The 72089-nt window shown below is 39.6% G+C and overlaps 3 protein-coding genes across 3 annotated transcripts in view; 1 reads left to right on the top strand and 2 right to left on the bottom strand.

Moving 5' to 3' along the window:
- Positions 1-666, bottom strand: part of LOC147216262 (homeodomain-interacting protein kinase 1-like) — a 5437-nt gene extending 4771 nt beyond the window's left edge. Inside the window, exons 1-3 of the mRNA XM_086177588.1 lie at positions 460-666; positions 180-371; positions 1-98 (exon numbers count right to left, since the gene is read on the bottom strand). The exon at positions 1-98 is cut by the window's left edge and continues 84 nt beyond it. Coding sequence (XP_086033714.1) covers positions 1-98; positions 180-371; positions 460-666 — 497 coding nt within the window. The remainder of the gene's footprint in view (positions 99-179; positions 372-459) is intronic.
- Positions 667-40441: 39775 nt separating this feature from the next.
- clxn (calaxin) lies at positions 40442-43699 on the bottom strand. The gene is made up of 6 exons (XM_086177810.1): positions 43485-43699; positions 42301-42459; positions 42052-42156; positions 41816-41967; positions 41064-41168; positions 40442-40801 (listed from the first exon to the last, which is right to left on the bottom strand). The coding sequence occupies exons 1-6, from the start codon at positions 43549-43551 to the stop codon at positions 40751-40753; spliced, it is 639 nt and encodes a 212-aa protein (XP_086033936.1). The 5' UTR covers positions 43552-43699; the 3' UTR covers positions 40442-40750.
- Positions 43700-44019: 320 nt separating this feature from the next.
- cibar1 (CBY1 interacting BAR domain containing 1) lies at positions 44020-52479 on the top strand. The gene is made up of 9 exons (XM_086178039.1): positions 44020-44156; positions 44612-44846; positions 44965-45033; positions 46538-46639; positions 47011-47016; positions 47899-48003; positions 49324-49437; positions 50705-50824; positions 51523-52479. Exons 1-9 carry the CDS (start codon positions 44128-44130, stop codon positions 51637-51639), a joined length of 897 nt encoding a protein of 298 aa, XP_086034165.1. The 5' UTR covers positions 44020-44127; the 3' UTR covers positions 51640-52479.
- The last annotated feature ends 19610 nt before the right edge of the window (positions 52480-72089 follow it).

Here is a 72089-nt window from a genome sequence, read left to right as displayed (position 1 = left end):
AATGGCCTCTGAATGTGATCGACCAGCATCACATTTTCAAGCTTGAGATCCGTGTGAATGATGCCGGCAGCTTTCAAGTGCTCCAGCGCAGTGGCCAGCTGAAAGGGCCGAAACAAGGTGAGCAAACGTCCATCATCGAACCATTTATCACTGCAAAAAGGGAACGGCATAGGTTATACCTGATGGACTATTGGTCTTATCTCCTCCAGGTGAAGGGGTCTGAACTGTCTCTCTTTCAGAAAATCAAAAAGATTCTTGTCAAGATGCTCAAATTCCAGACAAATGTATCCTCTGTCAAGAAAGGCCTCATTCCATTTAACAATGTTGCACTTGTCTGAATCTAGGCTTTTGATTTTGTGCAGAGCTGCAATCTGGCGATAAGTCAAAAGAAGAACTACATCAACTTTAAAACTGTCACAATGTCTGATAAGGAGTTAATGGGACCGTGATTCTCCCTACCTCCTCTCTGGCCTGCTCTTTGTAACCACACTGATCTCTAATCATTTTGACAGCCACAGTCTTTTGGTTGTCCATTCTTGTGCATTTAACAACATGTCCAAAGGAGCCGTAGCCCAGTAAGGACAGCACCTGGTAGCTGGTGTGATGTGAGTGGAGCCATTCTCCTGTTGACTGTTGCTCAGGGCCCGCAGCATATAGGGAGAACATCTTCGAACGCCAAAAACACTGGCAGGGAGGGTTAACTGAGACAAAACGTGAGCAACAATTTTGATTCTTAACTCAGTTGAATGTGTGGTCATCATCATGGATGCTGGTGACTGCCATTGACAGAAAAGACTACTTTCTTTACATAATATCTGATTATTTCTTAGAGCTAACTGGCTGTTGAAAGATGCAATTAAATTAGTCAAAGGTGAAAAAACAAGCAATGTTGACCTCACATACAGCTGAACACTTGAAACTGCATCCACTATCCTTTACAAATATGTGGTCTACACTGGGGCTGCACAATAAAACACCAGTGTCCAAACTCTTTTAACAAATGCTGAGAGTTTACATTTTGTGTGAAATATTTCTGTGTTTTCATCGCAATGTTGCCTGTATCATAATGTTCAAAAAGGTGAAAAAGCAAAAAAAACAGAAAGTACCCTTACTCACCAAATGTGCTCTCTGTCTGTGAGGCTCAAAGCCAAAGAAATAACTTAAAAGCAGTTGAAGAGACGCTCGAAGAATAATGAAACCGTGTATGAACATGGGTCTCAAACTCTGAACTGAATCAGACTTGCTAAAATTGAGTTTTTGCAAGATGTCTTATTTTCCTAATTCTGTGAAGATACTTGGCAGTTGGCATCCACTGAGGTGTATAACTGCCAGAAAACATGCTCTGCTCAAGTCTTCTTCTACTGTGATGTTTTATATCAGTTGCTATCATCAGTTCCTGTGGAAGAAGTGTTTTAAAGTGTCTTCTTTTATTAGTCTCCATGACAACACACTTTAAAGCAACTTTATGGTTGAAAGCAACTTTATGGTTGAAGATTTGCTTACTGATCTCTCTCACACACACACATAGACACACACAAATAGATTCATTGATCAATATTAGGATGTAGTACTCAAACTTCAGCATTTATCAGCTGTTAAATGGAACGGAGCGATAGAATCCAACTCTTCTTTTAAGAAAAAAAAAAAACAATAAAATTAACTTGCAAATATACCATACATTAAGGAAGTCTATTTACTAATATGCGCCCAATTGTTCGGGGATTCCTAAGCAGCCTTTGCTGTAGGTACCAGCGTTGTGTAAACAAGCAGGTAACTAGCTTTGAAATTACTTTATACTTGCAGGATTCACTGATGTTCTGAGGTCGACTCACAGTCCCGGCCTAAAATCGAGTAATAATGAAATGTTTACGCAACGTGTTATCCTGCTCAAAAACACAGTGCAGAAATGGTATATCCTCCAAAACCTGCAGTTAAAGAGTCTATCTAAAAGTTATCGTTAGATTAATTCAATATAGACTTGCAGCATTGTGTATGCTGGGTGGGTTTTTCTTCAAATTTGGAATACACTTTAATAGAAGAGCAGATGTGAGTCTAATTCTGTAAACAAAATAAAAAATGTTTGATCCCTATAATTAGAAAATAAATTTGAGATAAATGGTCTAAACTTACAGAGCGCTTTCACACCTTCCAGTTGCGAGCATTTTATTGTAGACGCCGTTCAAAAATACTAACCGGGACATCAGGAGCTACTTATATTCAGCATCCTGCCCGAGGACACGTCGACATGCAGGAGACGGGAATCAAACCGCCGACTTTACGATTAGAGGGATGTCCACTCTACCAACTGGCCCACGGTGACCCACAGTGTTTCTTATAACAAATATGATTTAATTAACACCTTAATAAATAAGACGTCCTATCAGTCAGTATTTTGCAGAAAACGACCTTGAGTGAGGGTGTGGCTTGTCAGACTTCACTGGCTTTGTTATATAAATGTTCAAACTATTCCGGCTGATGCGATGCTTAAAAGTTCAGCAGTGCATTGTGACAACTTTGGAAAACCTTTACAGGCAATTTATTCAAATTAAATTGCATTTGAACTTTAACTGCTGTCCAAACCCAGTGCCTTTGTGGGATTTCAGATGCCTTTAACATCTGTTTAATTTCCTTGTGAGGTTTTACGGAGGCTGACATCCATCGGGTCATATTACTGCTATCGTCATGTTTGATTTTCACACATTGTTGTCAAAATTTCCTTTTAAGTCCATGTCCTTCTGAATATACATCCCTATCCCTATGGTGAATTATACATTATTTTCCTACTCTTCTCCCCTATCATTTCTTCGACACCATGGCTCCCCCTCTAACTTTGATAGTCCTATGCCATTGATGTCAACTGCTTCTCTTTTGACTTGCCTCTTTTTGCATTTCAAGCGATGCCAGAACATGCGTACCATCTGCAATGTAGCAGGGCTGCAAAGAGCTGCGCTGATGTGTAGATGGTTTTTGTGGCCCGTTTGAGTATGATACTGGGAAATTAACTGTGGATGTTGTTTAGCTATATGAAAACATGCAGTTGGTTAATTGGAGACCTCTGACCCCATCGTGTCCCTGCCTGCAGAGTGGGCAGGATTCACAATGAATGAACGAATGAATGAATTTTTATTTTTCTTGTGTCCTACCATAATTTATTGTTGTTTGCACTGAACTTGGTATTGTTATTGTTATTGTTGTTTTGAGTATTGTAATGTTGTTGTTATTATTATTAGTATTATTAGTATTATTATCCCTACGATATGATAATCTCCGCTCTTCAATCAGCCTTTGCAAGGGCATTTTAAAAAAAAGGCGTAATCATTATTATTGTAATTATTGTGGCACATTATTATTATGGCACTCAACGTCTTATTGCACTGTATTCTACACACTGTTCTATTGCAATGTTCACATTCATACCTATAATATATCTATAACAATGTTTACACTATTCTACCAGCACAAACCCCAATGCACTGCAGAATTTCACTGTACAGGAAAACATGTTTCTACACTGTACATGTGACAATAAACGCTTTGAATCTCGAATCTTATTATTGTTAATCGGCGTAGTAGAAGGAATTTAATAAATTGTATTATTATGATTATCATTGTCATTATGATTATCATTATTCTTATTATTAACCCCGCTGGTATGCTAGGTGGACAGAATCAATTCCAGAAACCTGACAGCTGCAGGACTAGTAGCGGATTGTGTTGCAAACAAAACTTTCTACATCTTCCCGACTGCTTTACTTTCCTGGGTGATGCGGCGAGTCCAGGTGAATTAATCACTGATATGGACACCAAGGAAGCCAGCCGTTCCACTTCAAGCACACCGATGTGATGTAAAGAGTGGCCTTGACAGCTCGTCTGCTTCCTCGAGTCCACAGTCTACTCTTGTTTTGCTGACATCTAGATGTGGTTCTGCATCAGGTTTTCCACAGCCCGCCGGTGAACTGTCTTGTTTGTGACAAGACCGAGGCGTCTCCTGCAGCCCGATCTGCAAAATTTGAGAATGGTGATGTGGCGAATAGAGTGTGAAGTATGGAATTATGAACACCTCCTCAAAGGGCACTATGGTAACTAACAACATCATGTCAAGTGGTATTTCCAATCCCGATAGACTGCGGTTGAGAGAATCTAGGATGCACTTGCAGATCTAATTGAGGGCTCTCACTCTCCATTAAGGGAAATCAAACCAAAGACAAGTAAAACTACACAAAGGAAGACTGCAGACTGTGTGTGTCCTAGTGAGATTCTTGCATCTGTTAAAGAGGAGTTGGCCGATGTGTTGGCTGCAATCTCATTAATACACGTACATCATAAATTGACTTCAGAACAGCCGCGGCAGTTAGCCCCGCTGTTACCCCAATGCTCCCCCATTTGATTTGTTCTGATGCCACATCTGGCTGTAATGGAAATGTAATTATGATTAAATGAAGCATTCCCTCTACCTACTCATTATGACGTCCCAAATGAATAGAGGGGGCACAAAAATAGTAAAAAATATGTATGTCGTTAAGAAGTAAATGTGTAGTTACCAATTCAGAGCTGAACATGAATAATTCATTATGAGTGTAGATTATACAGTGTGTGGAGTAAAAGACAACGAGCTGTGATCGCAATACACACTGTTCATTGTATTGTTTCTCTAAATCATGTCTTCCTGCATTGCTCATCTTCGATAAAGTTCGCTGACCGTTCACGATCTATTAATCAGCAATTCATCAATTAACCATTAGTTGTATTCTGCATTAGTTACCGGGTGAACTGGTTGTATCAAAATGTGTTCTATGTTTTTACATATTTAACATATTTATCTGAGGCACAATGTTTGCAAAGGCATGTTACCCCCTCCATGTAAGACAAATAACAAAACATTGCTTTTGGTTTACATCATCGGGCATCGAAAGAAATGTTTGTGTTAAGAATTTATTATTTAGTGTGAAGTTCTGTGTGTCCGTGGGTCACAGCAGACTCATTACTCAAAAACAGAATGTGGAAAACATGGTGTGAGAAGAAAACACACAGACTAAGGTTTATGTGCAGTGATGAATGCACGCATGCACACGTGCTAAAATAGCCCCCTCTGTCTGTCTATCTCTCTCACTCGCTCTCTCTCTCTCTCACACACACACACACACGCACACACACACACGCACACACACACACACACACACACACACACACACACACTTCATGTTCTCTGTCAGTGGTGCGGATAGGATGTTGGCCCCCCGCAGCATTACCTGCAGCCAAGTCAGAGGGCAACATTAAAATTCAACATGCTTCCTCGGCCCCCCATGACCCAGGAAATGTTTAGCATTCTGCACACACACAAAACACCAACAACCTGAGCTCACACAATCTATTCACGTCTTCCTGCCAGGGGAAAAAAAAAAAAAAAAAAGAATTTTTGTCTACGTGCTTTCACTTAATATAAAAAGAGATATTTTCTGGTTAGCCAAAGGCTTTTGTGTTGAGAAAAGTAGGTATCTTGTCTGTTCACGTCTGTGTGTTTCTCACTCTACTCTTTTCTTTTGAGGTTCAAAGATGCTGCACTCTGACAGCACAGAGAGACTGCCGTGCCGTATTTCAGCTTTTTTTTTTTTTTGGTCACATTATTAAGTGTCCTATTCTATAAGACATCCCCCTTCCTTCTGCAATGAAGTGAAAAAAAAAATACATATATATATATATATATATATATATATAACTAGGAGGAAAAAGGCTTCAGGGTGAAATGACAAAACGGTTCACACCAACTCCTGCCGTTCCCCAGTGACTGAAGGAAGATGAGGAATTGACAATAGAGGAGTGGGAAAGCCACCGAGTAAGTGGGTGCTGGAGAAACGTAAGGAGCAGAAGAGACAGGGGCTTGATCTCCTATCGTGGGTTGGGGGCTGAGAGGATGTGCAAGAGCATCCAAAGATCACAAAATTGGAGAGTACACATCTATTCTGAACAAAAATGACATTTTTACTGCCTCAGCCCAGTCTGGTGAAATGGAATAGTGTAAGTATTAGTAGTAAAGTATTTGTCAGTTTTTTTCAATAGTTACTCTATATCAAGAGATTCTTCATATGGAAAAAAACTGTCTGAGTAAAGGGTCAGCAACCTTTTGGATATTTAAGCCACCGGGAGTCAGTGTACCATCAACATGATTATTAATTGAATCTCTTGTGGATCTGTTGTGCTGTTTGCTTCTTTTTGGAAACATGCTTGGGAGGATTTTCAGACCAAAATGTCCGAGCAACGCTTTTGACAGGAGCAAAAACTTGGTGAGTGTTTGTTTTGCCTCATATACAGACACCGCACACTGGAGGGAATCGAGCCTGCGTGCCTCACCATCCTCGGCAGCCTCTATTTTTCAGCACACAAGAAAGCAAGTTATTCAGGAGTGAATGGGGATGGATCCTTACAAATTGAAACTGTAGTGAAAAAATGTGAAAGGCAGTGAGATAAACAATGGCCCTTATCAGTTTTTCTGGCTTGCACGTAGAATCGTTTCGGTAATAAAAAAAAAAGTCAAAACCGCATGTCCTCTTAATACTCTCACTAAACTACAAAAATCTGAAGGTTGCAAATGACTTTCCTTTAGTTTTTCTTTTTTTTTTACATGCACCATTGTAACAGTAATTGCTTGTCCTTTGAGTGTAAATTAGCAACTTGAAAATGATCATATTATCATCCCATTGAAATATGTCACCTATTTGTCAACTCAACAAAAAAAAACGGCACCGTTTTTTGCTGTTCCCACATTTTACAGCGGCGACAAGCAGTTACAGCTATTTTCAGAAACAGATAACGGATGCTCTCCCGCAGAAGATGACAAATTCTTGCCCTATCTGAAGTCCAAAGATGTTTTCATGGCTCTTCTCTGCTGCAATGCCAGTTCTGGTTACCTAGTTTAATCGATTCGGATGGATCTGTTTGTTTTTCGACCAGTGAAGAAGAAATCATGGATGAGCTTCTGTGGGACCGCCGTTGAATCATGTTTGCAGTGAGAGTCCAGTAACCAAAGGGAAGAGTTCACATCCCGCAGTGAGAGCAACTCCACACATTGTCGGAATGAAGCTTCCTACCCGAGAAATATCTATATCCTTTTCAGGAGCGCCACACACCCCAGATGAAACCCCCTGTTTAAATGTCTGCAGCCCGGCAAGTTGTCCGGGACAGTGAGAAGCACAGATGCTACCAGTCCCGGCCCACGCTTGCCAAAAAAAAAAAGAAAAGAAAAGAAAACACAGCCAACAATAGAAACCATCAGCACACTGTTACGCTCCACTGTGCCCCCACCAGCCTGGAGCTGGCGGTGCCAGAGTCCGGATGTAGCAGGAGCTTAATTGGCGAAACCTGCAGAGATTGGTTAAATGGCTGGAGTTTGCAGGACTCTTGCAGCAAAAGATTACTATGCTCACCTTTTCTTGAAGCTAATATGTCGAGATATTTTTATGCTCTCTTTCTCGATTTAATGACGGAACCCACGAGACTTGCCGTACCATAAATTGGGACTTACTTGGGGTAATTGGACTCTTGCTACGGGCATCTTGATTTTTAAAGCATAGAAATTTTCTATTGACTAATGGTCTATTTTTCTAGTCTGATCCAAGAGTTTCTTATCAAGCAGAAATAAATGAGGAACAAAGAATTCCAAAAAATGTAAATTAGATTCTAACTGACTTCTCATTAACTCAAAATGATTTTCTGGCGTTTGCTGCTGGAGGTCTCCCTTTTGAAGCGCAGGTAGAGTATACATTTCCAGTGAGCTTTCCACGTTCAAGGTGAGCAGCATGAGTTGATGAGTGGTGTGAACAGTGATGACCTCCGCCCCTTTGGAACATACCATTGGACATTTCCCACAAAAATCCACCTTGTCAGAGACTCTGTTCTGTTTACAGCAACCCTCATTTCCTCAGTTGATCATTTTAGCTTCATTCTTGCAAAATTCTTGGCATAAAATGTTTCCATAAAATGTCTCTCTATAATACTTAAAAAGTCATCAGCATCATCATACTCACAGAGAAGCCCCCCTGCTGTAAAACTATGTGCAGTGACAAGGGCTTCGCACAAGGAAAGCGGCTGGTTAAAGACTATTTGAGTCCAATCAACTTTAATTTTGATCTTCAGACATGCAGTGCAGCCAGCGTATACTTATATAAGGGTTTGCCTCTTATTTTTTAAATATATAGATAAAATGAGAATTTGAAAAGAAAAATGTAATAATATACAAATATATATATACAATTATATAATATATATATATATATAGCAAACTCTTATAACAATAACAATAATAATTAATACTTTATTATTCCCTCATGGGGAATTTCAGTTAACACATGGTTTATGTCAGTCTTTCTTATTCCTTATAACAAGGACTTCACTCTGATTATCATAATTATCAGTATATCAATAACGACAACAGCAATAATAATAATGTTACTATTAATATCATTACTACTAATAATAATAATAATAATTATTATTATTATTATTATTATTATTATTATTATTATAACAACAATAACACATTGAACCTCTAAATCATTGTAAAACCAATTGCTATATGGCTATATGTAGACTTTTGAATAAAGAACAAGGTACTTGCTGCAATATTTTATGGCTGTGTATTACTTGTTCTTTTCCTCTTGCCTTTTATAATTAATCTCTAATTTCTACATTTTCATTGCACTTGTCATCTCTTGGGAGTACTATGTGAAAAATGTGGCAATATTATAAAATACATTGTGTATTTGTGATGTTTATTGTGTATTCTACTGTGGCTCTCTGGGTATGTTTATTTCTGCTACAGGTGGAGATGCATTTCAAATTTTGGAAGTGTGCTCTCACATTTCTGTGCAGTTATGTATCGAGTAGGGCTGCTGCGGCCTTGCAAAGAATCCATTCTGTCTAGCAGGGAAATGGAGGTAGAGGAGGCACTCATGAAGATTTCAGCAGACCTCAGTACCTTTGAAATAGTTCTTTTCAAAAGCACCATGGCGTGTATCCATACATATTTCATATCTATTGCTCTGTGCATGCTCTGAGAGGCAATGGGAATTATTTATAGGGTCCAAGAAGAGAGGGAAATAAAGGAAAACAGAGACAGAGTGAGAGAGAGCCAGGTTTCACACCCTTCGCCCTAAACTTCATCCCAGATTACACAGAGGCACAAAGAAAAGGGATGAATGCTTAACTAATTAAACATCTAAATACAATCATTAAGTCTACAGCCTTTTTTTCCCAACTATCTCTGGTTAAAAATAATGAGATCATTCTTAACTTTTGCACCCGGGTCTCTCTCCTTTCCCTTCGTTTGTCTCCACACCTTTATTACAGCTTTGGTTCAAAAAGATGTTGGCAACAAGCCCAAAACACTGCTGTGTGCTATTTGCTCCTCACTGAGGGCAATTTGTGTGTAACGCTGGCACAAACACTCATTTGATGCTGCATGGACTCCAGCATCATCACACAGCGAAGGGCTCACATACATGTCATTAAATCCACATGATGAGTTGTGGGGAAGTGTTTGGAAATTTCTCAAAAATGACTATATTTGCCGTATGTATCTATGTATGTATGTATGTATGTATGTATGCATGTGTGTGTGTGTGTGTGTGTGTGTCTGTCTGTCTGTCTGTCTGTCTGTGGGTGGGTGTTTTCCAGGAATATGAGAAGGCATGTGTGGGGGGGATTAGTGAGAGCAAGAGGTTCAGCATCTGCTGACATCAAAACAACTTGTCAAATCTGTGACTCCACATGTGTGTGTCAGGAGGGGGGGGGGACTCTGGATGAGGACAGAACAGGGTCTGCGCCCGTGTGTGTGTGTGTGTGTGTGTGTGTGTGTGTGTCGATGCTGGATGTCCCTGTGTGTTCTTTTATTGGTGTGGGAGAGTTGCAATGTAGACATCTGCTTGGGTTGCTACGGTTCTGCCTGGTGTCAAGTCTCGGGGGTGGCTTGTTTTGCCAACTTGACACGTTCCCAGGATGTTCTTTACTTCCCTCTCCTCGCTCAGCACAAAGAGCAACGAGACACTATTTCACTGTTATTCACATCTTCATCTTCCCTCTTCACTTTACATTATGCCAATAGAACCTTTAATAGACAGAGATACTCCATCCAATACATTTATATTTTCTTGTTTCATCCAGTGAATCATTAAAAGACTATTGACAAATAAAACTAGTTACCCATCTCGTGTGTTTATTTTAAAGCGCAAAATTCAGACAGAGACAATGCGAAATTTGTAAGTGATCTTACACAGATCAGCCAAATCATTGTGTACCACACAGGCATAATGTTAATTTATTGAGTTGTAGGGAAGGAGACAAAAGGATAAGGAAACGTGTATGTGTGTGTGTGTGTGTGTGTGTGTGTGTGTGTTGGGGGGGTGGCTGTTTGTCAATTAGTATGCAAATTCATGCATGCGCTTTCCTCAGATATCCAATCAGGCTGTCACCTCAGCAGGGGGTGTGATTATGAAGTCCCTATGAAGTGTGGCTCTTGGGCTGCTATACACAATGAGGGAGGGGGCCAATCCAGGAACAGGACGACACACTGTTTGGATGACCGCTCGTCGTTTGATGTTGCAGATCACAGCGTTACATGCACATGTACTCTTCATATGACGCCACCTCTGCATACATGCTTTGAACTTAACCAGTTTAGAGATTTGTCAGCACATTGATGTCTCTTAACAGGCTGGAACAAATAAAAAGAAATGACTGCTAACCGCCCGAACCCTTTTTAGTCTTTCCAGCGCCTGCTTATACTAACCATAATACCGTAATACAGCGAGGGAAGGAGTTGGTATCAAGGAGGTTGTTTTAAATATCTTATTTTTCATTCCACCAAAAGTAAATGTAGCTGTGGTTTCAGCTGCCATTCTTTCCTTACAGCCTCCTTCTCCTCTCCATTTCTTTCTTTGTCACTACGTGTGACTTTGCCTTGAGTCCGTCAGGGACATACCTGTATCAGACGTGTGTTTGTGTGCACGCATGTGTGTGTACATCCACACGTGTGTGTGTGTGTGTGTGTGCATGTCATCGGGCCGTCACTGCTCACTCCGCCCGTCACAAGGGGAAATGGCTCGTGAGAGATTAAAGCTTTGTCTTGTCGTAATGAAAGGTTAGAGGAATGGAGAGATCTGAGTCCAATGAAATGAGAGGGACAAGACAGACAGAGAAGAAAGAAACAGAGAAAGGGGGGGGGAGAAAAAAAATTACAGGAGCGGAGGAAAATGAAGATCAGAGGCACTCAGGCGTCGCCCCGGTGGAGCCTCGCCGTTTTTCCTCGATGAAGTCAATCAAGCGAACGACAGACTGCCAGTGACAAATGTTACCTCCGAGTTTTCCTTCTGTATCTTTTCCCTATCCTATTGTTAAGGCCGTTGATCAAAGGGTAAACACTGGTCTGCCTCCAGCCATTGCTCAAAACAAAACAAAGCCCGTTTTCACACAGAATGCCCACACATATATTTGGAAAAAAAAAAAGTATCCCTGTTGCAAAGATTAATAAGAGACATTCTTGAGAATCCACGGATATGTTATGTTATTTTGTTAATTCAATGTTATTCACCAACATTCTTTGACACCTTCAGACTGCCAAAAATACGAGAACCCTCTAGTGGTACAGCCATAGCTCCCCCTGGTGGAAAAGACATATCATATTAAACATCAGGACGTTGACTCTCTCCCTGACATCAGACAAAACCTTCTGCATTTCTGGCCTTAACAGTGAGAAAATTTGATTTTCAACAAGTGGTGACTCTACCCTGTATTCATTTGTCAAAATAAGGGTTGGATATCGGATCAGTTCCCTGAGGGAGCATGAACGGCTTCGGCAAACGTTCACATCGCACTAAATCTTGGTATCATCTGCTTTGTGAAATAATAAAATTTATAAGCGTAATAATTTATGCCATGAAGAAACGAGCGATAAATTCGAATTTATGTGATTGCCCCTGCTGCTAAAGTATTGTTTTCGGTGCCGTAACGCGAGGACTTTTATCACCACATATCACTCCTGACTTTGACAGCTTGGCAACAAAAACTTCTCCTTTCACTTCAAAGAGGTTTTTTACGAGGGGCGGCGCAGAAAGCGTTTGCGGCGGGCTGAAGTAGACCGCCCCATCCCCGTCCCGCTGGGCGACACCAGAGTGACACTTGAAACGTCCGCCGGGTCAACAGGGACAAGGAGAAGGGGCTCTCAGATTAAGCAGAGGATCACTTGGACCAACATGAGGGGTACTTGGACTGCACATCATAGGAACACTTGGACCGCTCACGTGTGCATTTGTTGCAAAAATAGGGCAAAAATTAAGGTTTGAAGGCTCTTGAGCTGACACAGACCTCTCCTGACTGAATCGAGATTTCCAAAGTAGGACATCTTACCAGCCAAAAATGGTAACTTCAATTTTCATCGTTTTCCTTTCGAGAAGCAGGAAAAAAAAAGATGTATAAATATCACATTTGAAAATCACATTATCTACTTGGCACATTGGAATTATGTAGATTCAGAACATTTTTCACACTGATAATGTATGCATGCTTCAAGTACCACTAGAGATTGAAGAGGGTCACCTTTATTTTGAATTCAAGGTCTCAAAAGTTTTGAAACAAGGCCAACACAGTGCTGGCATGGCTGCCGTATTCTTTTTTTTTTAAACATTCAAGAAGAGTTGAAGGGCAGATATAAATTCATCATTTTTCTTCAGCATGCACCAGATAATATAGTCAACTCTCAAAATAATGTAAAACATCTGAATATTATTCCTTGCTCATATACATGGGTAAGTCATACATAAACAAATATTTATACAACCACTTGGGAGATAATAGGGGGAGGATTGAGCCATGCAATGTACCTCATGTCCCAAAATGCTCCAGGCTCTATAACAAGCAGCGAACTCTTCCAGACCCCCAGCTGGATCTAGAACCCCGCTGCTTTTTTGACACAACAAAACACAACACTCACGAAAAAAAAAAAAAAAACACCAACAACAACAAACACACCGACTCAATTACGTTCTGATCTCAGTAAGACTTGAATTCTCTCAACACAAGTTCATCTGATTGTAATCAAAGGCCATTGTGCAGATTAAGTGAGCATTTTTATGTACGAGATGAAAGCAGCCGGCAAGTGCGATATTATGTTTACCTTGGTTTTGCATGCAATTCACAGCTGAGTCAGTTTAGAGCAATATCTAAATCCCCACCCCAGGGAAAGTGTTTGTTTTGGGGGGGCGGGGGGAAGGAAGATGCCTTTGACATCTTCTGCGCTTTCATTACATCTTCCAGTATTTTTTTTTCCCCCCACTTCCTTTCATGGCTGGTGCAAATCCCCTCCCGGCATCAGTTTAGCAACATGGGCACCCAAACAAGCCTGTATAATACATTGGCCACCGCTGGCACTGTTGCTAACTTGAGTGGCTAAAAAGAGGAAAGGCTGGCTGTTGTCTCTTCGTTTCTGCTCTGTGTTGGCATTACTATTTTACAAGCACGCAGGCTCATTACAGAACCATATGCTTGGTAACGATGAAAGCTGTGGGTGCATCCCTTGTATGAGCTGGGATACTTAAATTATTAAATACACCGCCGAGGCTTGATTCAGATGTGGCAGGCAGCCCAGTTCACGCGCACACACACACACACACACACACACACACACACACACACACACACACACACACACACACACACACACACACATGCCCACACAAAGAAATGAATAAAGGCATGGTGAAAAAACTTCAAACACCTTTCCTGTGCATTTAGTGTAATGAACAATGCCTTAATTGAGATTGGCTAATTACCCAATTTCAGGATAATTAATATGATCCTAATTAGCATATGTAAATGGGACATTGCATAATTGAGAATCCCTGTTTTGAATTAGGTGGCACTAAAGTGAACCCGCACGTGAAAAGGTACAAAGCAGCTATTAAGAGTTTGATGCCGCATTAAAACGGGCCATCATTCATTGTGCGCTGATGAAAAGCTCGGAATCATGCAGATGTTCTGAAGCATTAAGGAACATTGTTGATTATTGCTGATATGTTTTTGGGACACTGTTAATCAGTAGTCATTACCTACTTATCACCTCTGTGCCACTACTTAAGCGGGAATAAAAACAATCTGGAATTGTATCTATAAAGGAAAAAAAAAGGCGATAATATGCACATTCAGCATTCAGCTCATCTGTGTCCTTGGACCACATTCAGTAAGCGAGTGACTGATGCCAAACCGCTCCCAATAACATGTTGGTGTGGCACCATATAAATATATATGCTTGGCTGTGTGGGCAGCCAATCATTTATGATGCAGTTAATAGCATACACTCTCATAAGCATGTGTGCAGTGTGTTGTGCAGGCAAATTAAGAACTATTTACACGCATACATTGGAAGAAACCTTGAAAATATAGTGTAGACAAAGTGAAAAATGAATATATTTAACAAAACTGAATTCATACGTTTATTACAAAAAGCGTATTAAAAGCTTAGGCCAATGCATGTGTAGTTACGGGATAATTAAAAATGGAAGAATTCACGCGTATTATTTTTTTATCAATATGAAATGAGCTGCAAATGCAGTGAAATACAGTGAGGCTTCATTTGATGATGTATAAAAAACAGTATAACACTGAATTGATAATCTATTATCAACTCAATCTATAATCTTTTCTGTTACAATAAACTACATCAGGTACATTTGCTACCTGATGTGCTTCTTTTAATGGTATCATTTTGATTTAGCAGTATAGTACATGTATAATTATTGCATCAAATCCGTTTTTTAAGAGTTTAGTGGAACCATGTTTTTTATGCACTTTGTTGAAAATCTAATCCAGACCTGAATCATAGAAACATGAGACGAGATATAAACCTGTTCATTGTGCCAGTAGATGGTATGCATTTACATGAGGTATCTATTGAGACCAAAATGAGAATCTATCAGAAAATATACAAATTTTGGGACACATCATAAATAGTATGCCTTCGATTCGTGGGGTGTTTCGGCCATTTAACACTACAAACCCTCCTCAAAGGTGACCAGCTACAGGTTGATCAGGTCTGAGCATGTGTCCCATGCCCAATCATTACATACCTAATTATGCTTTTTAAAAACATTTTAAAAAAATGTTGCAAATGACATAATGTATTTCATTTGCACTGTCCATTTTATTTTCCCTGGGCTATTTGGGGGTGGCTGGAATCTGATACTGTGTCAGTGCCGGCACTTAAGAATTAAGAATTAAGAATTAAATTTAACCATGTGATGTTACACAGATTCAACTGGACTATGTCTAAAGACATAAGGTATTTTTATACAAGTGTATAAATGTCTACATAACTTATAAATGTAGTTTCTCACACAATGTGAACTTATAATGGCATCAAAATTGCATCTGCAATAACTTTTCAACTTTTTTTTTTCCAAATGAATGCAAATGCACTTTGCCCCATGTACGTTGGCATCAGTCAAAGAGAAAACTGTCTACTAACCCAGTTTGTACTTGATGCTGCCGAACAATGGGTTGTCTGACCTCTCAGTGGAGGAATGACATGTTGTCCTCACTGTGAGCTAATATTGATCTGGTAGCAAGTGGCAGTTGACTGAGCAGGCCTGGAGGGCAGCAGTAATCGGAGGTCCAGGGGGCATGAGGGGGCAACCAAGCACCTGGCCTACCCAGCTGGTGGAGAGGCTCCTCAAGCACACAGAGGACCCTGCCTGGCTCGCTGACACCCACACTTGGCCGCGCGCACATACATCCACATAGTGTACACACGCCGCAGACAAAAGTGCGCATACACTCTCTCTCGGGCTCTCGCTCACTCATACACTCCAGGCCCTGTCCAGACTTGTGGTATCAGTGCTGTCAGGACCCAGGCCTCCATGTTGGATTCAATCAGCGGTGTTGTCAATCAATGGCTCACACATTAACATACACACACAGGTCGCCGCTGCTTTCTGCCTTGGCAGAAGGGGAGCATGTTGTCCTTCCAGTGTGATTTCCACTTCCCTCCCGCCTGCCATCTCTGTTCCCTCGGCCCTGTCAGCTTTGCCCCCTCTCCTTGTCAGCAGCCATATGGCTACCCCCCACCACTACCACCACCCCCGTGTCATCCCCTACTCCTTCCCCATGCCTAATCCCCCTGTTGGAGCTTCACTGACAGCTCAAAATACACCTCCCTCCTTCATGATCTTTTGTCGTTTCGTCTGAAAATGTTTCCACTTTTGTGAGCAAAGCCTTTGTTTCTTCCTCCACAACTGTTAAAAAAAAAAAAAACAGGAAAAGTTAAAAAAAAACAACTTTGCACTGCTGTTTTGGAACTCATAACAAGCTCAGGTTGCATGGCTAGATGTATGAAATATATCAGATTTCCAAAGATTTGCATTGATATAAACAAAAAATAAAAACACTACGTTGGTTTTTGTAGTTGTTGATGATTGATATAAGAATTATATTTTGGGAACTTCTAGTTATTCTTTACCCTTAAGGACTTCCACAATTTCAGAATATGTTCTTTTATATCAATTCAGCTGCTATTAGGTATTGAACACAACAACAGGTATTTGTCATCTAGGGCAGCGGCCCCAAACCCTTTTTGCACGACAGACTGGTTTAATGTCAGACAATCACGGGATGGCCTTTAAGGTGTGGCGGATAAATACATATTAATATTAATACAGTATATAACTACTCCCATTTTTTTTCTTTCAAGATACTCCAAAGGCTTGTTTTTTAATGCAGGGTGCTTCGTCTCCAAGTGGCGAAGCAGTTTTGAAGGCCTCATCTCCTCATTGGAGAGGAGGTCGCCGCATATTATGCAGAGTGGGCTTGTTGCGTGGGAATCACCTGTCGCAATAAATCCATATTTTACGTAGGTCTCCTGGTATTGTCTTAGATGCAGCTTTCTTTTTCTCAGCGGTCATAGGCTTTTCTTCTCTCAACTCACTGGGCCTTTCCCCCTTTGCAAAGAAACTTTCCAAAATAAAACATGGTTAAGAATCGGATAATAAATAAAACAGAAATGATATGTTATTTATTCTTTCTGTGCAGTCCGGGTATTGGGGACCGCTGATCTGGGAGCACACTGTCTGCTGAATATTGGACAAAAATTGCAATCAAAATATAATCAAAGATTAATAATCATAGATCTAACTCTTAAACTGTGATTTCCAAAAAATTTTCATGATTCTAATCAAGGATTCATAAGAAAACAACTAATCTAGTGTGAATTTGCACATCTTCCCACACAGGGAAGCACAACCCTAAACTCCACAAACAAAATGAAAAATACGTTTTAACCTAAGGGCAAATTCACTAAAATGTATAAAACATTGTCCAAAGAAGAGGACAGTTTAATCTATTAATGAATCAACCCACTTGTTATGATATTATTCAGCTGATTTATTAATATCATATTTTTGGTCAATAAAGCATTTTAAATACAACTTAAAACTTTAATGCAGCCTCAGGGGGGCACGGGACAGTTTCTCCCTGATCCGGTCCCAAGCCCGGATAAATGTAGAGGGTTGCATAGGGAAGGCCACCCGACGTAAAAGTTTGCCAAAACCAAATATGTGAATCAAACCTAATTATCACATACCTGATTGGCCGAGGCCTGGATTAACAATAACCACCAATGGTACTGATGACCAACAGGGTACCAGTGGAAATTGGGCTACCGTGGGTCAAAGATGGAGAGGAGGAAGGCATGTTCGGAAGCAGAGAGAGAAGAGGAAAGGCAAGAGTCTGGGACTGAGAGTAGGGACTTAGAGTTGGTCGACATGATGCAGAGAAGAAATGTGTATATACTGTGTGTCCAGGAGACCAGGTGGAAAGGTAGTAAGGCTTGAAGCTTAGAAGCAGGCTTTAGGTTGTACTATTATGGTACTGGCAGGAAGAGCAATGGGAGTAGGAATTATCTTGAAGGAGGAGTTTGTTAGGAATTTTCTGGAGGTGAAAAAAATGTCAGATAGACTTATGAGTCAGAAACTGGAAATTGAAGGTGTGAAGTGGCTATGCCCTGCAGGTGGAATGTGAGTTAAAGGAGAAGCTCTGGAGTGAGTTAGATGAAGTGATGCAGAATATCCCCAGAGATGAGATATACAGGATAGGAACGCAGAGGGACAGATAGTGGTAGACTTTGCAAAAGGGATGGAAATGTGCCTAGAGGAACTCTGGTACTGTACTCTGGTGCTGTCTGAGGAAGTCTGGAGTAGCAGAGATGTTTGTTGGACTGGTACGGGACATGTATGTTAGCTGTGTGGTGAGGTGTGCTGTAGGGGTAACAAAGAACTTCAAGGTGGGACTTTATCAGGGATCAGCTCTGAGACCCTTTTTGTTTGTAGTGGTGATGGACAGGCTGACAGATGATGTTAGACAGAAATCTCCATGGACCATGATAGTTGCAGGTGACATTGTGATCTGTAGTGAGAGCAGAGAACAGGTTTAGGAAAATTTAGAGAGATATGCTCTGGAAAGGAAAGGAATCATGGTTACTTGCAGCAAGACAGAGCGTATGTGTGTGAATGAGAGGAACCTGAGTGAAACAGTGAGGCTACAGGGAGTGCAGATCAAGAAGATGGAGGATTTCAGGTACTTGGGGTCAACAGTCCAGAGCAGCAGAGAGTGTGGGAAAGAGGTGAAGAGACGGGTTCAAGCACGTTGGAATGAGTGGAGAAAAGTGTCAGGGGTACAATGCAATAGAAGACCTATCAGCCAAAATGAAAGGTGAAGTGTACAAGGCAGTGGTGAGAATGGTGATGCTGTAAGGACAAGAAACAGTAACAATGACGAAAAGACAGGAGGCAGAGCTGGAGGTCGCAGAGATGAAGATGCTAAGGTTCTCTTTGGGAGTGACAGGGATAGATAGGATCAGGAATGAGTCTATCAGAGGAACAGCACATGTTAGATGTTTTGGAGAGAAGGTTAGAGAAGCCAGACTGAGTTGGTTCGGTCATGTACAGAGGAGTGAGTATATCGGTAGACGGATGCTGGAATTGGAGCTACCGGGCAGGAGGTCTGGAGAACGACCAAAGAGAAGATTTATGGATGTAGTGAGAGGATATGAAGGTAGTTGGCAAGAGAGAGGAGGATATAGAGAATAGGGTTAGATGGAGATGGTTGATTTCATGTGCCAACCCCTGAAGGGAAAAGCCAAAAGAAATACGACTTAAAACTTTACTTTTTCATTTACTCAGTCTCACCTCAGTATCTATAGATCCCTCATTGAACACCAGTAGCATTTACATTTCTTCCCTGACAACTCTTTGAGATTTGCCCTTAAATAGAACAACAGCAATTTCATCATTGATCTAACTTAAAAAAGAAAAGAAAAACATAATTTCCAACAATAGCTGCTCATTGAGAGTAAAAATGGGACACAGGCTCGAGATATCAGATAAGACAGGTTACACTTCAGTACATTTTGCACATTTTTCTTTACTGAAGACATAGCTTATGATCATAGATTAAAAACAATAAAGAATACAAATCTCTAATGTATCACCTTTCCAAAGAGAAACTGCACTTTGTATCTATGTCTCCTCATGGTATTTTCTTCTAAAAACACAATTAGTCAGGCCCTGAGAGCGGACAAGTATGAGTGTGTGCGTGAAGTCAAGAGGAGAACGATGAAGGTGTACTGTAAAATATTTTGTGTTGGAGATCCGAATCTTCCAAGTCACAGAGGAGAAGCAAAGAGACTGTCAGTGCCACCACCGCTGACTGACAAATTTACCATCAAGACCAGAGGTTGTAAAGATGTGATGGTTAAAAGCTAATGTCAGAAGTTATGAGGAGCTGTCATTTGCTATTAGAGAGGATTATGGCCCCCGTCTTGACTCAGAGAAGGACAGCGAGAAAGCAAAACAGAGTCTGGCAACAGGCGCGAGGGGCTCATAAGAGGGAGCAACAGAGAAAAAGACAGGTCTTGAAGACAGGAAACTCGTCCAAAAGTGCGGCGCAAAGTATATTTGGAATGTCTGGATGTCCTTCTGGCATTCAGATGTCGACGATGAGGGATTTTCAAGTCGGCCGGATGGTGACAGGCTGACGACTGTAGCGCATAAACTTTAAACTGCACCAATAAATGTTCATGGCTAAAGGCACAGTGCTCTTAATAACTGCCATAGTATATCAGGACGGAAATGTCTGACGATAGGTTACGTTTGCGACTTCGTGTTGGGTCTGCTCTCATGGGCAACAAAGAACTTCTGTTGTTTTTGACTTTTATTTTGATGTCATAAATTTCAGATATGATTCAAGGTTTCCCTAGGTGTGGAGTTTTATGGTTCATAATCCAGCAGGACACGTTTTATGTTGAATCTTATTTTAGCCGCACCTTGTTTAACTTGATACTCCAAGGATAATAAAACTGTCATGCTCCGTCTGACCTCCCGTATTTGTCTTCTGTAGCCAACCTGCCAACCCAACCATAAACCAAGAGGTATATCCAGTCACACTTTTGGAAATTCAGAATTGGATTTATTTTATTCTAATTATTTTCTGGCGAGGTTTTGCAAATGCTCAAGGGGTTTTGTGTGCCCATATCATTTATGACATACAATTTACCATCTACAATACAACTCTTAAATAAAATGATAAAATTGGTTAATTTGCATTTAACTTTGACCTATAATTGTCAGATCCTATGCTTAATAAACTTGGTGTGTCGCCCTTGTATATGTATATTATTATATATTTTATATATTATATGATATATTTTAGGTGAAGGTGAAGATTCATTTACATATTTGGAAAATGTGCCACTATCAATTCCCCAAAATTGTTTTGAATATATACATCTCACTAGAATCTGTGGTACAAAATGCCATTGAAAATTTTACATTGCTGCTATAATGGTTAGTGTTTCCCCATTAAATATAGGGAGTCCACTATATATTAGGAGGTTAATAGTGCTAAATAATTTACCCTTACTACAAAGGTTATGTGAATCATCCCTTCAATTTCATCAAGGACGTAAAAGAGCATAAGTGAAGTCAATTATGCCTCCTAATTCGAGAAATCCATCATCCTTGAAATAGTCTTTAATTTAGCCATATAGCTCCATCCATTGTGGCAAAACCCTACAAAGACCAAGTTTTAATTGAATCCAGTTTATTGTTCTGTTGATTCCATTAAAGCTGCCAGTGAAGCACTTTTCCCCCTCCGTGACCATGCCTGTCCGTCATTATCACATTTGCCACATTCCAGTACCAGCTAATACATAATATTACAGTTAATCTACTAAAGGTCTGGACTCATAAAGTAAATCGCCTGCTTTATGCTTACTGTGCTCGGGAGGGGGCGGGGGGAGGGGGGGCAGAGCCGGAGGGAGTTTGCGGGCACTAAATCTGAGAGGGTGCTGAGGGAGCGTGAAGGAGGGGGCATCAATCACAGCAGTGCACACATATGTAAATGTACAAGCATACACCCACCCAGACATAATGGTTATTAATAATGGCAGCTGCCCATTAGGACAGTAGATAATGCACATACATGTGTGTGCACTCACTTGCATGTATGCACACACACAGAAACACACACACACAAATGCAATACCAGTCGCACCCTGTCATCTGTCAAATCATGTTCAATTATTAGTCCCCCCCCCCACTCCTTCATGTACACGCACAGTCACAGTGATGACATCTGCAGCTCGGCGTGTGCGGACAGAGAGGAGCTCCCAGGCATGAGTGAGTGTGCCGCGGAGTCGCACACATCAAGTGTTGCTGACGGTTATGTTAATAGGTCACATATGGGCGAGACAAGCCAACTTTGCAGTGACACAAACAACTGATAGGTGTGGTTCATAAATGATGTCATCACAGATTATAAGATGTCTTGTAATGTCGGAGTTGCCGATGGTTTGATGTCATTTAGCAGTAATTTAATATCTGCGCCTGTTATGCCTGTGGAAATTTTGAGGAATTGCAAGATAATAAATATCTATGAATCTGGTTAATAGATATGTCATCACCGGGTTCGACCTGAAAAGGTCAGAGAACCAGAGACCGCAGGTGCATTTTAGAAATGATTTTGTGAGTCTAATTATCAGTTTCGAGTCTCTTCAAGTCTAGTCAGATATACTCCGACAAGTTCTCCACGTGAGAATCAAAGATCCGGATTGAGAAACCAGCTCGACCAGGCATTTACCATTAGACCACTGTTGCCATGGAAAGGACACGGTCTTGTTTGCCTTACATGTCTTTTAAATACACTGTTTTAATGTGTGCTAACCTAATTTCTTCTGTCCAAAAGAATTATACAAATACCCAGCTTAACATAGGTTCTGAATTTATTTGTTTAAGGGTGCACTGAATTCTTGGATGCTAATTTGAGGTACTTGTACTTTACATTAATATTTCCATTTCCAGGTGACTTATATGTCCACTCAATTACATTGCAGAGGGAAGTAGTTTGCTTTCCTCTTTATTATATTTGTCTTGTAGCTGTAATTACTTGTTAATTTTCAGGCTGATAATTGTCCTTACGCTTCTTCTCTAATGACTACCCTGTATCCTCAAACATGTTCATTCTGTTTAATTGAATGATTGCATCTTAGGTGGGGATAAAATTCTCCTTCCTCTTGAATAAATTAGAAAATCCATCCTCACAAAGCTGGTAACTGATTGTGTTCCAACTTTTCTATGTGTTTGTGTGTGTGGGTTTGCTTTAATTTGGCTGAAAATAGCGAGAAACTTTACCAAGGTGGTAAATATTGAGTGTGAGGTTTGTTTTCCAAACATACTGAAACTGAGGGACACTTTTAAATTGGTAAAATTCTATGTTTCACATTTGTAAGAACATTTTTTTGTTGTTGTTGATCTTGTTCATGTTGTTGCTGCAACTGTTGTGTTGTTGTTAAAACAGATACAACAGATCTATTGTTTTGAAAAAAATCCCATTGTTGTTGTCGCTTTGCTCAAGACAATCCTATACAGTTTACCTGCATTATATATCCTACATGCCTGTAGTAAAATATGCAGGAGTTCCAGTTAACAAGCACACAGTTGTGATCGCAGACAGATTTCAATATTTTACTAAGTTGTGCACAAACAGAACGGAGTTGGGAATGTAATGCCGTGTGTGCTGATTTGGGGAAATGATATTCCCCATACTGCAAACTCTGACAATCACTGGTTGTTTTCCAGCTGTAGGGAAGACAACGTACCATGCATTTACATGATTTATGCATTATCATTATTTCAATGCAGGAAGCTATCCACTGTTTATGGCTGGATTACCACATAATAAGCCTTGGGAAGGACAGACTGTGTGTTATAGTAAAATTTTCAGAAACAAAACTTTCGGCCAGAAGAAACATAAAGTGTTTCACCACAAGCAGAAGTGGAAACAAAGCGTTATATTTAATGTAATTCTATTTCTTTTATTCTATACAAAAACAAGTGCTCATTGCATTTGAAGGGGAAATTATATGTTGTATGTACAGAAACCATTCCTTGTAGACTTATGTACCCACACATACTTGTGTGATTCTGGAAAATACAGTCAAGTGCTATGATTTTAAAGCCACATCTCCTCTGCAAAATGTCTCAAAGACCCCTTTCTGTATTTGTCATGAAAAGGTGTGCGACGTTAAATGACTCTAAGGTGTCAGATGGTGTGCAAACAGGAAAGCGGATGAAATGATCTTTGAAGTGTACCCAAAGAACCTGTCTGACCCAGTTTAGTTTTCTGAGGAGGTGACTGAGGTTGCCGAGTGTCCTCAGCGCTTCGGGGAAGGATTTCATTTTTTGAGTCGTCATCAGAAAAACACTTTTTCTTAACTCAACCAAAGTTGAATCTACACTGCTCAATCAAAGAGGGTACTTGAAGCGAAGCTTAAGGCTTTTTTCCAGTTTCACAATGCCCAGCAATTTTTCTCCCCCTCTCAAAAAAGAAAACCCCTCCAAGATCTGAGTCGGTTCTAGATAGTATTTCATATTGCGTTTCACTGAAGTCTAAATTATGCATCACTTGCCCGACGGCCAGATGGATCTATTCTTTCTTTGAGACTGATCATTAAACAATAACTCTGAGATAAAACAAAGGAAGCTGAAGGGGTGAAAAAAAAAAGATATATATATATATATATATATATATATATATATATATATATATATATATTCTCTGATGGGGGGGCTCCCCTGCCTTTGTCCTCATAGTGTCCCTGTGTTTGTCCCTTTTGTCATTCTCTGGTATGAGCGAGCGATGCTCCCTGTAGACAGCTAATACTGACCTTGTGCATGGAAATCAGACCTGGAGAGAAAGAAGGGAGGAGAGAGTGCAGATGAGAGGAAGGGAGACAGTGACAGAGAGAGGGAGAGGGAGTGCGTGTGCGTGTGCATGTGTGTGTCTGCAGATGTGCGCGGGTACATGTCTCTGCCTGTTTGTCTTGCCTGTGACAAGTGCCTGGTGTGGCTGTGTGCATGCTTGTGTGTGTGTGTGTGTGATACACTGTTGTGCAGGGTCCCATGTACATGCGCGTGCATGAGTGTGAAATGAAAGGCAGGAGTCCCATCTGCTGTAGTGTAATGACTGTGCTATTTGGAGGCAGGAAAGGTTTGGTACGGGAGCAGCTGGTACCTTGCCCGGTGACCTTTTAGCATTCCTCCTCTCACCATCTGACAGATGTGTCAACTCGATTATTTCAAAAAAAAAACGGGCCCCCGAATAAATAAGCCAACGCGAGGGTGCACACGCAAAACCCGGAAGAGTCAATGGAAGGCGCGCGCACGCACGCACGCACACCTTCCGAACAGGTGGATCCGGCCAAGCAGACGCGCCCCGCCACGCAGACGCTCCATTAGTGTGCCACGTGGAGACAAAAGAGTGGCCGCGGCGCGTGCGCAGCGAACGGCGCGATCAAATTGGCCCCTCCGCCTGCGCTTCATCTCCCGCACTCCCTCTTCTCCTATCATCCTCTAAATAGGTTGTTGAGATGCCGGTATTACAGTTGGTAAAAGGGGTACAATGGGGTGAATTGAATGCCATTGTGGTCCGGGTGCCCTTGGAGCACCTGCGATTAGCTGCCTGTGGGTGGAGGATGGGGGGGGTCGGGCCTCAGGTGTTGCTGGGAGCCCACCGATGGACTCTCATTCCCTGGTGGAGCCCACAGCAGGCGGACTGGAATGGGAGTCTGTTGTGCATATGGGTGCAGAGTGCATGTGTGTCTGTGCCAGTGTGTGTGTGTGTGTGTGTGTGTGTGTGTGTGTGTGTGTGTGTGTGAAGGAGGGAGGGGGAGCCGGGTGGGGGGCTAATTGACTCACTGAGTGATTGGGGGACTGTGAAGAGGCGACCGCAATCAGACTTGCCCTGATAGAGTTTGATGCCTCCCTAAATAGTTTTCAAATGGAGGAGCAGGTGCTGTTTTTCCGAAGCAATCCCCACTGTCCGGGTGTACGAGAAAGGTGTGTGTGTGCCTGTGTGTGACGATCCATGTACACAAGAAAACTGGTTGTGTGTGTGGGTTTTTTTGTATTGCTGCATGACTCCTTTTGTGTAAAGATGGTGATCAAACACTGCATTTACAAAGGAGGTCTTAACGCCTGGTTCTGATTTTTGCCCATCATCTTTTTTTTTTTTTTTTTGGACCACCTGGTTAAATACAGTCTTCAAAGGGAACCATATGTAATACAGACATTACAACTTGCTCAGCACTTAACACCCCATAATTTCAGATTAGGATTTAAAAAAGAAGTCAACCTGATTGTTTTGTCTGGTGTCAGGAACACATCGGAAAGATATCCGTCTCTTTACAGATGGATCCAAACGCCGTCAATACCCTTGGTTGGTTGCTAATTTGCTTCTTGCTTTTTTTCCTCTCGGGAAAATGATCTGAGAATCAATACGAATAAAAGGAATTAAACACAAATTCATAATAGTTAGCTTACTCATCTAAACCAGCACGTGCTAACTGTCTGCTGACTGTGAGAATTACACTTTGTTCAAGTACTTCAGGAGCACAATATACCATAAATCAAAGCGAGAGAAAAAAAATAGATTTCAAAGACAGAGATTTTAAAAAAGAAAAGACTGAAGATCTTGAAATTCCTCAAGGAATAAGTGATTTTCAGCTTGACTCACATGTGGACACTAATCATACGTGCACACCAGGTGTAAACAAATGGTGCAGTCTGCAAATGTTGGCTGTGCCTTCAGCTAACGGAGAAAGTGAAGCGGGAATAAACGTTGGAATCATTACATTTATCGTGACCAATCGCCTGCAATGGACAAGGAATAGGCTGACTTTATTTTGATGACTGACACTGGCAGATATCGGTTTCATGTGTATGATTTAGGTCACAATTTCCTTGTTATTCCTTTCCTTTGTAAATAGTCATTGCAAATATTTGATAGGTACTATTAGGGAAATAAAAAAATGAAAATTTAAGTGACATCAACTGAGCAACCAATCAGAACTGGTATTTACTATGAGTAATTTTTTTTTTAATTACCAAGAAATGTTGTGCAAAAAATATGAGACAATAATGTTATTTAAGTTATTGAGGAAGAGGAAATGACAGCATAAAGAGCTGGATTAATATTAGAGTGGCAAGGGATTATAGATAAGGAATAAATCCTGCAGGGAAGCCTCTGTTACCTCAGAATTCAATTTTGAGAACTAAAATTGGAGAAAAGCCCTTCATTTTGTCGACTCCTCTGTGTTAGGAATAAATTCTATTGAAAATCCTCTGATGCACTTGTCCAATACTCAATGGATTTCCATCGGCCTTAGATCATCCATCTCTATCAGCAAGTGTGAAATGGGCTTCATCAAATCATGTCCAGTCTTCATGATTTTACCCAGTGGATCCAAACTGGTTACTGGGATGTCATGCCTTGAAATGCGAGACTGACCATTCTCTGCCTGTTTTATTGCCTTGTTTTACACAAACTCCATATGAAATGTTTTGAATAACCCAACAACTGCTTAGGAAATGGATTATTCAGGGAGAATTTATAATACTTCTGGCACAGGAGTAAAGACATGTGGGTGAGTGTTCCAAACATATGCACCACTCAGAAAACGGACTGAAATTGATTTAAATTTTCAAAAGCCGGGCTGTAGCTCTCTTGACAGTCCACACTCACATCAGCCTGACCTCAGTAGGGATACAAAATTAATATTAGGGCTTTTGCCCAGTAGGGCAGGATAATGCACCATAACCATTGTCATTCCTGGACTAGTGTCTCAGTGCTTCTGTCAGTATGGCAAGCACTCCCCATCTATCATCTCCATTGATCTCCACTAATGACAGATGGTCGTTATGGGTGGGGGAGACAGATTGCCTTCAGCGCAGCATGGCTTCACAGGCATGTTCAGGCAGCCCAGAAGGGGTGTGTGTATGTGCACACGTGCGTGTTTGCTTGTGTGTGTGTATGCCTGTGCACGGGCACTTGGATTTGTGTGTGCTGGTTCTCTGGTTTTACCGAAATGTCTGATATCTCATTTCAAAGAGCAAATCACTAAGTACATTCTGAGTCTTAATTGTTGCAAAAATATAGTAAGAAGAATTTGACGATACAGATCTAATCACCCATCATTCCAGTTGAAGGTAATGCCATTGGGAGAAGCCATGCTAATACATTTTGTAGAGTTATTTATTTGCGTTTATATCCGTCTTATATATCAGTGTCTCACTGGCTTCGACTAAATGTAATTATAGAGAGAGCATCTGTCAAAGTTGAACAAAGCAATTCTATTTTTTAAAACACCTAAAATCCCATTAGAGAATCTGGGTCACTAACCCATTCACTCATGTAATATGCCCAGACAGCATCCAGATGCGTAGCATGTGGAACAGAGCAAGGATGCTCCCTTTCCTCTATAGCATTTTGCTGAATTGTTGCATATTATGCATTTTGTATGTGGTGCTTCAGAGACAGAAAATGTATTAAAAGATGCACAAGCCATGTGTTCATCTCTGCTGTTTCACAAGCCACGAGTGCACCATGCAGGAATAAGCAGTGTGTATAAGCAGTGTGTATAAGCATTTGCATCACTTAATTTTCTATCATTTTCCTCAGTAAAGAAGGGAGATATTTAATTCATACTCAAGGTCAGCTCACATTGTTTTGTTGTCAAAACAAAGTAAAAACATTAGTCTGTTCATAGCCATAGCCTGATGGATGGATGGATGGATGGATGGATGGATGGATGGATGGATGGATGGATGGATGGATGGATGGATGGATGGATGGATGGATGGATGGATGGATGGATGGATGGATGGATGGATGGATGGATGGATGGATGGATGGATGGATGGATAGATAGATAGATAGATAGATAGATAGATAGATAGATAGATAGATAGATAGATAGATAGATAGATAGATAGATAGATAGATAGATAGATAGATAGATAGATAGATAGATAGATAGATAGATAGAATATTTTTTATCTCATTTTTAAAAAAAAGTGTCTGAGGACTCTGCTTTGCAATACATTTAAACATCTGCATATTCTTATATTCAAATACAGAGACACGTCATCTCATCCTTGTCATGTACCTCACTCTATTGTTTACCCTCGGTCTCCATCACATATTTTCTTAAAGCCTCATGACTGTGAAAGACCTCAAATACATGTAGAATTAAAATACTCCTCAAAATTCTCAAGAAATTCAGTTCATTACTCAAATGTATGTGCCATGTATCTGACATATGACTTTCCAAACCTGAGGAAATGATGCAAAATATACACGTCCCACAGCCCTGGGATTAAGCCAAAGGCATACTGTAACACCTTCAAAGAGAATATGAACAATGCAACAAAAAATACTTCTGTCTGATACTGCGTGTCTGGATGAAGTAGGAGTTGATATACCAGCATTTATTTCTATAGCAGGATCTGTACCCACATGATGTCAAAAGTAATTAAAGCAGTAGTTGTTTTGGGCAGAAAATCTCCTTTTTTGTTTATTAAGTGAACCTTGAAAGACTAGCTCTAACTAGCTCAGCATGACTTATTCATAGGACTATAGATCTGCATAAAGTCATGTCAATGCAGCAGTCCTGCATGAAGAGATCAATAAGAGGTCGATATATTGTGCTGACATAGAATTATTTATCATCCTCTTGGCTTTTCATTTGCCATCATGTCAGTGAACATCAATATGAAACTTCACTTACGATTCTTATTACAATAAGAAGGGTAAGTAAATGGTCATCATTTTGGTCACTTATTTGATACCTTAGCCATTCTGTCAAAGAGATCAATAAATGTTTCCTAAAGGCCACAGAGGGTCAACCAAAAGACAAGAGCAGAAATGAAAAATGAGCAGTGACTGTGTAAATAACAGCACACTAGAAGTAAGATCACGTATCACGTTGTCGGTATGCCTTGCTTTTATATCACTAATATGCTTCAATTTCAGAGGTCTGTTACATCAAGTGCCTGTCATTATGAAGTCAAGTTTGTTACATTAGTTGGTACATTATAATCTATAATGTTATTGTAACGCTCATCTGCACACAGCTTATCATCAGATAGAGCTCTTTAATCCTCCTCAAAATGCCCATGGAAATTACATCCAAAACCATAAGTTTTTGCACAAACAAAATTCAAGACATGCGATGATATGCAAGTATTTACATGGCTTTGTGTGTGTCCCCCACCAAAAAACAGATGCTTATTGACAAAGCTCTGTGTCAAGAGATTCAAGAAATATCTGAATGTTACGAAATAAATGTCTTTTCTATAGAAAAACGGCAATGCAATTAGATGGTCAAAATGAAGAAAGTTACTCATTCACTGGGAGCCATAAACTCAATCGGTGCAGAGTCAGGGTTGTGTGTTGCAGATCACGTTGATATGCATCTCACCACCGTGTTGTCTATGGTCTCATCTATTAATTCACCTTGTGCAAAGTAATAGCTGAGACAATAACAAGGGTAAGAGAGTCCCCGTATTTTGTTTTTCCAAGCATCCACTTACATTAAGAACATTTCAATTTTAATTGGAGCTTGGGGGGGGGGCACTCTGGGCTTGCATATCTGCTCAGTAGCATTAAAGTTACACTTGGGTTTAGTGTCTCGAATAATTTACTCAATTAATAAATATGATTTATAGAATTTTATGCACTAATTTTCCCCAGTTTTCTGACATTAAACGGAACGATGAAATCGATGCGAGAGGAAACTGGGAGTGTTCGGCCGATGAACTCGGTGCCAAGGCACGGCTACCTCACGGATCTTGCTGGACTCTTGGACGTGTATCCAATAGCTTTGTATTGGCTGCATTAAATGGGATCTGGATGTGTAAACATTGTTCTTGTGAGGTCAGCAGAAAGAATAACATCTATAATCCGAAACATGTAAGGGGCAAGCAGTGACTGCAGTTACAGAGGAGGTGGTCCAAACTATTTACTGTTAAAAACTTTTTTAAAGAGTTTGTCCAAACTGGGTCTTTGAGATCTCCAGCAATCAGCAGGGTTGTTTGGACAGGGCACCAGCCCTATGATTTAGAGTTGATCATAAAAGTCTAAATGGAGAAGAGAGGCTAGTTGCTTAATTGACCTTTATTGGGCTTTCTGCTTCATTTGAAGACTGGGTATAAAATTAACATGATAATTCAGGCCCAGCGTGTTCACATCAGTACTGGCCCCTGCGCCCCCACATTTTAATATCGCCCTGTAACTTTAATAGCCCCCATTGATTTAGCGCTGCTTTTTATTAACTTGCTTTAATTTTCCATATTGGCACACACTTAGACAAAGACGGTTTTATTTGAATTGAGCAATACACTCTTACAAGATTGGAGGTTTATGGGGCCATTTTCATTGAAAAGCGTGACATATATTAGCTCTAACATGGAGATGAGATGTAATAGGTAAATGGGAGCACTGATGTTAGTTACCTGAGCAGAATGTATAGTTTCTATGTCTTGTTTAGTAGAGGTGTAATGAGGAAATTGTACTGGTGAAGGGCATTTCGAATAATTGACTTCCAGTGTGTTGTTCAGTTGTACTTTTGTAAAACAACTAGCGCCCTAAGTTCCTAACTGCAGACTACATGTCCACAGACTTACTCCAGTGACTACATGAAAAGTTAAACCTAAGAGAAAAACTCTTGAAAATTCTTAACAAGCCAACCACATTGCTTATAAATGTATAAGTAATATAAAATCTTCTATTCATGCGATCCCAGACTAACACATTGTTGTGCCATCAACTGGCATGTCTTCTCTTCCCACTTTGCAGATAAATTAAATAAAATATACACTGATCACAAAGGTCACATACTTATCTAAACTAACAGCTCAACATACATATCACCACACATTGATAAGAAATATGTAAGATGCAATCAAAACAAGTTTGTAAAGGAAACTGGAGCTAGAGGCCAACTTGTATAAAAACTGTGTAGAAGATAGGACAAATGTTCTCATGTAAGTACGGTAGTTGTCTTAATCAGACGCTGGCTGGTATCCACGGACAGTAACCAACAGATTCCTCTTTTCTTTATCCGCTTCAGTCACGGACTCCAACAGGCCCTGCAAATGGGGCTCGTTTTGAAATAGGAGAAAAGCCTGTCATTAAATTTCTGATCTTTAGCAAAGAGAGAAAATCTAAAACAATTATCACAGTTGGAAAACTTGTGATGTAATGAAAACCAGCCTCTGTTTATCTCTACATATAGGCACATCCAATCACTAATGGGGTCCGGCATTTTATTTATCAAAGAAGTGACATAATCTGAAATATATTGATACATCTAAAAATATTCCAAGGATGGGACTCCAAAGGTGCTGACATACAAGCATATACTTATGGCGCTCCACCAGACCAGATTCATGAGAGGCAAATAACTACAAATTTATTTTCATTAATCCTAAACATTTTAAAAATGTTGAAAAAAATTTGATAATTAAATAACAGCTTATTATTAATTTAATAATTTTATTTCATTATTAATTGAAACATTTTTTTTTAGATGCCCAGTGTCTTGCCACTGTTGTTTTAATTCACGTTTATCTATCATTTATGCACTCTTCTCTGGACTGACACTCTCAACAACTTCTGTTAAACCATAATAACTATTTACCTATAATTAATTCCCAAATGATTCATGTCATTGTCAGTGATGACAGTTAGCAAACAGATGGCTATAAACATTCTGCTTGATTTTGATTTAGATTTTTATTTAGTGCAATTTAAAAAAATGTTCACAAGGTAGATATCTAAAAGTTAATTTCAATCTTTAAAATTGAACAAAAATGTAGAAGTTGGCTTTTGGACAGTAGAATCGTCGATTGTTGTCGACTCAAAAAACAACTTACTGATCCACTCAAAGATGAAAGATGAAAGATGAAAGATACGTTTATTACTTAATTGGGATTGTGCATCTAATTCAAGATCGGTTTAATACATCCATGTAAACTTGCTGGGAAATGTTGTATGTGGTCCCGGGGCAGGTTTTCACAAACACATTAAACTGGTGTCACATCAATAACTGGCACTATAACATTACCAAAAAGATAAAATCTAAAATGAAAAAGCAGCCCTCTGGGATGGATTACTGAAAGAGGAGATAGATGGTGTGCAGGTAGAGAACTGGGTTGTTTTGGAATTGATTGAATCATATACTGAATTATTATGTAGGCACCTTTTATTTTCATCCTGGTGTTCATCCAGTCTTTTTCTTTCTTCCTTCCAAATCACTTATTGGCCCATTTAAAACTTCAATGGCAAATACAAAACATAGTGAGCTGTTGAAGTTGAAGACTTTTTTGTTATTTCACTTTCATGGGAATGCAAGAAATTTCATGTCCAGAATTTTAATATCTTCTTGAGGAGAGATGATGGATTTTATTACTTGATGGTCTGATTGATTTTTTTTATCTTTTTTTGTGGCCATAAGTTATCTTGGCTTGCATTTATCCTATAGCTGACTCTGAAATGAATAATGGTCTTATATGATGTAAATTTTTGCAGATTGAAATTAAGATTAATGGACTTTTTTCCTTCCCCTTAGGCATCAGCTGTAAAGTAAATGCATGGCAGACACCCAGATCCACAGAGAGTGTTCAAGACTGTTTGTTGGGCAGATTGTGTCTACTTGCAAATTCTTGAGTTGTTGGAAGTAAGAAGAGCCACAATAATGCAACTGGCTACAGGCCCAATACAAACACAGTTCCTTTAGTGGGACATACAATGAATGTAGTTTGTGCTAACTATGCAAATCTGCATAACGGTAAATATTGTAATATTTACATTTTATGTTTTTTAGTGCACCCAAAATAAATACAGATTGGTGGGATGATCTCAAAGGTTGAAAGAGCGCTACTGTCCTCTTGTGGAAGCATTTGGAGCCAGCTGTGATTTCCAAATAAAAAGAAACCCATAAAAAACATTAAATAGGGCCAGCGGTTTGCCTGAATGTGGGTCATAAATTGACGGAATAAACATGTTCAGGTTATTCACAGCTTAGCGCCTGCCTCGGCAATCTTCGAATTATGAATATGAATTTCATTCATCAGAAATTGCCGCCACTGTGAAAACAAGCACGGTGTGTACAAAGGAGACTGTATACAAAGACATTTGAAATTTTTGCAAAGTGTTTGTGTGTTTGTGAAAGCAAAGACAGACAGCACTTAACATATACACGGGGCAACTCTGCTGAAACATACACACTTGACACAAACAGGAACACACTCCACCAGTGTGGCAAAAGCCAATAATCTGCTCGCACATTAGAGGTGAATTGCTTCCTCAATGCGGCCCCTCTTCTCTTCTCCTAAGTGGATGCATTATCATTTTGTCTGTCACAAAAAGAGCAGCCAAAGAATATGAATATGCGTTTACATCTGTCTCCCATTAATATGCATGCCTGAATCCACATCTCAACACAAAGTCAATTTTCCAGCCATCTGGGGGATGGCTGGTGGAGGTAATGAATATTCTTTATGAATATGTTTTATTTTGTACGGCGGTGATACATCATGAGCATGCCACTGCCTTTGTCTTCTCGCTCTCTCTGTCCCTTTTACTGTTTCTCCGACGTGCCAGGAACCTTCACAGCGCACAAGATTTTAATTGGACTGTGAAGACGAGCGATGGATGGATAGACAGATGTTGGGAAGGTTGGATGGGAAGAATGAAATATGTGTTTTACCATAATGAAATAGGAGCCTTAATAAACTGTGCACCTGCTCTGGAGAGAGAAATACAGCTGAAGCTAATAGCTATCATGACTTCTGCAGTAATTAGTCTGCAGTCCTGATGTTTGTTTTATTACCAAAGTAACTCATGCAGCACGCCTCACGGACGACAGTGTTTTCTGTTTGCTCCTGCACACCAGCAAATTCCCCACACAAGGATGGTTGAATTGGAAACATCTGCCACTTTTACCGTTAAGTTTTTTTAGATTGCAAATCGTAATAATCCAAACGAAAGCCGCATCCGAAAAGACTTAGCATATGCAAGTCATAAACTATTATCTTCATCGGTTATTTGCATAAAATATCTCCTCGAATGACTTAATGATTATGGCTCGTGTCCAGAAACTCTATACCTTGACTTGTTCAGACACACGTTACCTAATTATAGGATGCATACATTTTCATGACACCTAGTTAAGAAATGAGGATAGAGAAGTGGGGTGTAGGATGTGTCAGCCTCCAGGCACCTTTATACGTCACATCGATGATTTAGATGTCAGTGACAGAATTACTGTTGCTCCAACGTCTCTGGGGTCTTGGCACAGTCCATTGGCTAGTAGTGTCATTTAATGATTTACGACTGAAGTTAGCCTGTGAGATCCCCAGAGGATCCCCCAGAACGACAAGCACGCGGAGTGACCAGTTTTATGGCAGTACTGGGAATCAATTATGCTAACGGTAGCTAATGAATGCACTTGAGGGAACTGCTCCTGCACTCAAGGGCCATTTCCCATTTGCATATTGATGGGAGAAGGACAGTGGCCACTTTCAAATATGCTTTGAATCAAGCACCGTGGAAATGGACTTCTCAGTGTTCCCTCATTTTCTTCTGCAGGTTGTTTGTTTGCACGCACACACTCACTGTCTTCCTTTTAGCTGCTGTGTAAAACCTACAGTAGGTTCAATAATTATACACACGCACAATATTTTGCCTTCAACCATATCAAACTCCACAGGCCTGCCTCCCTTTTTCAGTAGTCTGAGGTCATTTTCAATTAGTGGCCTTTAGCGGTTGTTGGTTGTCAAGTCCTGGAAGTGCTCCAGTTTGCCCCAACGGACTGATAGTCACTGTATAGGTTAAGAGGAATAATGGTGATGCCTTTTACTGCCAAGGTTAACATGCATTAAAGTCGTCTGTTTGCAAAGATGGGCACCTGGAAATGCTCCCCCTCCCTCTCCGAAATGCATTAATGTAAATAATGCCGGACTGTGAGCGAAATCACTACTCTCTGCCCGGTGTGTTTCTGTGAAGTAAAGGAGGCTATGAATATGAAATGAAATATAAATAAGTTATGTGGTGCTGGTCACACTGCAAAAGGACCTGGGATTGAGATCAAGGCCTTTTCAGAATGCAGAGGATTTGAACGTGATGTGAATTAGGTGACAAGTAGAGTTACAACACTGCGGGAAATACCGGTCGCGCGGTGATGTGCCACTCAACCATGGAAAGAAGGGGGATTACTTGAAATATGCTTCACTTGGGAATGCTGGTTTCAGTTAGGGGAATACAGTTATCCTGTTTTTGTTTTCTTATTGAGACAAAGGCTGTGCAGGGATAGAGAGTGGCCTTGAGTTTAACGAGTCCCTGAATTTCAACGAATTGGGCTAAAACAGTTACATAGGACCAAAAGAATCTCGTCACACTTACAAAAATATGAATGGATTCAAACTGGTGTTGAAAGGACAAAGAATTTGTTAATTTTCTCCCTATAATAAAAAAAAGAAAATTAACAGCTATTTTTTCACGAATATCAACTGGTTAAAATGAAGACATTAAAGCTTAAGTAGCCTTATACAAAGGGAGGCTAGGTACTGTAGCTGTTTTATAACAGAGAAATAGGAGTGAAATCCACCTTCTAGCCAGTACACAACAATAAACTTAACTCTTTTCCAACATAACAAAAGCAGAAAACCAGTCTGATAGCCATCTGTTCGTCAACTTACACTGGGATTTGTGCTAGAAAACACAAAAGAAAGGCTTTGTTTTAATTGACAAAAGGAACAAGTAGTGAATATATAGCAGGTTGGTTTCCTTTAAAACAACTGAAACATTGTCAAAGTCACAGAGTATCATGCTTGGCGAAAGTAAACTTTGGACACAAATAAACTTCAAGAAACTTGTATGAGTGACTCCCACTCGGTGATACAGACAGACAGAGGTAGACAGGCAGTGTTGGAGGCTCCCGCTAATTTGATCTAGTGACATTTTCTCCTCAGCCTCCTCGGGGGAAAAGAGCAGTGGCGAGATGGAGGGGAGGGAGGGGAGGAGGGACAAGGGAGTTAGAAGGAGAGGTGGCGGAGTGAGTAAGACAGATAGAGAGAAAGAGAGAGATGGTGAAGCAGACACTAATGAACGCAGACAACAAAGACCCTAACCTGAGCTCAGAACCCCTGGAGACACGCGGAGGGTTTTTCAATGGGTCAATAAAAGCAGTGGACCGTGTCTGCGTTGGCTTGCCCTTCAAGCACCCTCTTTACTGCTGAAGGAGGTCTCTCGCTCAAGGTTGCTGAAGTTTAAAGGGGAATATCACAGAATTTCATGTTCAATTTATGGGATTCAGACACAGCGGCTCTGGAAAAATGAGTTGGATTTTTTTTTTTTTTTTTTTATTTACATTAACTAAACATTACAGCTTTTGAATCCCAGGCAATGCCGTCCCCATCACATCATTCCTGGTGGATATCATGAAAAATCTTTCTCACATTTAAACATAAAGCCAGACTTGAACCTTTTCAAGCATATATTGCATCACCACTATCGCTACCTACCCTAATCAAATATAGCCACGGTTTCTATTTCTGCCATTGAATTTCTTCACAGTTGCAGACTCTCAATTTTTCAGTTCTGGTTTGATTTCTGCTCGCCCCCCCCCCAAACAGAAAATATCTTGTGAAACAGTGATAAGAAAAATTAGATTAAAATGACATTAAAAGTATTGCGTTTTTGAGGAACATTTAGCCAGTCGAGATAAATGTTTTTCAATCAAGATTTTTTTTCTCCAGTGATAATATCACAAAGGACTGATTTTAAAGGAAAAAGAGGATAGTTATATTTCTCACTGGGTATCCAATGGTTAATTTAAGCTCTCTGCACTCCTGCCAAATTCAGCGGTTTGAGCAAGGAGAACGAGCTGGTCCAAAATCACTGTAATGGAATATTGACTCTTGGCTTGTAATTTCATTTTATGCATCAAGTGGCAAACAAGCTATCACACTGTTCATAATCCTTCATGCTCCTGAACAGCGCCCCGCACACACGCACGCACACACACACGCACGCACACTCACACCTCCCATTGACTCCTGATATAATGAGGAATCCAAAGCTATGCCACGTCTGACAGGAGGGCCTCAAGTATGGGGTGCTCATACCTGAATAAGGGAAAGAGAGTCAACACACACACACATGCTCATAAAAGACGCTGAGGGACACACACTTGGTTGGCCCACTAAGTCCCCCCACGTCTGACATATGTCACTCCTAATCTGCTCAGCAGGCCAGGCATCGCTCCAGTGTCACACTGCACTGTGCCATCGAGGGCAGAGGGGAAAAGTTGAGCGGCGACGGGAATGTGGGGAGTGGAAGACGAAATGAAAGGGCACAGAGGGAGAGAAAGACAGAGGCTAGACGGAGGGGAAAGACTCGGAGCATTAAAGAGGCAAAGACAGCGGCGGCTACTGGTTGCTATCCTCTCCCTGCTAATTGGTGGTTTGGAGATAATACCATCTGTTGTTTAAGGAAGTCAGATGCATGCCGTTAAAAGATGCCGCCACTCCTGAATACATTTACTAGCAGCCAAGGCAAATAACTCATCAGCCCCAGGCATCGTTCAACAAAGAGATCCACTAGGACATCGGAGAGACCAGGATCTAATGTTTGTTGTGGGAAGTCTGACTCCACTTCTGGGTTGCTGCCAAACACTGAATAATGTAAACACTAGATGATGGAGCTAGCGAGAAAAGCAAGTCAGTATTTCGTGTGTGAGCTTCTGGGTGTGTGTATGCTTGTGTGTGAAATTCCTACAGGCCACCTAGACAAAGTGAGGAATAGACATAGAACGCCATCATTTGGTGAATCGATGCAATCACACTCAGGAAACCTCTGATTATTGAATGACGCCTTAGCGTTACACTCCATAATGCGCAAGGATATAAAAAACAAAAAAAAACAAACAAAAAAAAAATCAGAGGACTACCTCTCGGTACATGGCCATATGACAAATTATAAATGTCTATAATTAAATTGTTCTTTAAATACGTTTCAAACCAACTCAAAAAAAAATCACAAACTACACATTCACAAACACATACAGCATGCCCAATATTTTTTACTACTACAAAGAACACTTTTAACATTGTATATACAAAGACCAGGTAAGTTGACAGTTTTCAATAGGATATTCTAAACCATCTGGATGTGCTTACCTCTAGCAGAGGAATATTTTATCAGAGGGACATATCAGAAAAGATGAATTTGAAGTCTGTTGGGATTCCAGACACACAGCTCCATGCAGCCATGTTTTACAAAGCCAATCTGTTACAGTGAGATCCCCCCTGATTCAATCCCATGGATGGTTAAGCAAGATAATTAACCCTCCTATTATTTTGGGGGTCAATTTGACCCCATTCAATGTGTAACGTCTCTTAATGAATGACTGACACTTTTTTGCACCATATATGATGATGTTTCCTTATTTGAGAGGAAAATAATTAAGTTCATAAAGGTCTGTAAAAATTTTATATTCACCCATATTCTGTTGATCCATCATCCATGCCAACCCAAGATTCTCTCATTATACACACACACCCACACCCACACACATACACACACACACCCACACACACACACACACACACACACACACACACACACACATATATATATACACACACACACACATTCATATATATAAACACACACATATACATATACGCACACGCACAGACACATACATACATATGTATAGATAGACAGAACAAGAACACTTATATAATAAATTCTGGTTTACATCTAGGTCACCATGCCATTCAATTTGTTTTTTTTCTATTTTCATATAATTTGGTTGGGGGGGTTGTTTGGTTTGGGTTTGTATTTTGTTTATTTTATTTTTCCATCTACTATAAAGCACTAATGCAAAAAGAACAATAAGTATGTGCAAACAATGTAGATGCAAAGCACTGAAAACAAAAGGTAGGGACCCTCACACTGATGCCAATCAGTTCTTTTGGTAAGATTATACTATTTAGCTTGGTTTCCATGCTCTACATAGAGAAGGATGACTATAATTAGTTAACAGACTTACGGTACAAAAATTCTGATTCACCTTAAAAAGAACACAATTCTTAAGCAATACTTTTAAATTGCATGTCATCTAACAGGCCCAAAGAGCAAGACATATGTATATATTTTTCCCTAAAAAAATAGGAGTGAGACAATTTTGAGAGAGAGGCAGATAAGGCAGCTGGTGACATTCATGCATTCCCAAACACAGAGGAGGGAATTACAATGAGGCCTCTATTCATTTCAGTGATCACAAAGTCTGCTCTTGGCATCAGTTCAAAAACAGCCTGACTGTTTGGACCATTTGCGTCCCTCTTTTTACATGTCGGAAATACACCTGGATCTAATTTGAATATTGAAACAAATATAAAACAGAAACGTATATGAATTTGCATAGAGATCAGGTTCCTATCAAACATTACTTTAGATATTCAATTTGAATGTTAGATGCACCTGGTATGGTGAGATTTAAAGACACCTTGAACATAATTATACTGCTTGCCAGATCCCTGAATGTGATATGAACGGATTTTGTGGTGTGTGGAGATCCAGTGAGACCTGCTCAATCTTTTATTTGGAATCTAAATAAAGAATGATAAGCTTGACAAGCTTGCTTTCTTAATATGGTAGTTCAGAAACAACATTCTCAGAATTCTGTGAAAATGTCATAACTGGTTATTAAAGCAAGAGCTGGGAGTGACCACAGAGACAACAGACATGTCATCATCTCCTTATAGGATTAGTCAATCCACGAAATATTCAAGGTCCTTTACTGTACTTAAAGCCATCAGACTCAGCCAGTGCAGATTTCAGGCTCCACACAAACCTCCTCACAGACTGACCTCTGCAGAGAGAATCGTATTGAAGCCCAAATGGCTGAAAAACAGAAAACGCAGGAGGGAGGAGAATGGGGAGCTGTCTGAAGATGAAGAAAATGTGAGCCTCTTATTAGGCCAAAACTACCAGCTAAACTGGACATGGATGAGGAAGCACATGAACACAACTGTCAGCTTAATTGGAAACACATGGAGACATTTAACACATTTGGTGTGTTGGTTGAACTCCTCATTGCAGTAAGAATGTCATGATTCATGACAGCAGAATTAGTCTTGTTATTTTCTTTTGTGGAGTGTGTTTTTCACTGCAAACCATTGGACAAACAAAACCCTATCATTTGTTTTCTTAAGCTGTTTTAATATTAAACTCTGCAAACTGGGATGTATCCAGTCATTCCACTCTCAAAACAAAAAAAAAATTCCAGGGTAATTGTTGCAGACACATTTCTTCATGAATCCAATGGATCCTGAAATACCTGCTGTTCAAATGTCTCAATACTCTAAAAAGAAAGGAAAACCAATTAGAATTTTTGACAAAAACTGACACTAGTGTTTTTTTAACAGCAGCCATTTTGACATGTTAAATAAAGCAAACATATAACAATGGATTAAATTCAGATGTCAATTTAGTGTTTCAACCGCACCAGATAGTTTGCGTGCACAATATCCGTGCTTCAGCTACCTAATGTTTGTCCCCTTATGCCATGTCAAAATGGCTGCCATGAAATAGTTCTCCTTTCAACCCATAAGAATTGACATTACTGTGGTGTCAGGAAGGCATGGCCCAAATGCCTCCAGCAATAGGTTCTCCTTTTTCACTGACTTTTCAAAGTCCTCAAAAGACAGGCGGCCATCGTGGTCATGATCCTGTGAATGGAAACAAGTTTGTGAACGTCTTGTTCAATTTATTCTTCATCAACAGACTAATGACAGTGTGATTATGTGTCTGATTGCCTCTAATAAACATTTAAGTCTATCTCCTGTTGAGTATCTATATCCTTTTTCCTATTTATGTTTTGAATTGAATATTCCTATAATCTTCCCACAACGGGGAATTTCAGAGATATGTTCTGCTACTTTACATAGTGCTTAAAAATCAATAAGGTGAGTGTGTGTGCGTGTAATAGTCTACTGTCTTCAGAGCTCCTCACTACTTTCATACTATTCATTCTGATATTAAGGCCCTGCTGAATTCAGGTTTTTATGTTTCACAGCGTTTTATGTAATATTTTCTTGATTTTTTAAAAGGTCACAAATTTACTTGTAACATTTCAGAAAATCTCATGATCATGTTTAAGTACTGAGGGAAATTAAGTGCAATTTACAAATTGCGGTTAGTAAATTGCAATTGGTAAATTACTCAATTTGACGAACACATTTAAGCAGACAATGCTGAACGTTTGAATACAAAAGTTAATATGAAGGTCAGCTATATAATATTTCATCCATACCTATGTATTACCAAGTGTGTATAGATATATATTTAAAGTGAGCTTGAATTTAAAGTAGCTCACCATCATTTTGAGTGTGATATCCACCAGGTCTCGAACACCCTCATCAGGATCTTCCTCTGTAGGCTGCCGGATGAGGGTGAACCTCAGCATATGAATCATCTCTTCCCGGGAGATGTAGCTGTCACTGTTCATGTCATAGACGTGAAAACAGTCTGCAGTGGAAAAGAGGTGTTGTCGGGCGGATTTCAAAACCACATGTAACTGTGTTCTTCCTCCTATTCGGACCAAGAACTTACATTTGATCCTTTCATCCAAGGTGCCGCGAAGAAAAACCGACATTCCCTCAATCCACTCTCTCACTGTGACAAAGCCATCACTGTCTTTGTCAAAAGTTCTGAAGACTAGGAAACATTCAAAGACTTTTCCTCAGTTACCAAACCACAATAAATAGAGAAATTGGCTGCTAAATATTTTCAGTCTTGCACCCTTATTACAGGGCCAAAGTGGCCGTGGTGAATCTTTATTGATAAAAAGTTATCAGATACCTCTGTCCATCATGATGTCATCAGTCATGCCAAATAATTTATACAGTTTGCCTCTGAACTGCAGTCTGTCCAGCCCTTGAACTGCTCGTCCAGGAGTTGTCAGCTCCCCCAAAAAGAAGTTAAACTGTTGAATGAGGCACTCGATCTCTGTTTTGTCAACTGTAAAAACAACAGTTGAAATTATAACCTATGCACTTGTTCCTCCTTTCTCAACGGTTATTCTACCTAGCTAGAAACAAAACCTGTATCTAAGCAGCAGAAATGTAGTCACTGACATGATTTTGAAAAAGATATCCTAGTGAGTCATTGTCTGCCACAACCTGTTCAACCTGAAATAATTAATTTTGCTGCATGTGTGGCTTTGTTTGCACTGTTAAGATCCATCCCTTTGAGCCAGCAGAAAGTATCACACAGCTGGCATTAATTTAATCATGAAGATTAAAGGGATAAAATTATGATATTTAATCATTTTCAATAGTGTGTTTATTTGTTTTAGATGTCTGCTTTAAAAAAAAAAGAATATCAGCTTGGTGTGAAAGAAAGTGACAAATACAATGAGCAATATGTGAGAAAAATCAATGGAAAATTCAAGGGGAAATCAAATGAAAAATATGTTTTCACTTCACTAGTCTTCCATTGAGAAGTTCAAGTACAGTTTTACTCAGGAACAAAAATAATGTATTCATGAATCCATTTTGAAGACAATCATATGAAAATTAAGACTGATTTCCAGATGTCCCACTGACCTGCACGGAATCTGAGAAGCAGTAATACTGATGATGAAATCCAAGGATCACATTAACTCCTGTTACTGACATCGATTTTAATAAATATTTTACAGTGGGGAAATTTTATTCCACTTTTCAAATTTGTTTATAAAAGCAGCGTTTTCACTTACTATAAGATAAACACGTTTCAATGTTGTTTTCAATGTTGAATCCATAACTGAGTACTAAACCACGCAACTCACAAAAAAAGAAAATACAATGAGTGAAAGTAAATGCAAAGCAATTTCAAGGGGGCCAGTTTTGTCGAAAGTTCGTGACAAGCAGTATCTTCAATCTTACACTCCCTAATTTCTACATACGCTCTCTAAAGATTAAAACTTAATTCTTAAACTTTTTTATATTGCCGACAGACTGGACAATCTCACAAGTCTCAAGAGGCTGGGGATGCATACTCACAGTGGTCAACCTGTTTGGAGATCGTTTCTGCGAGGTTTTTGACGGCCTTTCTGGACATTTGCAACATTTTGGGGGGCTGAGACGATGCACCATCAGGGCGAACGCGTCGGTCGAGGGCGATGTTTTTATGCCGTCGTCGTGGCAACCGGCTAGCTCCACCGCATACCTCGATCAACTTGGTTTTAAATTAAATATCAACCTCGGTTTCAGCGGCTTCTTCCTGACTCTGGTAGTAAAGAAGAAGTGCTGTCCTCCAAGTTACCAACCAAATTATAGTGGCTTAATATTTCCTGTACTGTAAACCCAAGTCACTACAACTATCACAAATGCATAACGATAGAAACGCAGACAAATTAGACGTCGCAGCAAATTTTACCGCCCTTGAAAACCAGCCAAATGGTGGTTCTCTTTTACTTGAATAGGGATGGAGAGAAACTCGGGGGAAAACGAAGAGACGACGAAACCAACGCACGAATTGACAAGCAACTCAATTTCCCAGAATGCACTCTAGCAGCGGTAACGCAAGAGGGATTCCATGGAAACCAAAGAATGGCGTGCCAGCTTCTTTAGCTAGGGAAAAGCTAAACGTTGAAATCCACGCGACGTCTTATTCGTACAACGTTTTGACTGCTTTTCCGGGGAGATGAGTCGCACGCCAGATGCAAGAGCGAGGTTAGAAATTTCTACTTTTGAAAATAATTACTTAATTTCAAGAGAATGTGCTTCATTAGTTATCGAAAAAACGAGCACCCCCCCTTAGCATCAGGCTGTTGAACATAACTAAGCTATGCTGTAGGTATATTGCTAATTCTAGATGTTGTCTGACAGATGTTGTCTTCAAATCTTTCACATTAAACCTGGTCAAACGCCGTAGATGAAACGTGAGAAACGTATTAAGTGCAACAACTTTTGTTACTTTTGTTACGTTACTTCTCCCAAAACTAACCATACATGGTTTATGTTCTTTGAAATAGACTGGGCATGCAATTATTGACCATCAGGAAATTATTCAGTTACAGAATAACATCAGGTTTCTTGTCCCACTACAGTACAAAACTGTCCCGCATACCCACTTAGTTGGGTACCATATTAACTGCCTCCCGAATGTTTTCTTTCACTACCTTTAGGGACAACCAGACCAGAAAGATCCAGGAAAACATCACCAATGTAGAGAAACATTTTGGAGGGATGTGCCAAATGTTTGCTGGCTATGCACGTAAAACAGCAAGGCTTCGAGACAAGGCAGACCTCTTGGTTAAGGAAATTGGTGCGTACGCGGACACAGAAACGCCCAGTCTGAAGAGAGGTATGAAACAGTTTGCCGATCATCTAGCCAAGATTCAAGACTATCGCCATGCTGAGGTAAGACTTACCTATTTCCTGCTGTTACCATTCATTAATACAACTTTTGCCATTTGCCATTGAAGCCCTGGAAAAGTGTCTGGAAAGACTCAGTGTCCTCAAATCTTTTCTCTTACAGGTTGAAAGACTGGATGCTAAAGTCATTGAGCCATTAAAGCATTATGGAGCTGTGGTGAAATCTAAAAGGGTAAGTGGCGAAAGGCACAATCAGTGGAAATCATTTGCAGTGATCTTTATCAATGTATTTGATAGGCAGGGCTCAATTGACGAGCTTAAAGAGATGTGCTTTGGCTCACTTTTTGCTGTTTTCCCTTGTTAGGCTGTTACATTTATAGTGCAGGTATAAACTCAAATTACACTGCAAATACACACACATACCTTTGCATCTAATCTATATATGAACATTACATAATACATATAAATACTTTGGTAAAACACTTGAAACATTTAAAAGTTCTCCATACATGCAAACAAACACACTTAGCAATCCTTACAATAGCCTCTCTTCCTCAAAGTATTACATTTGACATAACTAACTTAATGTTGACATTTTTGCAAGCACACCTCAGTGTGTGCTATACTTAGGCTCCCTTGTTGCGTGCTCATATGAATCTATGACAGTCTTTAACTATTTAAAAGTGCAACAGAACCTTCGTGTCCATCCCAGTAATACAAAGAGATACTTTGATGTATTTAGGAGGGATTGACTACTCTATGACTAATAGGATGAATCACTGTACTTTCAATCATTTTTCCTCTAATGACCTCAGGCAAGGAATTTATTTTTCAAACAAACAACTTATTCTTTCTAGAAACCAAGCACTGAGTGCCTTCATATTTGGCAGTTTACTGTGCATTACTAATTAAAAACTTGAAAGGTGAAGATGATGGATTGATAGAATGTCCGTGCACCTTAATAACAAATATCATTCAAGTGTTATATTGATTGATTATCAATCTATCTGTCTGCACGGTTTACAGTAAAGTAGGAATTTCAGTGTACAGGGAAGCATGTTTCCTTCTGGGCACATGACAATTTGAATCCTTCAATCGGTTTTGCTATTTACCAGGTACAAATCACATTTTTCTTATTTCTATTTATTGATTCAGTTACGTATTTTTACCTCCTTGAGTCTGATCAATTTTTTACTGATATTACTAATTGTTCATTACCAGGTTTGTTTGCCTTTGTAAATTCACTTCACTGTATTCCAGGAGGAAACGGACAGAAGTAAAGGCAATTAGCCTTTAGATTCAGTAGTATGTTGCATAAAATGATTTTAAAAAATCTGTCTCTACACCTTACATGGAACATCTGTTGTTAATTGTACTTTTATGGCACACATTTCTTCTTCATGTCAGTTCTGAACGTTTCTTTGCCTGTAACAATACGTCACTTAAAATGCTGCCACATGATGGCAGTATTTGTGTAATGAGGACAACCTATTGCCTTTGTCAGCATCTTACGAGCATTTTATTATGTTTTAGAATTCAAATCAAAAGTTATTTCTGTTTGGAAATATCAAATCTATTATTGTGTTCTCATCTCTTTGCAACATTCAACTTAAAATTTGCATGGGAAATGTTTAGCTATGTGGTGTATTGACAGACAATTTCCACATAAGCAGCTATTATTGTTCTTTCTACAAATTACAATAACCAAATCTTTCTGCACTTGTGCATCAATGCAGGAGGATCTAAAGATGACTCAGACTGCTCGAAACAGAGAAGCCAAACAGATGGCTCAGCTTGAGAGGACCAGACAGCGAAACCCTTCAGACAGGAAAATCATTGTATCCTTGCCTCATTTCTTTTATATTGTCAAATTCTCCAATGTCAAATGTGCACAATGACTTAAACCGTCACGAAAATCCCATATATGTTATAGTGCTCGTAAAAGTTTAATTACGTTTTTATTCCTGTTTCGGATTTATGTTAATTGATATTGTAATAAGAGTATGACTTTTGACCCTATCAAAATAGGTACCTCACCCAATTTGAAACAAACCCCTTAACATTAAAATGTAACACTTACATAATGCTCCTCTGCACTGCTTGTGACACTCATGCTCCTATTCAGCCAGTTAATGAACCACTTGTGTGGAATGAATACAAAAAACTACAGACGAGTATGTTTAACATGCTTCCTTGACCAAGTCTTCAGTCTCAGGTGTGTGCAGTGTAATCTGAGCCATCACTGGTGATGTATGACCACAGGGATTAATAATATACTCAATTACTTTAAGTAGAATATGTTCTATAATTCTTGAAATGATTTACTTGAAATTTCTCAATCTTTTTGAATAGATGTTGTGTCATTGTAGTATTCTGACATTATTGTAATATATATGTTACCCAGCAAGAAAAATTTACAGAGAAAAAGTGGGAATGTAAATTATGATTTGCTTCTTTTAACTGTTTTGGGTTTGAACCTGGACACCAATCTTTTCAAATTCTGCTACAGATTTTTGCAGACAATTCTGCAAATTCTGATACAATGATGGTAGACCCGATTTACACTGTCATTCAGATGTTAAATTGGAACAACTATATTGGTGTTTTTTTCCACACAATTCTGCAATATCATTAGTTGAAAATCCCTCTACAGTCACGAGCAATAAAATTATACCCGTGGCATCTTTTGTTAATTCAAATATGTTTTCTTTTGATGCTTTAAAACACATGTTTTGTCAGTAGAGAAACAGGACTGGGTGCAGACGCTCTTTCTTAACATAGAGAGAGAGAGCAGAGCTTTCTCCAGTAGGTGGTGCAGGATTTACAGGAAGTGGAGGTTGAATACCACACAACCTGCTGCTGTGCAGTTCAGTTGTTTCAGTCACTTCAAATTTCTCTTCATAGTAGTTACACATAGCTAAGAATATTGTGCAATTCAAAACAAAATCTGCTCTTACAATCTGAACATAATCAGGTCTTTCACAATTAATCATATCAACAAATTTTATTCTGTTCAACCTGTGTTTGACACTGATGCTTTTCTATAGTCTCATTTCTGATATTTTTTACAGTGTATTGTATTATTGTCCCTCATCAGGCTGAAAGTGAGCTTCAGAGAGCCACAATGGATGCCACACGGACCACAAGGCAGCTGGAGGAGACAATCGACGAGTTTGAGAAGCAAAAGATTCGTGACCTCAAGGTCTGCCCTGCAAAACGTTATCAGTCTCCTTTTGAGAGTTATAATTTCACTAGTGGGAAATTTACACATGTCGAAAGAGTAGGTGATAATGAAGTGAAACCAGACCAGATAAATTTCTGTTGTCATCTGCCCACACGATCATCCCCCCCCCCCCCCCGTAGTTTAAAAGGATCTCTTTTGCCACTGAAAGTATGATGAAAAAGCAGTCTGTAGCAGTTTTGATTATGTAGTATGTGCCAACTAATATTCCTAAATCTAATATAAATCCGAACTGCCAAAACAAAGAAGTTATTAATCTACATACAAGTTTCTTCATGAGACTCATCCAATGAATGGCTGCATCCAATAAATACACATTTGACTTGTTTAGAGTGAACCCCGAGTCACTTCTATGGATGTTGAAAATGTAGGTCAGCTTTGCAGTAACGATCACAGCGAACTGTTGCAGCACAGAAAGTTATTTGCCCTCAGTCAAACTAAAAGCCCTGTTGCCCTTCCTGTTTCAAAAGATATTGTATTTTGTTTCTCAGTATCCAGTTGAACATGATTTGGCCTCCATACAAACAGGCAGTGGAATAACCAGGCTGTCAGTTATGATCCATTCATTTTGTCCCAATTAAAGAGAAGTGAGTTCTTCCACAAAGCTACTGTCTGATCAATATTGTTTTATAAGAGCTGCTGAATGTGACGTTAACAATGATAGAGATGTCTGCTGCCTCTGAATTAAATCAAACTGACTGAAACATCTCAAAGTGCCAGACAAATTGCATTAAAAGAAAAAAGTCAACAGCCCTGTTTGGCCTAGTTGCTCAAGATGATCCAGAGACTTTATTGTCAGCAGTTTTATGAGGAACTATTTTCTCTCAAAAAATCTATACCCACAAAACTGCTCACAACTGGGCATTTGGATTATCTCTGAATTATCAGGCCGCTTTTTCAGCAAAGAGGCATGGCTGGTGAATTTCCACATGCAGCTTTTTGGCAACACAGGAGAATTTTATTTTGATTCCAGTGTCTTAAAGAACAGAAAGAAAGCTCCATGGCCTCCAGAGTCTATCAAGTTAAATAAGAGCCATTGCAATGGATCAAAGTGCGAGAGGTTTTGTTGCTAGGACGTGTTGTCCATTTAGATATAATTATCAATTAACAAACCTGTACAAATAGGTTAACTTTTCTCAGCAGTCTACCATCTCATTGCCATAATACATCAAACACATTTAGATCTATTCACTCTTCTTTAAGTCTTCTGTATTTATTTATCCATTTCAATTTCAACAGCCATATCTGATACTGACACAAGCCTTGTTTTTTTTTCTATAGAGGATCTTGTGTGAGTTTGTATCCGTGGAGCTGTCATTCCATGCCAAGGCTGTGGAGTTGTACACTTTAGCCTCTCAGAGCATACAGAATGTGGATGAAGAGGAGGACCTGGAGGTAGGATCAGCTCTTGCTTACCCAGTCATTTATAAACCTATTACTCATACATATCATGCAGTACACACCCTTTGTCAGATGTGGTAGCTTTGAAATAATTTGCGGGGGCAACCGTGATCGATGCTAGCTACTTTCTTCTGTTTACTGTTTGCAATGAGGTTAGCTGAAGTATATTCAGAGAGGAAGCCCATGGGGAGACAAACAGAAGGATCAGTGAATTTTTATGTGCGAGGATCTTCCTGTTGATGCCCTCGTCCAAATGCCCCACTTCCACCCCTTCGTCCCATCTCGTGTGTTTTTGCACTGAATCATCTCCCCTCCGTTCATATTGAAGTGAAACTCCTCAACAAGACAAGGCTGTTTTCAATGACTCATAGCACGAAACATGGGAGATTGAATCATCATAAAGTCACAATGACAGGCATGAAGATTGTCCAGATTGAGAACCCCAATGGAATTCATTTTCTACACAGTGAAAAATTTCGCACCGGTGGAAGTTTGTTTTGCTTGCAGAGGCCAAACTGTAGAGGATCCTTCCTCATATCGGTTACACAGTTGCTGATTTGTCGGATGATCGGGCAGTTGTTTTCGTTTTTTACTCGTCATAGGTTTCTGCTGAAACTGAAGATTAAGCAACAGATGTACATAACATCATGTTCAAAATTTTAAAAAAAGTGGTAAGGTCGAGGGGTGACTCCAAAAATAATTGAATGACTTGAAACTCTTGAAATAAATAAAACTTTTCAACCCTATGTTTCTTGAAAAATAAAACAGACTAAGTTAAAATAAATGTTGGCAAAACTACAGAAAAAGTGTCAAATAATAGAATTACCAAGAAGATAATTGGACCCCAGCAAAAGTGAATGATAGTACGCAGAAAACAAATGCAGGTAAATGGATTATTTTTCCTGATAGATGAATTCACACCAACAGTACATACTGACATTAAACAATTGAAGCATAGATATCAAATAGCATAGAAGCATAGAAGTCAAATAAATGAACTGCCTACAAATCTGCCATTTTTGTTATTGTAGTAGGGACCTGCAAGTTCAAAAGGAATGCTCCTCCATGCCCAAAGTGGACACACTTGAGCTGCTCAAGTATACAATCTGAGCTTTGTGGCATCAGTATTATGTCTGTTTTCTGCATTCTGCTGTATTTGGTTTCTAATATTAATATCCTCCATTGGTCTGACTGAGTGAGCGTGTGGGCATTTTCTTTTATCGCTATGGAAAAGTGTAGCGCCTCCTACTGTCTTTGGCAGGTGTTCAGGAGTTCGCTGCACCCCCCCGATTATCAGTCACGCTTAGACATAGTCAGAGCGAATTCCAAAACCTCCCTGGATCGGACTGGGTCCTTCCTAAGCACAACTGGGACGTTACAGGTAAGTTACAGAAAGTGCATAGACATAATAGTGATTGTGTGTTACCTGTAATCCAGAAAAAAACCCTGGCTTGTCTTAGTTTCTGAATGGCAAATGCTTGGATAAGTTTCAGTATGTCAGTGTAATAAAACATTCCTTTGTAATGCAGTTGTTTTTTTCATACCAATGAAGATTGGCGCTTGATATCAGCCTTATCAGCTCTGCCAATGTTTGTGCGCGACATCACATCTTCCATCTCTCACATTTTACTGTCCTTCCTGTCACTGCATGTCGGCGATAGCCTGCATTTCTCCCCCGCATTCAGTTTACCACAGCACCCTTTTCACACGTACTGACTGAATCAACCATTTTCTTGCAGCAGTTTTGACAGTTCTTATATGTTTCTATCTTGAATCACTGCCAAACTTTGTGATAATTACATGGAGCAAAAATGAGCACACATGAATTCACCTATTCTACTACAAATGAGTCATCTTAAAAGTGTAAAAGGACAGAACTACATTTCGTAGCTCGCCACCCTTAGATTTTAGCACCACTCCATTTATCTTCACATACTACTAGTAGTTAAGATTTGTTTCAGTGTGTCCTCACTATGTCTTGTTTCTACTTAGTAGAGATAGAGATGGAGGTGAAAGAGCAAAGAAACTGTGCTGAATGACTAACTCATAAGTGGTTTAATCGTTTATCTGTTGTCACAGCAACAAAGAGCTCCCACTCGGCAGACAGCAAGAGATGACGACGATGAAGATGATGATGAGGATGAAGAATCAGAAGAGGAAGATGATGAGGACGAAGAGTCAGACAATGAAAACTGACTGTTTTCAATATAAAAAAGTGTTTTTGTAATCTTTTGAAAAATAACCCATTGCCAAAGTCACCTTAAACCAGCAGTATTGTAGTAGTAGTATCCTGTATTTTCCGTTTTTCTGTTTTACTGCGTTCTGCCATTGTCTTCGCCATATTTCTGCATCACATGCAACACCGGAACGTGCATTTTATGTTCATTGGCAAAAGAATTGTTTTATTGACCCATGCTCATTTGTCTGTAACCATTTTTAAATGCATTTTTTTAATGTTTTGTGTTGGAAATAAATTGCAATGCTAAGTACAAGGTGCACCCTTAGTCATTTTGCATAAAATTGGTGGCAGAGAGGTTGATTGCTCTTTTAGAAATGGTTTGCTGTATGAATCAGTCCAAGTGACAGTAGTTACGTGATGCCTGCAGTTGAAAGTGACTCATCCTTTCCACAGACAGAGGAGAACAGTTTGCACCATGCTTGTTTGTACTTACCTAAATATACAGAATACATGTTATATGTGATAGTAAACATACTTTTGTGCCTACATCTGGGAAATAGTTAATCCTTTTTCAGTAAGCATTTCAACCTTTCTGCACAGTTGGAGTAAACTTAATGGTGCTGCATATTTTGGGTGATCAAGCTGCAGAGCAGTATTACGTCCCCTACCCTTTTAATACACAATGCATGGGGTGGATCTAATTACAATATTCAGATCAAACATACAACAAACACACAACTTGATGTTCGGCGTTGATGAAAATTGAAAGTAAAAAATAATGGTTGAATATGGTTCATCTCTAACACACTAAATGAAAAGTCCTTGTGATTTCCTGAATTTGCTGAATACTAACCACAACTGGCTTCCAAACTGTCTGGGCTTTCATTAATCCTGTTCCTGGGCTTGTCTCCTAAAATCAGAGAGCAATAACCAATAAGAAACTTGCTATTTTCCATGAATGTGGACAGCCTTCTATTCCAGCTGTGAGAACAAGAAGAAAAACACATTTTTTGACTGGGGGGGGAGCCTTCACTATGAGTGTTCTCCCACTTTGACAGGGTAAACGTCTTCCGTGAAAAGGGCCGATTGCATGCGTGTTTTGAGCTATGTGTTGACTCTCCGAGCTGAGGCTCATTGTTCCAATGTCCGTTTTGCATGACTCACACATTACATGTAGTTTTCAATTGCCCGGGATATGATGAATCCTTTTCTGTCCTTGATCTTTGATATGCAAATATAGATAGCTTTCCATCTGCCTTTACTAGATCTCACACAAAGATACAATGCATTCATTTCTAGACATATAATTGTATTCATGGCACCAAGGATTAGTTCATTTTTTCCATTTTAGAAAAAGGATAATGCCCCTTACAGCCATCAGTGTTTATCTCTGTGACTTTGAGATACGGGCTTTTATATGCAATGTGTCATCAGCCCTCTGCGCAAAAACACCATAATTCAAATAAAAGGTTAATATGTATGCAAACACAGTAACACTAGCACGTACTAACCAAGCAATTTGACATTGTTGCACTGTTGCAGTGAATGTCCTGTGTTGGAATGAGTCATTACCTATAAAGTGTATGTTTGTGCGAGTGACTCACAGACTTTCCAACTGCAGATAAAGCTAAAGGCTCCACTCCCTGATCACAGAGAAGAAGCGTGGATGGGCCACGGCAACAGAAGAAGGTTTTAAAAGAAGCAAAAAGACAGAATTGCGTTGTGGAGACGGGTGAAAGTGAAGCTGGTATCTGGCCTGGTAAAGAGACCTGTGTGCAAAAAGAGCCAAAGGCTAGCTATGAGTCATTAAGTATAAAAACAAAGGCTAAATAACAGGTATGTTCATGTGACGAGCGAGCTGCACAGGGAGGAGTGTGACGAGAGGTCAGTCGTAACCTCAGGTCCTCATTGTTGACTCACTGCCCCTTTAGCGTCACAGCACTCCTATCAAATCCAACACCCATGGGACACGTCAGCAGCAGCGCAACCTCATACAGCTGCTTTTATATGCACTACATTCCCCTTGAGCCTCGTGCCACTGATCTTGTTTGGCCAAAAGGTTTGGGTGTTTTTTTTTAAACCGCTTTTTGGCCCTCCCCCTTAATTGCTTTTTACAGTACAGTGCTGCTTTGTCAACTCCACATTTACATGAAAATGTTATCACTGAGACTTTTAAGAGCCTGTAAATTTCCAGTGTTTGAAGGAAAAATCCTGCCGGACATATTTCGTAATTGTTTGGGTCCACAAAGCCGCCACTAGAAGGGGCTGTTCACAGGTACCATACCTGGTCTGATAGGATGTGTCTGCAAGTGCATGTTTGTGTGCATGTGTAAGACAGATGAGTGACGGATGACTGAGTTTTAGAGAGCCAGTGACACAGAGAGGACAAAATTCAAAAGCATCGCATGCAACATATTATTAACACTGACTTTGCCCCCTAGCTTCATAAGAGTGAATAAGTCATATGCATTTGCATACAGAAGGTATGGAAAGGCTTTGTTTTTTCAAGTGCGTTCAAAAACAGATTTGGTTTAACACACAGAAGCCTTAAACAGATTCAAACCCTAGTCATGATGTGGCACTTTAAGTCCACAGCTCCCTGTATCTCTTTCCCCCTGAAAGCTGCAGACACTCAGTTGTGAGATTGTATAGGGGCATGATTCATAGGTCAAATCCATCGGAGTCATTATCTGTGGTGCAGAAGCGTTTGATTGGCTCTCCTATAGATACGGCACACAATGAGGTGAGGATTCCCTCCTCAACCCCTCTGACTCATCTGCAGTCATCCCCGATGGCAAGTGTGTGTCTGTTGATTTAGTATTTTTTCTTTGAATTGAAGTGAAAAGACATGATAAAATTGGCAATGCTGCTTCCCAGCCTCCTGTATGCATGCATGTTTTGCCACTGGAAATCAGGTACGATTGCACATATACGCATAAATTAATACACTTACATGCCCAATATGCGTGCATGCGTGCCACTCAGACCTACAAGATATTTGTCTGGAATATTAAATACAGTGCTGTGCTGGCGGCTGTTATAAAATCAAGAGGCGGCAGCATAGTCGAAGTGTGACTCACAGACTGACTCACTCACATGGTGTGTGTGTGTGTTCGCGTGTGTGTGTGCGTGCATCCATGTGTCTGGCTGTCTGTGCGTCTGTGCGCGTCTCACACTCTGTGGTTCCTCTGGCAGACTCTTGAGAACTCTGAACCCCGACACATTCTCTGGATTTCTCACCAGCAAACAAGGTTAAATATGTGTCGGGATGAGTATATGTGTCTGCTTCAGCACCATAATAACATGTGTACAGTGGAATGTCCATATCTGGGTATATGCGATTGCATGCCTTCATACAGAAATGCAGGGGGACTGAATTTTTGCCTTTACATGTTGGCAAGAGGCTCAAAGGGAGCTTGTGGCCTCCTGTCTGGAAACACGCAACTGTGCAATCGTCCATATCTCTTCTTGCACCCATTCTCTATTACAGAAAGTCAGAGCAGGCAATGTACAGTATCAGCCGTGACATAAAACGAGGGGTGTCTGTAAAAGTGTACAGTATTGTAAATCTGTGTGAGTGTGCAGTGTGTGTCAGCGCTCTACCCATCATGTTGTTCGCTCTCAATTTCTGAATATCTGTGCTCAATATAAGTCAGGTTCAAAACCAATTCAGGTCCCGACCTCTCAAATTGAAGTACCAGGAAATCAAGAGCTTCTGGGCCTCCTGCTGATTTTGAAGGGATTTCTCACAGATTTTTCAGTGTGTAGTTACTGATTTTGAAATAATATCTGGCAGAGCTTTTGGCCTTTTGGAGAATTAACTTTCTGGCTTTTTTTCTTTCTTTCACTGTAACTTTTTGGCAATTGCTCCTTGGCTTTGTCATGACTTAAGAATTTCTCTTTTAAATTCCTTTCCCCATGATTATTTTTGGAATTTATCAGGCACTTTTATTGGTTTCTTTGTAATGGCTTTGCAATTTAATAAACAAAGGTTGAATGAATTGATGAGGAAGCAAGTTGAACTTTGTTGTTGGTTGTATTGAGGGGAACATGCTGTGTCCTACAGGGCTTTAGAATATTCCCAGAATGTGTGAATACGTCTTTTATATATGTAAGTTTTATATCGACCCACATATTTTTAAAATGAACTGTTGAGTCATATAAATATATATATCCATATATAAATATAAAAAAGTATGAATTTTTAAAAATAGATAAATATTAAATATATATATATATATATATATATATATATATATATACATATATATGTACATACACATATATATGTACGCACACACACGCAAACACACACACACACACATTTATATATACACACACGTACATACATATGTATAAGATTCAGTTTGACCCCTGTTAGATATTACACTTTAGATTTAAGGTCTACAGCAAACAAACATAAAAGAATTTAAGTAGGTGGAGAAATTTTAGAACCTACTTTAGAGCGTGTGTGTACGTGTGTGTGTGTGTGTGTGTGTGCGCGTGTGCATGATCTTTCATTTACAGTTTGTGTTGCACAATATTCTTATCAGAAAGGTCTGTGTTGTTATGATCATTGAAGGGGACCTTGGCTTTGGCCTGGACTGGAGCTTAGTTTCGCTTCAACGTCATGCTCCAGAGTGCATGTGCGAGTTTGAGGACCGCATCTTGTTTTTTAGTCTGTGCTGCTGATCGGCCAGCAGCTTGCTATCAGTGGGTCATAATGGGCCTGTGACCATGTTGGCCGACCTTTGTTTCCCACCAGTGAACAGAGTATATTTACAATTGACCAACCACTTCCTAGTAAAACATTGCAATCAAATCAGTCAAAGCATGAAATCTGTTTGCCTTATCTCTGTGTTCATTACAATATCAAACTATTTTTTTTTTATTGTTTACAAACTTCATGGACAACTTTCTAAACCATGGCCACATATTAACCTGATGAGCAATGCTTTTATGTCAACTGTTTCCCAGTATGTTTAATTCCTGGGAAGAATTTCCGGGAATCTAGAGAGACACCTGAATGAAAGGGAATCTGAATCTGTACTTTTTACATTTATCTTTAAAAGTGCTCTTTATTAAAGAGAACTCACATTGTACGGCCAGAGTCAAGGTCAGAGGACACATGGCAGGAAGATAAAGATACTGGTACCGCAGCTGAGACTGCATTTATTGTCCACCTTTTTCATAACCAGCTCAATAAATATGTGTGTACATACAGTATATATATATATATATGTATACATTAGACATATTGTATTTGTGTGTGTGTGTGAAGTGTGTGTGTGTGCATGAAGTGTCTAATAAGTGCTCCGGGTCATGAGGGGTGGGAAAAAATATTTGTCTGCCCTCTTGCACAACAAAGGCAGCATTATCCTTCACCATTTTCAAAAGTCAGAACAGAGTGTTTTCCTTGAATGTTGTGCCCCCCACCCCACCCCACCCCACTCCACTCCACTCCGCACCCCCCTCCGGAACCACCCACCCACCCACTCACCAGCAACCCCGACCCACTCACTCTCCCTGAGCTAAAAAATAAATTGAAACCAAAGACAGAATGTGACATGAGAAGCTGTCAGGCCCAGTTCGGGTCAACGGCGGGGGGCCCGGGGTGGGGGTTGGGGGGCCACAGAGTCACATAGTGATGTGTTAAGTGTCTCTCTGGGACACTTTCGTACATGGCAACGTGGTGAAAAAAGGCATGTGGTATTGAGTGCGTGCATTTGCAATTTCTGCAAAGTTGGGGAAACTCCAGCGGGCCAGCACATCCTTTTGAGCACCTCGGCTTGAAGACGGCTGACCTCCCTGTGCTCCCTCACCAAGTATCACGCAGCATGTCAAAACCCAGGCAAAACGCCAACAACAACAGCGTAACCTCCTTCAAAAAAAACAAAACACAAACACACAATATGACATGAATTATCCCACTTATTTCAAATTATTGTAATGTTATATGCCATGTAGTTCAGGTATACTTCAGTCAAAACCTCCAAAGGTAATCCATAAATAGGTGGATACTTTTTCAAAATATAAAAAGATTTCTTTCCTCATTTGCTCTTGGCAGAAAGTAAATAGCTCTGAAGTAGCAGGAAATTACTTTGGCATTATTCTGCAGCGTCACAAAAAGAGACACAATAAATATTTTATCACCTTAGATAAGTAATAACTCAAAGCCCAAGGCAGAGTTTTTTGTGGAAAAACATCCCAAAGACACCTTAAAGATAGCAAGAACAAAGTGTGGGAGAATATAATGTTTATAATTTTGGTATATTTAAAAAATACCCATTGTTTGGTATTATACAGTAATTCAATACCCTCCTTTTCGATGCTTAGTAATAAGACTATATGGACTGATATGGACTGAAACAGTCCATATGGTTTAAGATAGTTAATGATTACCTGTGGCTATGTCATGATAATGCATGTCAGGTGATTTTTAAATATACTATGACCAGTGGTGACAAAAAATTGCAATTCACTCAACTAATAGTGCATTACTCATTCAAAATGTAATAAAACATTTGTTAATGAGTAACATCAACAATCAGTTTAAAAGCCTCATTAAAAGCAAAACAGATCATCCCGAGTTGTTTATACTAACAAATACAAATTTTTCGCAAATGGAACATTGTACAAACACACAACGAGGGGCTACTTTCACAAAGAGCCACAAGATGTGGACCTGGAAGAATGTGTGAACTTACAATCAAATGCTTTCACCTCCACACGCAAACACACACACACACACACACTCTGAAAGTGGTGTCTATGAGACAGCCTGGGAACCACTAGTCCACTAATGAGGTCTATCCCATGAGGATTTAGTGCTGCACAGAGGAATGTAGGCTCTCCGCTCTCATGACTGACCTGCCCTGAAACACAGTCACACACATACAAGGACAAACACAGTATCACACAGACACACACACACACATACAAACTCACACACACAGACCGACTTCACTGTCCGAGATCTGCCCTCTTACACATGAACGAGAATTGATAGAAGGCATCCAAGAATAGGACACTTGTAATTTGGTAGGTACTGCATCAGAAACAAACATAACAAGCACTCTGGGGAATTTGACACTAATTTGAGACGAGAGCGAGTTGAGGCAGGAAGAGGGGGCAATGTGGATGGCTGGGGGGGGGTAAATAAACGGTACAGAGGGGTCACGGAGAGAGTGAATGTTACTGAGACAGTGTTATATGGATAGGAATCTCAAGAAGTTTTTTGTAACACCTAACATTTGTTTTTTGAGTATGAACTACACAACTTGTGCGATTTTACTAGAACAGATCTGGTGTCTGGAGCAGACAGACCCCCGTCCCTGGTGGCATGTCGACTGTGCCTGCTGCTCACTGATAGACTGGCAGTGTGGGTGTCCTGGGCTGTCACGACTCCCCGAGTTAACTCCTCTGAGTTCTGAACTGTTATGTGACAGGAGAGGTTTAGACATGGTATATTATTAAAAGTCTAATTTATAATTTTTTCTGGGGGGGGGACTGGTGCACTAGGCATTACATAGCCAGCCTTCTGCATTTGGTTCAATCATGAGTTCCAGATTTTTTTAGCACTTACAAATTGATAAAAGCAATAAAATAGTGATTAAAAAAAGACACAAAATCCCCACGAACCAACACATTGTCTGGTTTTGAAAGTACACTCCCCATCACCTCTGCACCCCTTTTTTGTGAAACTTTGAAATGATTTCTAAAAACTCAGATATCATTCCTACACTGATGTGATAGGCCTTTAAAGGTCAGAAATCAAGTAGTTACATTTCCAGTTTCTGACTACTGAGAGTTCCAGGTGCTCATGACCGCTGCATGTTTGATACAGCTCCACCATCAGTAGTGCACCCCTTTTATTTTTCATAAATTTGATGTATTTCGGTGATGCGGATCAGATTTTATAATAAAAAGGAGTCATTTAATTAAACCCGGGCAGCTATTCTTGAAAAAAAGTTGTGCCATAAAAACACTCGCCATTTTCTGCCAATGCACCCGGCATCGTCCAACCTCTTCTGCTTTTTCAAAGTCCCCAACGCTACATGAAATAAAAAACTCCGAACTAACAAGCGAGGCACAGCCTACACACTGCAAATGCTCAACATTGACAAAGGTTTGGATGAGGCAATCTGCCAGACCTATTCAGTTCTCTTTGTGAAAAGTTATAAAATTACCCCACAGATATGTCTGGAACATTTTGCTGTAAAACAGGGTAGGACTTTCCTACTTTAATATATAAATGTTGTGGAGTCCTTCAGTCTCCAAACATAATAATAAGACAAGCCTTGGAGACAAAAAATTCAAACTAATAAAGAGGTTATTTTGATATAATAGGAGTCAACAAAGACATACTTGTTAAAATGCCATGGTGGAAGTTTTTCTCTGACTCATGCATCAAATGTGTAACTGAACATTCTGGACGGAGATTGGAGAAATGTAATCTTTTAATTGCTGTTTCTTTACATACAATGGAATTTACAACCAGGCTCCTTTTGTGTGTCTTTCCGTCTGTCCATTTTGATTCCGCAAATTCATAGGATACATACAGTACAAACTTAGGGTTGCATATCACCATTAATATATCCCAAAAAACAGCTATTGATAACATAACACCTCTCTTCACTACCAAGGTCTATGAAGAAGTTTAATTAAGGGTATGCTGCATTTTGATGGCTTCCCAAAAAATGACAGGGTACAACCCTGTGATATCAACACTAGGCTGCTGCTAATCGTCGCTGTGTCAGCCATGTGTTACACCATGCCACAGCTGCTGCTCACACTGAATGCCTCCCAGCCTTTTGTTTTGGAAAATGTGGCATGGGTTGCCATGGAGCTTGTGTTTGATCTATTGTAATTAACTGGGTTCATTGATTGCACAATACCTCATCCTGGCTTGTCTCCGTCAGCGGGCAGCCCTGACTGGACGTCTTATCAAACATCACATTAACTGCCACAATGCTTTGTTGTTACATGGCCTAACAAGCACAGGAAGTTGGGGAATAAATGGCAATTAGAGAGCGAGTTTATGCGTATTTGTTTGCGCGTGTGTGTTTATGTGCATGCTACTAAAAGTAATGTTTGGGGATGAATGATTTGACTATTCATGTTTTACAAAAGTGGTATTGTCTGTTTGTATCATGATCGTCCCTCAGTGTTCTGATGACAGGAAACTCCTGGTGATCTTTTTGGTTGATTTGGTTTCCGTTTTTGGCTTGGTTTCAAAAGTTTCTGCAGCCACAAGGAATTGCACACGCAGCGTCCAATTCCTCAGAAATCTGGTCGAGTCATATAGAATTTTAGACTGAGGAAGTTCAGCATGAATGCACCACTTTGTTAAATTGTCCTTTGTCCCTCAGTGATCCAGTCACTATTTCCTGATGTGTGTCATGCAGCCTGGTTTAAAGTCAATTAGCCCTGCCTCCCGAGCCCAGGGGTGACAATCTGGGCTTTAAATGTCCCATCAGGGCTGACCTTCACATGAGACACCAAGCCAATGTTCACATATGGCCAGGCCTTCGGGTGGGAAACTGCCCACTATAGCCAAGGACAAAACTGCATGAAGGGTGAAGGGATGAATGGTGAACTTGAATCTCTAGAGAAAACAAAGAGGGCAACTTTTTTGTTCTGTTTTGCCTTTTGATTTTTTGATGTTTCTTTAACATTGGTCAATTTATCTGAAACAACGAGAGTCTTTCTCTAAACAGAAAGCACCGGGGACTTGTTTTGATTCACAAATTCACTGCAGGGGATTTCCAGATAAAAGCCTTCCATCTGAAATTCTCCCGTGAACCTATTTGTGGATGTGTGATATAACCCGAAAGCCATATTTACACCACAACCATTATTAAATAATTTATATGGAATTTAGTTAATGTAGACACAGCAGATCCCATGACTTTGGTTTGTACTTTCCCAGAGTCAATGTGAATGCAACTTCACTTTTTTCATTTCATTTTTAGTCGACTGTGGTGGATCAGGTGAGGTCCATTCCCTGCAGCAGTGACTAAGATCAAATCCATGTTTCTGAAAACTGGCCATTAAACACAGAACTGCAGACCACACATCATCTGGCTACTGGATATTTGAGGGTTCAACCAAAGGGTCGAAGGCAGAACAGATTTGCTCAGACATATCTTTCAGGTTAATTAACATGAGTTGAAGAAGCGTATTCTTATTTCATTATTGTTGAAAAATAACACTTAGGATACTTTGTACAATTTCACAAGCTTCAATATCTGATTGTTTTACTTTAGCTATGCTGAGGAAATGGATCTGTGAAGCACTCCAGTGCAGTGAATCATTGTTTAGTAATTTGAGGGTCTGTGAAATTCAAACTTAATGCAAAACAATGCCGTAATCCAGCAAATTACCTCAGATGAATTTACTGAAACTATGTTTGCTGCATTGTATGCGCGCCATGTATTTGTGCGCGCGTGCATGCATGCGTGCGTGCTTGAAATTTTCAAATGCTAGGAGCTCCACTGTTGTGCAACTGTGGCCTATTTGCCCAAAACAAATAGCAACATTCTAAGAAAGAGTAAAGGGGGAGCGCTTTTCTACATGTTTTGCCTTTCTGTTTGCCGCTAATGTCATTTGCATTTAATCTACAGCACTTGCACAATTTTCTGTTTCATTGGATGTTGTGCAACACGCTGATAGACCTAACAAACAGTTGTGGCACTCCTTTAAAAAATATCTCATTGAAATACACCGGGGTACATGATTCATACGCAGTGCCTCTTTTAATGGTGTTTTTATCGTAGTCTGCTGTGACACAGTACCAGAGGGTTTGCACAAATGCATGCTAAATAGGTGTTGGCTAAACTTGTAAGAGCCTGTGAGTCTGCTCGCATTCCTGAAAAACCATAACCTCTGGAAGCTGAGGGTTGCCAGCTGAGAGCTCATGCTTTACTTTGCTCACACCTCTGAAAGGCAAAAATTGTAAACCAGAGAACAAATTGGCATTCGACACATCGTGTTCAAAAGGTCGATGTGTATGAAATAATTAGTAATATAGATCTGCACTTAAAGCCGGGTCAACCACAGCAAACAGGAAAGAGGCACAGTCATTCTGAAAGACAAATATGAGCAATGATGAAACAGATGTTTCAGCTGCACAGTAACTTTGTCAACATTGAACTTTGCATAAAAGAATGTATGGTTGTTTCTGAAAAGGCTAACTAGCTATATTTCACCAGAAGGCGTACACATGGAGGTATTTGTGTGGGAGTGTGAGAATCAACAAGAGGATTCTGATTTCTGATATGTGCTTCTTGTGAAAACCCGGTGAGGCCGGGCTGCCTTCAGATCTCAAGCTGTGACAACCCCCAACCCCAAACCACTGTAACTGTTGTTTTCTTTGCTGGCGGAAATTGTCTGTTTACTGACCACACAAGACACCAGCCAGTACCTGGTACCCAGATTGCCTGTGGTTACTCAGCACACATGCAGTATATCAGTCTTCTTTTCTGTGCACTTCCCCATAGCACAGGGATGTTGAATATCAGAATATGAGTAAGCATTTATTAGGTGAATCTACAATTCAATCAAATATTAAAATGAAAAAAAAATATCTAAAACATAGTGGGGTAGAAGTGTACACACATAAAATGCATCACTCAAAAGTAAAAGCTTTTCTTATGTACTATTTTGAGCAAAAATATCTCGTAAGTTCACGTTACATTACATTATATAGGTTTCCATCACATAATTTCTCGTGTCACACAAAGCATACCACATCACATACAACCACAGAATTATTTGTAATTGAAAAATTGATTTCCACGTCTGAATATTTGATATTGATTGCCATATCGTGTACTTTTCCTGACAACTTCCACAGAACAGTTTGACATTGTGTTAGCGAGTAGCTCGTGTCAGCTCAAAGTCGCATGCTTTGCCTTGAAATTATTCTACATATCATGCGGAAATACTTTGTTTATATGTCACTGTTTCCGACACGAAAGGGGTCACATATTAATTAGTTTCTTAACAGCCCTGATATTCTCATATTCCCAGTAATGATGGGTTTCCAAGTTGAGCAAATTCCTAGCCACCCATTTGTCACTTGAGTCATCTCCCCCTGTGCAGTCCTTTGTCTCCCAGCCTTGTACAAGGGACAGCACACAGACAGAGAGGCTTTTGAAAAGCATCAAATTTGAAATGTAAAAATGTTCCCTTTTTTGTTTGATTAAGGCCCAAACCGCACACTGTGCAGGGGTGTGGTGGAATTTCCTCCTTTACAAGCACGTTTCAGGTCAAAACATTTTCCTTTTTTCATATTCATGTCGCAATGTCTGTGTAACAAGGCATGTCTGAATCATCACAGAGCGTCATGAGACAATAGTGTATGGACAGGCTCTTAAAAGAATTTGTACTTGAATCACATTCACGGAAAATTATACTTGATATTCAACAATAACCAATAATTGGTTTTGGAGGATTCATTAGACGGGTCTTGTGAGCTTCACAGACGCATAAAAAATGTGACTCAAGTTAAACCAAACAAGATAAAAAGATAGATTAATACCTTTTTCCATTAACAAAAGAAAAGGCTTCCACTTCCACTGATAAGATTTCCTTTTGTGTCTCTTTCCTGCGCAAACACAAGGACATCTGCCGCGGTTCCTGAACCATAACTGGACAGTCTGTGGAAAGAAATATGAACACCGGAAAGTATGCCTGTAATCCATTTAATTAAACATTCCACCTAGAATTTCAGATATCATATCTTAACAAATATATCATCCCAAATATTTTTCTAGCAACCCAAAGCCTATGTTAGTTTAGGGTCACCGCTCCATATTTAACTTGGGATACGGACAAAGACGAAGATCAAGCAACAGGTTTCTCAGCTGATCTCACCAGCAATATAGTAGCCGTTGGTTGCCTTCGTGGCTCGTAACAGGCCCCCAAAAATGCCCAATATACTAATATTTGCCCTTCGCTCTGTTATACGCCGATGAAACCATTATTTATGTCCTCAGGTGACATTTACCAGTAAGGATATTCTTTTTCCCTCTTTGAATTCAAGAGTTCAGCTAGAGATCAAAAGTTATTATAGTATGTATTTTCCCAGTTTTTTGTTGGGAGATACAAAGGAGGAATGTGAATGAAACAAGGACTATTCACAACTTAAATGAACTGCTAATGTTTACCGACATTGCACTGTTATTACGCTTCTTACAGTCTCGCCTGATTCAAAGGCTCGCGCTGTAAAAACTGAGGTTACCCTGTGCCGTTTGAGACATTTACTAATCAAATGTGATCATCATGAGGTTTTTCATCAGGATGTTCTGACCATCGCTAATGGTATTAATGTCTAAATGGGAATAGTTTTTAGTTGATTCACTTTTTGCTGGGCCTCGAAACTGTTTTTATCCATGACTTCACAGTTTGTCTCCAAAGCACAGATGCTCTGTTCATTCTTGCCTTCATCATCCTCCGAATAATAATGGTAGTCTCTGCCCCTAACTCATGACGAAACGTGTTTGATCTTAGCCTGCTTGGAACGCCCTCCGTCTGCTCCAAGTTATTGTTTCAATTTATCCCATCAATCATTCAATGATCCAAAAGTCTATTTCCCAACTCTGCTAACAGAGCAAGATAAGGGAAGAAAGAAAAATTCAATGTAAAGAGGTCAGGTAAACAGCTCCTGCCATGTATCGTCCTCACCCAGTGAGAGAGGATTTGTTTGGGCTGGACAGGATACAGGGAAGCACATCTGGACAAATTCAGCCCAAAGACAGATGTCTCTTCCTGTGCTGTGCCGGGACAAGAAGTCCTTTCCCCCAGGGATCGTCCCTCTTCCACTGGAATGTCACCATCAAAACATTAGCCTCTGTCTTTTTGCACCAAAGGAATATAAAGTATGACTGTGTTTATTACAACATGAAATGTGTAACTCCCTTGGAATGATAATATTGTACTTACTGGTTTGCTCACTTTTAAAAAAATACCTAACAGTTAAAAACGAACTGACAGACTATCGCACAGAAGGTTCAGCCCATGTTTCGAAGTCGATATTCAGTGGCATCATAGCCGCGAAACTGTTGAAATAACAAAACCAAGGAGCTATGACCATATAACTCCTTGCAAAACAACCTTTGTCAATCACTTGTCAATCACATCTTTAATCTCGTGCCTAGATCACTAATAAATAAATACAATGAGTTTCCTCATGAAAGTGGAGTCGGAGCTGTGTTTTATTGTTTTATTTTAAGCTTTAAAAGGCAACCAAGGCACATAGATGTTGACAAAAAGTCTTTGTTAAAGCCTGAATCAGCACCAGCGTGTTTAATTCAAAAATAGTATCAGGTGATGAGGTACAGGTGTTCAAACCTGGGGTCAGATCACATACCTACCCAGAACACTAGAACACATGACTGGAACAGCCATAAGACCAGAGAAAACAAGGAAAACCAATGTAGTGGACTTACTGCTATGATGATTTATAGAACGATAACGCAAATCGAACAGTTATGAAACAGGATACAAGTATTTTGTGAGGGTAAATTGGTATTTGAATTCAGGCTATCAATAAATGTCAAAAAACAAAATCATTGACAGTACATAGTAATGAAAAAGTGTCACTACTTCTAATGTATAGGAAGAACTGTTTAGTGTCCAACAATGCACTAATTGTACTATAACGGTACTTTTCTCCTAGTTTTCTCCAGCCTAATCTTTAGACCTCCGCCCCCGAAAAAAATGCATTATCTTCCTTGTAATACCTGCAAGCACACTCAAAAACATTTCAAAATACTCCTATCATTATACATCTGCCTGTCTAATTTAAAATTCTATATCATAAAGTTGTACTAATGTCAAATTATTTGCCCTTTTCCTGTTGTAAATCTTTTAATTTTAAATATCTTAGTACTGAAGTCTAAGCAACCAGAGATATTTTTATTAAATTTAGCTGAATTTGATTTAGAGCAAGTGTAATTGCTACCAACTCATGATCGCAGTCAATAAAGAGCAGCGTTCTGGCCGTTCACAATCACTCTGAGGTGTTTAGATGGGAAACATAGGAAACATGGGTCTTTGAGATGGACCACACACAGAGTAGACAATAGAAACAGGAGATCGTCTGATTTAATGTTGAATCTGACACTTCCTTTCCCTCTATGACGTGTTTTTACTGTTGGAAGTCCTTTAAAATAAACAGTATCAAGAAGTTGTAAACAAACCAAATCCTTTTTGGTTACAGTTTTTAAGAAATAAAGAAAAAGTTGTTTACAGGCTTGACTCAACTTTGACCTTTTAACTTTCTCACCATGTTCCAAAGTCACAAGGGTTACTTGAACAAGGGCAGTTGCTATTATTACTCGTGGAAATACTTGCTGATACTGTGAAAATTACACAAGTATTGCAATAGAATGGAACAAGTCTTTTTTGTCAGTGCAATAGAAGATTCCGTAATTTGGATCTAAATCTGGTTTAATATGTGAGGGAAAAACCATGCAGAAGAACTTTCAGACTGAGTTCACATGCAGAGACTTGACATGCCAAAAAGCTTGTAAAAGTTTTGAAAATTAAAGGGTGGCTCATAAGTGGAACCTGTGAAAGTATGTCAAGCGATCACGGTGGTCCTATTTAACAGTCAGTTTCATTTATTAGCAGTATTGAGCAGGTGTGAAAGTATTACATTTCTATTCTTGTGTTTTTTTTTTGTTCCATATTGAGAAACTGAACATAAACAAAAAAATGTCCTTTACACCTGTTTCCTGCTGTTTCCTGCCTGTCATTGCCTTCCATGTGTTTCTCTCCTCATCATTCCAGCTCTTTTCCTGTTATACTTAAAATGGTGCGAATATTTACTCCTGAAAATGATGAGGAATAACTTTTCCATCTCTGACATAGTTCCAGGAGACATCTGGCTTTTGTTAGAGAACCTATAATGTGTGCGTGCGTGTGTCCGTGTGTCCATGTGTGCGTGCGTGCATGCGTGCATGTGTGTGTAAGTGCAAAATTTGCAGAATAATCATCATCATGAGAGATTCGTTACTGTCAGTGTTGTTCCACAAGGGACGTCAGCCGCAGCGGTTTTGTACTTTGTACATGCACAACCGCCACAGAATATCCCACACACAAACAAACTCATATGGGTACACACAATTTACTTTCTCATTGTGCAAGCACTATTTGTGTAGGAGGGGAGATTCTTTTACTTCCTCCTTTCAAAAGAAAGCACGTAAACACACATAATCCTCTAATGGAAAACCTTCCATTATACATCACATACCTCTAAGCTCTGGTCTAACACAGTGTGTGTTACGGGTGAAGCTGAAGTCTAATTGTTGATGCGTAAACATATAAAGATTTGTTTTGCCTTTTACAACTTCTGGCATATTTTTGCAAATCATTTGTAATTTTTATGGGAAAAAAGCATTTCCGCACAGTTCATTCTGAAATGATGGATGTACTATATGACTACTGAGGAGAAGAAAACCAATAAATAGCGTATTGCTCAGCAGCTATTTATTTTGAGAGTTATTTTGTACAGGACGACCCGGAATACTGTGTTCTTCAGGGGTTTGTTTGACTCTGAGGCAAAGATTAGCCTAACTTGTTAGCTTTACCTCAGCCATGTACTGGCTGGTTTTCAACTCTAATACTCACATATGGAAAACATATTTTGCTAACAACACATTCCAAGTGCCTAAAGTAACAGTTTCAAAGACTAAATCCCTCTAAAAATTGAACAGGAGTGAAATGTTTCATACCAGAACAAAACTTTTTTTAAAAACTATTATACATGAGAAACTAGATTCCCCATAATATGTAGACTTCTATAATGTAGCATTAAGATGCTTTGTCAGGAAAAAGTTGTGAAAATGAAAGTGCTACTCATAAAAATGTATTAGTTTCTTTTTGTGTGGGAGATTATTTATAACATAACTCACTGTTTTTCTGTTCAACAAGCAATACTGTAAGTGAAGAGGAGTTTATTGACCTTAAGGCAAAGATTAGCCTACTTGCTTGTTTAGCTCCAGCAATTTAAAAGCTACCTCTCCATCCACTGAGCTCACGGTTTGATTATTATGTTCATTACAATTGTTTACTGAATAAAACAGTTGATATATACTGAGAAAACAATTGATTATAAAAGAATAAGAGACAAGATTGAATGTTCCACTTTAATTCAAATGTGAATACAAAGTATAGGTCCACACACAAACCAAGTGTGTTGACTTCCTCCTCCTTCCACTTGGAAAAGTCTATTTCTCACCCTTACCTCATATCCTCAGTGAGACTCTGCATATTAAACTCAACCTTCGGACCGTGGACCAGCTTACAGTGTAAACCACATGGTTGGGTAAGTGTCGAAAGCTTTCAACTGAACAGAAAGTCCAACACTGTTGGATCTGACGGTGTTTTCCGGGGAAGGCATATGATATATATTTATAATAGTCAGATGTGATCTGTGGGTTGGTGTCTCATTAAAAATGTATAATTAATCTCACTGAGAGTTAACAATGGATTTTCATTAAAACGTTTGCGTGTGTGCGCGTGTGTGCATGTGTGTGTGCAAGCGGGTATGCATGTTGTGGGAGGGACCAACACTAATTGCAAGTTCCCCAAAACCAGTGCTTCTGACCATCACCCTGCAACATTTATTATTGATATTCCGGGGGCCGTGTCAAGAACAACCCTCTTGTCTGTTTTTGTGATTTATCTGCTGAAGTCTTGCAGGTCAGAGGATGAGATCAGCACTTGTTGAACCCATAATAATATACACACAGATTTTCAGAGTAGACAAATGGTGTAAGACGTTGTTTTTGTAACTACTCTCAAATCTATTCGTTAGTAAAGAAAGAAAAGGAACATAAGGAGCGAAATTTTCTCTTCCCTCATTTTGTCAGAGATCCTTTTACGGCAGATCAAATGGGTAATTTTCAGGTCTACGCCCATGTTTTGACTGTATTTAGCTAAAGAGATTTAAATATTCTGTGGAGACAGGTGTTCTGCTCATTTTCTGAAAGTGGAACAGTGGAAAATGAGGCAAAAGAGTCCCCTGGTGTCTGGCTTCCATCTTCTGCGGTGTGCAGCGCAGCAAGCAACAATTTCACCCCTTAGCGAACTTGAACAATGATAACAAGTCATAATTTTGTAGCTTTTCTAGATTTCCAACAAGTTAGCGGGCCACATAAATTTGATTCATGGGCCTGATGCAAGTGCGTCACTGTATGATCACATCTTTCATCTACATTACAACAATAAATATTTTATCTCAAACTTCATCAACACTTCAAATAACCCTGAAACTTAAATGATCTAACCACAAATGAACTTGAGGAATTCAACACTGTCGCCAAAAGGAAATGGGCTGAAATACATGAAAGAAAAATAATAATAATAATTCAAGCAATTACTTCCCAAGAATTACTAATGAGGTGAAAAATACTGGTTACATTTTACACTAAAGAAAATACAGTCTGGGCGTTCGCAGCAGTCGTTGATGAATGGTACATTTCCATCCGTACAATGTAGAATCATCCATTTTCAATGACAGAATATATCCGGCTCATCTCCTTATATGATGGAGGTACTGGCGGATATCCAATTCTTATCGGATTTATTTCTACCTCTGGATGAGGCCTGAAATGGGTGTGAGAATATCCTATTCCATGTGCTTGGGAAGAATGTGTATTTTCTTTTTTCGAGTCAAGTAACTTGAACTCCTTAGTGTGAAGGCAGCTTTTACTCTTCGTGTACAACTGAAGCTAAGCTAACCCTCTACTGGCTCCTGCGAAAAACAAACTCATGAGCTGCTGAAAGGCACCAAGCTTCCCTTAGGTCATTGGGTTTTCCAAAATGTAAAAATGTTTTTTTTTTTGGAAGAGGAAATTTTTCTCTGTATAGAAGTACTGTTGAAGGCCACACAACATTAAAAAACAAGATAATGATCTTTTAGGTACATTTTTTGCATGTTCTTGTTTTTTTTTTTTTGTCAGATTGTAGTGGACCGGAATAACAGCCTCAAGAGGCTATAGTTACTGTTGCTACACATGCCTTGTAGATTATCTAAAACACATTTGCATTTTTGGAATTATTTCACAAAACCTATTTGGGTTAGACGTCATGGGATACCCTTGATGGCCTCTTAAGAGTCAAAGCTTCATCATGCATGAAGATAAGCGTCGAGACGCTTGGTGTGAATGGCAGTGCGCCTTTTTGTATGGCGGACGGGCTCCAAGCAGGATGGTGGCAGAAGGAGATCAAACACGCTCACTGGCGCGGGTTAACACATAGCAACAATCTGCAATTCTGTATGTGTTTTTACATCATACCTGACACGTCCAGCCCTATGACAGCCATCACTCTCTGTGCGCAGTAAGTTATCATGCTTTCGCCTACACCATCCCTTCTGTTTTGTGTAAATTACAAAGAGAGCTGATATATAAGATGCCCAACTAGAAAATGATCTTATTGAAGAGACACATTTTGGATTGTTTTTTGTGGACGCTTAGCATCTATCACCTTAGTAGAGAAGAGAAAACAAATCTCCAGAGAAAAAGGTTTCCTCCTCCTTCTTTCTTTCTCCACACTGAATACTTCTCCCATCTTTTCCGGGCAGGTTTTGGTTGTTCTCTCAGATGCACAGCCAGACGCGGTAAAGAATAATAACATGTCAAAGTAGTTCACAACAGCACAGAACACAGAAAATGGAACATGCCTCAGGGTGGAAAAACACTTCAAGATTTCTTGCAGTGCTCTTGAATTTATTAAGTGTGAAGACCCTTTCCTACTGTTTGGAGTCAGACGTTTAAAAGAAAATAATTTTAAAATAAAAAACTCTTTCATCCTGATCTAGTGACGCAAAGTTAAAATGGGAAGAAGTATTCACACTAATAATGTCATTAGAAAGTTTAATACATATTTTATACTGTCAGAGGTCGATAAAGTGTAAGATTCTGGAGTTTCTGAGAGGAATCTGTCTATCCTGCCACAGATGAAAGTGGCAGTGATGCTGCAGGGGATGGTTTCTTTGCTAAAAATTCATCACCAGAATTTGACAGTTAAGGTCTCCGCAAAACAAACAGCACCAACATGAATTAATTGCATACTGGGTGACTGGCAGTACAAAGCCAAATGCAGATTTTAATCTTGCATCACAGGCATCAAAGGAATAACCCTTTATTACATACAAACAAAAAAAATGCAGATCTTCCTGTTATAAGTTTTATTTGTCATTGTGTGTTTTCCATGAGCCCTCTTTCTGCCATCGGGAATTACCTGGGTTGTTCTTTTTTTTTTCTGTTAAATTAGCTTAGGAGTCACGATCTCTGATAAAAAATGGCCTTAACAAGAAGATTGCTTCATTTGTAAAACCACTACTCAGCCTAGGTTAAGAATGGTTGAATAAACCCATCCCATTCAGAATTTGCCCTTATGGAAAATGACGTAACACAAAACATTCAGGGAAAGTCAACACTACTCAGTGAGT

This window comes from Fistularia commersonii, chromosome 30, assembly GCF_037954325.1.
Source record: "Fistularia commersonii isolate RoL2024-O1a breed Wild chromosome 30, RoL_Fcom_v1.0, whole genome shotgun sequence".
In the NCBI taxonomy this organism is placed as follows: Eukaryota; Metazoa; Chordata; class Actinopteri; order Syngnathiformes; family Fistulariidae; genus Fistularia; species Fistularia commersonii.
This window is presented reverse-complemented; position numbering and strand designations above follow the sequence as displayed.

What these genes read in the sequence shown, in the direction of transcription:
- clxn (XM_086177810.1), bottom strand. Translation starts at nt 43,551, where the DNA reads ATGTTGCAAATGTCCAGAAAGGCCGTCAAAAACCTCGCAGAAACGATC. An exon ending in TGACATCATGATGGACAGAG is followed by an intron (nt 42,157 to 42,300) that starts GTATCTGATAAC and finishes AATGTTTCCTAG; the next exon opens with TCTTCAGAACTTTTGACAAA. An exon ending in CATGCCTTCCTGACACCACA is followed by an intron (nt 40,802 to 41,063) that starts GTAATGTCAATT and finishes CTTTCTTTTTAG; the next exon opens with AGTATTGAGACATTTGAACA.
- cibar1 (XM_086178039.1), top strand. Translation starts at nt 44,128, where the DNA reads ATGAGTCGCACGCCAGATGCAAGAGCGAG. An exon ending in ACGCCAGATGCAAGAGCGAG is followed by an intron (nt 44,157 to 44,611) that starts GTTAGAAATTTC and finishes CACTACCTTTAG; the next exon opens with GGACAACCAGACCAGAAAGA. An exon ending in ATGAAGAGGAGGACCTGGAG is followed by an intron (nt 49,438 to 50,704) that starts GTAGGATCAGCT and finishes TGTCTTTGGCAG; the next exon opens with GTGTTCAGGAGTTCGCTGCA.